At 40.1% G+C, this 72,089-nt stretch overlaps 3 protein-coding genes across 5 annotated transcripts in view; 1 reads left to right on the plus strand and 2 right to left on the minus strand.

Annotated features, from left to right (window-relative positions):
- serpinh1a (serpin peptidase inhibitor, clade H (heat shock protein 47), member 1a) overlaps nucleotides 1–633 on the minus strand; it is a 4,355-nt gene extending 3,722 nt beyond the window's left edge. The window contains exon 1 of the mRNA XM_022196609.2: nucleotides 449–633. The gene's annotated coding sequence lies outside the window, so the exon portion shown is untranslated. The remainder of the gene's footprint in view (nucleotides 1–448) is intronic.
- Nucleotides 634–19,692: 19,059 nt separating this feature from the next.
- On the plus strand, nucleotides 19,693–45,828 carry gdpd5a (glycerophosphodiester phosphodiesterase domain containing 5a). 3 transcript variants are annotated; one of them, XM_022196616.2, is made up of 16 exons: nucleotides 19,693–19,794; nucleotides 30,296–30,399; nucleotides 30,645–30,738; nucleotides 30,826–30,885; nucleotides 30,983–31,081; nucleotides 31,800–31,893; nucleotides 32,287–32,432; nucleotides 35,705–35,787; nucleotides 36,069–36,219; nucleotides 37,994–38,224; nucleotides 39,239–39,384; nucleotides 40,391–40,538; nucleotides 40,927–41,009; nucleotides 42,560–42,574; nucleotides 42,806–42,918; nucleotides 44,039–45,828. In XM_022196616.2, exons 1-16 carry the CDS (start codon nucleotides 19,708–19,710, stop codon nucleotides 44,128–44,130), a joined length of 1,746 nt encoding a protein of 581 aa, XP_022052308.2. In that variant the 5' UTR covers nucleotides 19,693–19,707; the 3' UTR covers nucleotides 44,131–45,828. The 3 variants fall into 3 exon arrangements, with proteins under 3 accessions (XP_022052308.2, XP_022052309.2, XP_022052310.2); XM_022196617.2 differs by having other exon boundaries at nucleotides 37,994–38,215; XM_022196618.2 differs by lacking the exon at nucleotides 42,560–42,574.
- A 1,209-nt stretch (nucleotides 45,829–47,037) lies between these two features.
- Nucleotides 47,038–55,831, minus strand: samsn1b (SAM domain, SH3 domain and nuclear localisation signals 1b). Its single transcript, XM_051937169.1, has 8 exons — nucleotides 55,776–55,831; nucleotides 51,755–51,832; nucleotides 51,501–51,626; nucleotides 48,825–48,948; nucleotides 48,407–48,558; nucleotides 48,010–48,210; nucleotides 47,746–47,896; nucleotides 47,038–47,404 (listed from the first exon to the last, which is right to left on the minus strand). Exons 1-8 carry the CDS (start codon nucleotides 55,815–55,817, stop codon nucleotides 47,262–47,264), a joined length of 1,017 nt encoding a protein of 338 aa, XP_051793129.1. The 5' UTR covers nucleotides 55,818–55,831; the 3' UTR covers nucleotides 47,038–47,261.
- Nucleotides 55,832–72,089: the final 16,258 nt, after the last annotated feature.

Consider the following 72,089-nt stretch of genomic DNA (forward strand, 5'->3'; position numbering starts at 1 on the left):
AACAGTTCACTGTGCTGGACATGAAACCAGAATGAATGAATGAAAAGGGATTCTCCAGTGCAGCTGCAGAGCAATTTGTATAAGTCAACATCATCAATCAAGATAATATATAATATGTGTTATTATGGAAACAGCTGTGTAACATGGAGACATTCCCAGTCACAGATGAAATCAGGTCAAAAGTCACAGACAACTCCCTAAATGTCTGGACTCTCATGCATTTATAGTTTTGTGCAGGATCCACTTTATTTTTGCTTTTCAAATCTCCCTAACAGCTTGTAGGAATAACACTGCTTAAATCTACAATGGAATTTTCCCACATAGAGAGAGAGAGATAGCTAGACAGATAGTCTTTGTGGCCTCTTTTCACATGCCTGGGCAGTTCCCACCAGTTGAGCACAGCCCATGATTCTCTTCCTCCCCCCAACTCCCAATACTTTCATCTTACCTTATTAGGTCTTTTGAAAATATCAGCAGGTTTGTCTTCAAGCTGCTTACAAACAGATTCTGCAGCACTGACCCCCTCCAGAAGAAGTTGATGTAGTCAAGAACAGAAGTGTGTGACAAATTCCCGGTTCCAGAGAATGAAAACCTCTGCTGTGGAATCTTATTTCCAGGCCCGCCCATATAAATCCAGGGGCAGTGGGCGAGGAATTCTTGCCCCTCCAGGTCCTAAAGCCTGAAAGTATGGCTCAGAAGCAGCATACAATCAGATAATTAACCCTAAAACACCTAAACTCAATTTATTGTCCAGAAAACCTATTATTAACATTCCCACTATTACTGACTGCTGATTATGGCTGATTTTTGCAATGAAACAAATGATTGTCTTTCATTTGTGTAGACTGCATATGCACCACTTATCCATACATTAAAGGTATATATTCTATTGTCTTGATGTAGCAAGCAGTATGGACACTTTCTAAGTCAATTCCTATTTGTATGATGGCTTTACTGCTGCTCTAATTTACTAAACAAAACTAGCTTTCACAGATCACCAGGTAATGAAAAATGCACTGAATTCTGCTTTACTCCTTCCAGACTTTTGGGTGTTTTGGGCCTACAGCAAATGGAAGTTTTCACAGCTAGTGGTAATTAATGATCTTCATTGTTGTCTCAGTACTTTGACTTTCTGTTTTCTCCCTTCCCCCACTCTGTAATTGCACCTCTGCTACCCAGATTTAAGCTGCTGTAGAAGGACAGCTGGAGGTCCTGCTCAGAGTTTAAGGAAAGGAAGGAGCTCTGGAGTCACTGCTGATGATGTGTCACTTTTTGTAGGTTGTTTTTGTGAGCTGTAGTCATGGCAGCTGTACTGTAGCTCCACTTAACACATTACCTGTTTATTTTTTTGAATCCTGTTTTTGCACTTTTGCACTTTTAATTGTGCATTAATAAAATGCACAATTACTCCACAAGAAGAACCTACAAGAGTCATTAGAGCAAGACATACTACATTTACAGACCAGAGACCTACTGCCATTGTAGGCTGATAGCTGTAGGAAAAATATAATCAAGTGTAAAATCACGTAAGCCATTTGAACTAAAACCCACACTCATTTGTCTAATATTGTGGAATGTTTTTTTCTAGTTTTTAATTGCTGCCCATTTTCTATGTTTTATTGTCTCATTTGAATGTTTATTGTGGCTATTTTTTTGTAAAGGACCTCTATACCTCCAGTTTTGAAAGTTGCTATTGAAATAAAGTATTACTTCTCCGCCAAGGAACAGTATAGTTATGTGACGATTGGTGTGCATGTGTCTGTCTGTCTGTGCATCTGTTTATCTGTCTGTCTGTTAGCAACATTATTCAAAAACGGACTAACGGATTTGGATGGAATTTTCAGGGAAGGTCAGATGTGACACAAAGACCAACTCATTAGATTTTGGCAGTGATGCGGCTTATACTCGGGATTCGTTTGTTAAAGATTTCTGCACCATTGTGAAATAGTGGCACTATAACTATGACAACAAGTGAACACTACGTTGCTCATTGTGATCCTACTACAAATCGACCTCTGCAGACTTATTGGGACTTCTCCATTGGAAATGATACAAGGAGCAACTGATTAAATTGTGGGAGTGCTTCCGAGTCCCATCAATTCCTGTCGCCTGCTACATATTTAGCTCACACGAGTCAGTATCTGAACATTACGTCCACAGGCAAAACATACACCTGTGTTCAGCGCAAGCTCATTTTGTTTGTGGATACATCTATATTCAAGGGTCACATTCTGTAGCGCCGTGATTTCTGCAACAAATTTTTTCAAGATTTAAGCCATCAGAAATGATCCAACGACTTAGCAACCTTGGCGGGGTACTGCACTCTCTCAGTGCTTTTCATGTTAACTTAATATTACTATTAATTAATATTATTGCTGGCTGAAATAAAAGGTGACACCAATAATTTAGCATTGCACTACCACAAGGTTACAGGACTTTCTTTTTTATGAAAAAGTGCTCTAAAATTGAAGCAGTAGAAGTGGAGTTTGTTTGTTTTTTTTTAACTTTGAGTCTGAAAAAAAGTCAAGCTTCAAAAACATGGACCCTCCAATTCCCATAATGTGTCACAGTCCTGCCCTGGCTCCCTGTCCGACTTCTCCTTTATCCTCTTCTCCTTTCCCCTCTCTCTTTCTCCTCACTTCCCTCTTCCTCATCTTCGCTCCCTTGCTCTCTCCCTCTTGTCGCCTGCCTTGTCTCTCGGCTCCAGCTCCTCTGTGCTGCACCTCCGGCTGTGCTGGTGATCGGCTCGTTCACTCCAGCTGCGGTGGGAGCACAGCTGGGCCACATCAGCAATCAGTGGCAAATAAAGCCTGGCTCACCCCACCAGTCCCTGCTGGTTCATTATCACTGCTGACTCCCTATCAGCCACCTTGCATTGTTTCTGGTCTGCTGCCCTGCCCTGCCCTCCCCTTGTTTGGACTATTGTTTTGTAAGTTGAACTGTTTGTTTCAGTTTTGCCCTTGTTCCAGCCTCTGTCTGTCAGTCTGTTTTTGGCGCCTGCACTCTGGGTTCACTCCCCCCTCACCCTTGACATAATGCAATGTGCTTGTTTATGCATTCTGTCGTCATCTGCCACACTAAATGTCCATTATTTGTAATGCAGGTTTTCTCAGTCCTAAAGTCCTTAAAGGGTTAACTTCAATCAGTAATCTGATCGTAATAGCATTAACAGCAGTCTGAGTTTTATGGTTTAAATCAGTGGAGTGTCCCTTTAAGCAAGAGACCTGTACAGTTGAGCTCAGTAACATTATGTAAGCTACACAGGCCTGTCAGCAGTGGAATGTACAGTAAACTGCAGATGACAAGAGGATGTTCTATGAAACAATATCACTCCATTCAATATGAAAAAGATGTAGCCTGAGGGTATATTTTACACACTAAGTGGGACTGATTATCTCAATGGTTTGGTCATATTTAGCAGCTTATTGAGTTGAGGTGAACCTAGTATTTAATAATGTCTGTAAATTTGCAAAGTTACTGTGATTTGTGTGATCATCTGTCCTCCATGAAAACTGAAAAAGACTTAAGATGCAGACAAGATTGCATAACATTCCTGCCCGACTCTTTGTGAAAGTTGCGTCAGTGTGCCTATTGTCAGGAGGCTAACAATATGGGAACTAAATCCACTGGTGTCAGTTTTCCCATGAATGCTTCCTTCTTTTCTTTCTGATGTCATGTGTATCCTCCCCCTCCTCAGGAGTTGCTCTGTGGAAGTGGATCAGGCAGGAGGAAGTTCTCGAAGCAGCGGATGTATGTCCGGTGCAACAGTGCCCCTGTTCTCTACAGTTTATTTCTTTGCAGCTGTTTTTGTGTGCATCTAGCATATGAACCCCTGAAGGGTCGCTGTGGAAAATGTAATTGCAGTAAAAAAATAAAAAAGTGAAAATCTATTACATTCCTTGTTCAGATTGATTTGTGGCCATGTACAGAGGCATAAATTTCCTTTTTATGCTGCAAGCGTTTAGCATTTGGTTGTCTTTTGTCACACAACACTGATTCTCATCAGTATAAATGTGTCAATGTGATTGATTCAAGGTTCTTTTCATGTTTGTTATATAATAAACATCAAATCCCTTCCAGACCAAAATTGTCCCCTCAAAATGTATAGAGAATGATTTTGTTTAAGTTTTTGCTGTATGATAAGTAATGCAGTTGGAAGGAAATGGAAAAAAAATACAACTTGGAGGGATTTCTTGCTACACATGTATGCTGAATGTGAGGTATCGGTATGCAGGTGTAGGCGCCCTCTGGTGGTAGAAATACTGACTTTCAGCTGAGAGGAGGAACTACTTTTGATGACCAATAGAGGACGACAAAGAGCTAGCTTTCAATAGAGGGGGTGAAAATACATTTTGTTGTTATGAATGTACCTGCATCTACCACCACATGTTGAATGATGTTAGTTGCATTTTCATCAAATGAATTATATGCACAAATGTAACAACAATTATGAATAAATATAAGTTTTACTAAAATACCTCTCATAATTTGTTTCCACATTCTAATAAAAGCTATGTTTTTCCTTCTGTTCGCTTGAATACTCTCCTGCAAATACATTTCATTGGTCGGAGAACTTTCAGAACTTGTAACAGAGGGACTGTCACTGTCACTGCTAAATTGCTTGGGATTAAAGGGATCTGACGTAATTCTCCCAAGCCAAAGGCTAATCTGCGCTGCACCTGGAATAGATCTCCTACAAGACATTGCTCATCTGCTCTACCTCTTTGCCAGGTGTAGCTTTAATGCACAGCCTCCAGGGTCTCGTACAGTGATGATCATAATTATTGTAACATCAGATTTGATTTCCTGAAAAGTCACAAAAGTGAAAAGGAAAGCATAAGACTAAAGATTTCATGACACTCTGTATGCTCAGAGTACATTTTAACTGCTCATGAAGGCCTTTAAGACCTACTGGATGATGGCAAAAATGTAATACAAATGCAAGTTTGTTGATCTAGTAAGATTTTATGAAGCGTATCAATATTTAAAGCTTCAGTTGGGTACACAAGCAGTCACTGTGTGTAGTAATTCAAATGTACACACTAGAGTAGCAGTAAAATAGCAGGGATAGAAGAAAAATAATGCAAATAAGTGTTAGACATATAATCTCTCCCCATATTTGAACCTACATGGTGCGTTCAGACAGCATAATAAAAACACAAGACTGCAACATAATGTGAAGGAAGCAGATCTGCCACAACTTCTCAATAAATGAGCATTAATTGTGAGATATCAACCTTTCTATTAACTAGACAACTCCATTTGCATAACAGAGGGTTCAAAATCTACATCTTTGATTTGATAAGATAAATTAAACAGCAGGAAAATCTGTATACATACAGAGAAAGGAACACAGTGGTCCATTTTAACTTCAACAAGCTCCTGCCTGCTGTGTGGAAACTCTCCCTCACCCCCTCTCCTGTCGTTGGCACATTCCAGGAAACTCCACTATTACCTAGAGATGGGGCCAATTCCAGGCCTCCCTCCTTAAACACCCCCTACAGAGAAGTTTAATTAAAATATTTCTCTCTTATCCCCCTTTGATCTCTCTCTCTAGACTTCCCCACCCACACTTACAACCTGCAACATACCTGATTTAGTCCACTCAGAATACAGCCTGATGACTGAAGGTGAGGATACATAGCTAATGCCCTGAAGAGAGCTGCTCTGGCTCCATTCCTGTTCAGAATCTACACAACAGACTTCAACTCAGATCTGAGTCCTGCCACATTCTAATGACAGGGTTATTGTGGAGTGTACCAGTAATGAGCAGGACGGGCCTTCGGTGAGTGTAACTGATAAATTATCAGGCAGTAACTGATACCTCCTGCTGAACACCTCCAAGACCAAGGAGGAGATGGTGGTGAACTTTCATAGGTCTAAGCCTCTGTTCCAACCAGTTCACATCAGAGGGGAGGACATTGAAGTGGTGCAAACCTAGATATGGGTCATTCCAGAATTGCAGAATTACATTTTATATCCCAGCCATCAAAATTCTAATAATCCATGTATAAAATACTAAAACATGCATTGGTGTGTAAATTTACTTGAAATACTTGAAAGTATTTCTAAAAATACCAAATAAGTCTGGAGTTCCCCCCTAAAATGCCATTTCACCCTGAAGACCAATTTGAATCTCAAATAAAATTGTTAAAATGAAATTTAAATCTCCTTTTCGGTATTATTGATTTTTCTTGTAATTGTGGGAAAATGTTTTTTAATCAACAAACAATGTAAATAATAACTGTTATGCATGGAACATGTGTCCGACAACATACTGCAACCTCCTTGTCCTCTTGATCAGCAGTAGCAGCTAGCTAAATATTTAGTTTCGGCTCCTGAGAAAAAGACAAAATTAGCATGAATTTCCAACCCTGTTACTGTGATTAGAGTAGGGTTAGCAAACAACAAATTAAACATGGAATAAAAATGTTACCATTGACATGTAAGCTGAGCCAATCAAGCCTTTGTTACTTTATTATCTAGTATTGATAGAAAATAATAGGTAATTAACTATCAGAAAAATGTAAAAGAGAAGGTTTATATTTTAAAAATGTTGAAACTTAGAAGTCCTCCGATTCTGGAATGACCCAAATACTTAGGTTTGCACCTTGACAACAGACTGGTCTGATCTGTGAACACAGATGCACTGTACCAGAATGGGAAGAGTTGGCTCTTCTTCCACAGGAGGTTAAGGTGCTTTGTTGTATGCAGTGAAATGCTGTGTATGTTCTACCGTTTTTAATCGTGTTCTCTTCTGTGGTCTGCTGGGGTGACACAGCATGACTAAGAAGAGTACCAGGTGGCTGCACTAGAGCCGTGAGGAATTCTGGTTCTGTGCTTGGTAGGAGCTCAGACTCACTGAGGACTGTGGTTAAAAGACACACACATGCATCACAGTCCATCCTGAACAATGCCAGCCACCCTCCTTTACAGCATCCTGGCTGGACAGAGGAGCATCTATCAATAAGGATGGAATCTATGCATAATTGCACAAAAACGCCGCTCAACTTAGTGAATGCTACGACATTTCTCTGAGATGTGTCCTCTCTTATCTTCTCTCCCTGAAGAGAAGACACGTGCCCAAGCTGTTCAAATGAAGCAAACAAAGGCTGGAGAGAGCACACAGAACAGGAAGAGATACAAATCTCAGATGACTCCAGATAACTTTTCCTCCCCTCTACATTTATCTCATCAGTCTGTATATTTTAATACTCATAATGACAAACTGTGTCTGCAGAAAAGAATAAAAAAGCAATGTGTCCTATCCAAATGTCAATCGTACATTTCATGAAGTGGTAAACATACTAAACATGAGATACGTCAGAGGTAGAACTGGTGGAGTGAGGTCATTTGATTAAGTTTTTTCTGAAAATGTGTGGGTAGAATTCTTCAATTTCCATTTCTCGACCTTTCAGCTTTTGAAGATGGACTAATTTGGATTTTTTCAGTGAAATTATTTGACATGAGTCCAACTTAAAATGTAAAAATAGAGCGTTTGTGTCCAGTAGTGCAACCTTTCTAAGAGTTCATAAGCTGCAGCTAAAGATGTTATTAATACAGCATTTTCTGAACTTTTATATACAATACCATTCAAAAGTCTGGGGTCACTTCATATTTTTTAATGAAAACTCACACTTTTCATTCATTCATGTGCTAACATCTTTGCACAATTTTTTCTAATCATCAGTTCGCCTTTCACCACCATTAGCTAACACAATGTAGCATTAGAACACAGGAGTGATGGTTGCTGGAAATGTTCCTCTGTACCACGATGTAGATATTCCATTAAAAATAAGCTGTTTCCACCTAGAATAGTCATTTACCACATTAACAATGTCAAGACCGTATTTCTGATTAATTTAATGTTATGTTCACTAAAAAAAAATGTTTTTCCTTTCAGAAATAAGGACATTTCTCAGTGACTCCAAACTTTTGAATGGTAGTGTATGCTATAAAAGCTATTCGTAAATAATGTTAGCTCATTTTGTATTTTCAAGTGGTAAAGACTTGACTGGTTCATTGACAGTTCATTGATATTTGGTGACAACGCAGTTACTGATATTGGTAATCCATTAAAGACGCACCCACAGTTAAGATCCTCCACAGTCCTTTCCAGCAGCCTCAATACTAAAACCACCTGTCATACATTGTGCAGGTTCAGTGTATTTTTACACTATGAAAGTACAGGGTGTCCCTAAAATCTGGACACATAGGAAATCTCATTAACTACATAATTTTTTGCCACCCCAGATTACAGATGACTGTCGAAAGAAGAAAGAGTTAAACTGGTACTTCTCAGTGGACATGAAGGATGGACATATTGAAAGATAGCAGATGAATTAAATGCATCATCCAAGGATGTCATCATCAACATGCCATCGTTTTCCACGGTGGTGAAGGTGGTTAGAAAGTTTAAAGAAATAGACAGTGTCATGGACAAACCCCGATCTGGATGATCAAATGTATCAGCCGAAACTGAAGAATTGGTCCTGGCTAAAATTCATACTAGTCCCAAAAGTCACTGCCCTATAACCCTATTTTTCAATTTAATCTGTGGAGGCAAAAAAAAAGTTATAGTGAAATGTCCTCTGTGTCCAGACTTTAGGGACACCCTATAGAAGCTTTATTTATTAATGACTTAACAAAAAAGCACTCAGAGAGCATAGTACTCCGCCAAGGCTGCTCAGTCGTATCATCTCCGACAGCTAAAATCTTAAAAAAAAGTGGTAGTAATCACAGCAACATAGAATGCAACCATTTAAAGTACCCACATACAAAATTACCTTGCTCTGAGCACAGGCATGCGTTATACATGTGTATATTATGTACAGATACTGAATCGTGTGACCTAAATATGTAGCGGGTGGCAGGAATTGATGGGACTCGGAAACACCCCCACCATTTCATCAGTTGTTCCTTGTATCATCTCCGATATGTCCCAATAAGTCCGTAGTGGTGGATTTGTAGTAGGATTGCAATCATACGATCGTCAGCAGACAGCTAGTGTTCACTTGTTGTCATAGTTACAGTAATGCCGTGCCACTATCTCACAATGTGCTACAACTTGGCTCTGAAGCTGCAACAAAAACAGGGAGACAACAACAGGGTGGTGACGAAAAAAGGGTTTTATTGTAATGCAACCAAGCCAACAAGGTGTACTAAAAAAAAACACCAACCAAACCAAAACCCAGGCTGCTGGAGCTCCAGAAGGAAGCAGCTCCTGTCAGAGCCCCCCAATGCTAGAAATGAGGGAGACTTTATGTAGTTTGAGCCACTTGATCCCAGGTGTGGCTCAATCAGCTGACGACCCTCAGCTCCTGAACAGGCACACCTGCTGTCCAAGTGGAGGGTCGTCACAAATGACACAGAAATCTTTAACAAATCCAAATCGCATCACTGCCAAAATCTAATCACTGGGTCCTTGTGTCATTTCTGACCTTCCCTGAAATTTTCATCAAAATCCATTTATCCATTTTTGCGTAATGTTGCTAACAGACAGACGGACAGACACCAGTCCTTGGCGGAGTAATGAATTAGCAGTAATTAAGTCTTTTAAAAATATGCAGAATAGAAGCTTCAGTGGAACCATCACAAAAACGTCAATTATCATTTTCCCTCCAGGTCCAGTAGGAGTGCAGCTGCTGCTCAGGTCCACTTACCTGAGAAACACAAGATCCACACTGCAAAAAATGCTCCCTCCAACCAACACTCCGTCCCGTGGTTCAGTCCTAAAGCTGCTGAGGCACGATGTTTTTTGCAGTGTGGCTCTCAGCTCCTCCCTCTCCGTGTCACAGGGATTACAGTCGGTACCTCTGCTATGAGCGCTCATCTAGGTGCGTGTTGATCCAAGAAGAAACTCTGCTGTCCTTTACTGAACGGCTCGTTGTTTCCGGGCAGCTCCTGTCTCAGTAGAAACACACTGATGTGCGCCACTGCTGCGTCTCAGACAGCCGCTCCAAGTCACTTCAAAGTCTTCTATGAATCCCTAAACTGCGAAGAAACTGCGTTATGTCAACTTTTATGGAAATAAGTGATTAACCGAGAGCTTCTGACTTTTTGAGCACTGATCGGGATAAAAAGGGCTGCAGTGGAGGCGAGGTGAGTGTTTGTGCGCACTTTATCCGATTATCTTCACTCAGGCAGTTTGTTGTGTGATCACTTCGTGGAATCGAGTTGAGTGGTCTGTCCTCACTGGCTGGTATTTCAAATCAAATCCCTGTTCTAATACATTTACAGTCATCTTATGGCGAACACCTGCTGCACAGACACACACTGTGATAGCTATGAGAGATTAACCCTTGTGTTGTCCTAACATTCTGCTTGCTCCCCTTGTCCTGAGCCTCTAAAATAAAACAGCTTAATTGAATTTTCAACCCAAAATCTATTTTACATGAAGAAACAACCTGCCATGCATCACACATTTGTGAATGTCTCTGTTTTCCCTCCTCAGAGGACAAATACTGTATTTAATCAGTGAACACCACTCATTTTTATTACATCACACATGTTATAACTATTTTCCTTACTAAAGTAGAAGTTTATATCACTATTATTGCTGCTAAAGGTACTGCATAGATGGAAACATTATTTGTTTAGAGACATAGCCCTTGTATACCCTAAGAAAGAACCAAAAATGTGCAGAAAGTAGCTTTTAATGCATGTTCTGAAGGGAAACAACAGTTTGCTTTATTCTATACAGTGGATTTCAGCTACAGAAGCTCAACTACTAAATACTAGCCTTCTCTCATCTTATAAATCATTGCTTCTGCCCACAAGGTGTATAGTCTACAACAGTTAAAAGAATAAAATAAAATAATTGATGCAAAACAAAAACATGAAGAATGTATTAAACTCTAATTAGCATATGTAGGACAGAATGATCAGTGTGCGTGCATGAACTTTGCAAATTTGTTTCTCACATGTGCAGCTCACAGTATTTGTTTTTATAGTTTTACCTCCTGGATGTCTAAAAAAAAATCAGATCTGTGACCTACTGGGCACTGAAAACTAAAAACTGCACTCATGGCTTCAGCAAAGAGCCAAGTGGGGCTGTTTTTGCAGACAGAGCTTGACTTTTTCCAATGGTGGAGTCACTTTAGGAAAAGTCCTCAAATTTCAAGTTGGCAAGGGGTCATTTAGAGGTTTTCTCTGGTAGTAAACATAGTTCCTGGGTCATTTTTTATCCCCAACTAGGGTTAAAGGGAGTAGATGGAGACAGTACTGAACATTTCTGCCTGATAGCAACTCCAGTAAAACCTGTGGGGGAGAAAATCTGTGTTATTATCTGGAAGTACACAAAAAACTGCTGCACTGAACAAACAGTGAAGCCAACCTATATACATTATAGCTTTTGATAACTGCCATTTTATTCACTGTCCAACCTCAATGTTTTAATTCAGCTTCTCAGCAACATGTTTGTGTCTGCAACTGAGACGAACAAGACATTTGAAGACATCACTGTGGTCAGTGGGATTATTACAAGCAAAGTAAATTAATTGATAAGGAAAGTATTCAGTGTTGCAGCCCTGATACAGACTTGACTCCATTTTCCATCATTCAGATCTTCAAAATAAGGATCTGCCGTGGTGAACATGGCTAAATATAAGGCCATTTGTTTCATTGAACTATTATTGTGAAATTGTAATATAATACTTATTACAAAATGCAAGTCGTCTCTTGACCGAAAGTTCACCAATGAATGAAACGTGTGAAGGTTTGTCTCATGGTACACTGGTCTGTCTTCATGTCTTCTCAAATGCATTTAGCAGAAAACAATCCTCGGGCACCACAACGAACTTTGGTCAACTTTTTTCTACATTTTTTTAAATTAATGTTGGAAAAGTTTCACGCCATCCTGGATGAATTTCTATTATGGACAAAATCTTAGACAATATCTACAATTTTTTTTTGACTCATTCTGGACACATTTGTTGAAATTCTGTACACATTTCAATTCTTCTGGACAAAATCTGAGTCATTTTCAATCATTTTTTCACTCATTCTGGACACGTTTTTATAAATTCTGGGCAGGCTGTGAGTCATTTTTTGGCACATGCTCAGTGATTGTGTCATTTTGTACAAATTCTGGATCACTTTCAACAATTTTCGAGTCATTTTGCTGAAACTCAGTTTTTGTCACTCCCGGTTTTGTATCCCTGGTCATCCTGCAGCGTCACTCACTTTATCTGTCAGGTTTAAATCACCTTTAATGAATCAGAGGCTGTCACACACCACTGTACAGGGCAGGATAGCAGGATGCCACGTTGAAGCCTCCAGAAGAAGTGTCCAGTCTTCTGACCACCTGATGATCACTGGTTGATAATATTTGGTTCTCACTGGCTTCCAGAGCAGCTTCGTTTCCAGCCCGGCCCTCCACTCCTCCCTGAGTGTAATGAGCACTAATGGAAACTCTATTTTTGGCTAAGTCCACTGAAAGATTAAGGATATTATTAATGCATGCATATATAAATTTCATGAAGGAGTGAACGATGGAAGCCTGGAAAGAGATGACGGTGACCGAGATAAAAAGGCTATTAATAGACAGATATGGTCGAGGCTCTGTGACAATTGGTTGGCTGAGATTTAATGGATTATTGTATTATAATTCAGTGAGTGCATGCTCTGAACCCCACTGACAACCCAGTGAGACGCCTGCAGCCTTGGAGGCGTCCTGCCAGTAATCAGGTTACTTCAGCTGGCAAGGAAACAAGGATAGTAGTGAAGTTTTCTTAGATATTATGGCAGATTCATAAAAGGAAACCTTTTGTCACAGACGGAGCACAGGTGAACCTGGATGAATCAGAGTCTTATTTAAATTAGCGTTTTAACAAGGTGATGACTATAAACGGAGCAATTACAGATTTCAGATGAGCAGTATTCTGTCTTGTTTTGATGTCCTAAAAGAGTGGACAGTCATCACTGCAAACAGTAGGTAAGAGAAGCTAAAAGAAACTATAGAAAATGCATTAAATATTAATGGCACATTAGACCGGAGAGTCCAATCAACGGTGCTGCTCCTGCTGCTGTAAGTACTCCATCAAATGAGCACACACTGCTGACTCATTGCAGCCCGTTTATTATAGTAGATCCACAAACCACACTGAACTCCACACAAACGATGACCTTGTGTTAAGCACAACTTCATCAGGTCAACGCAACCTCACCTTTACAGGTGTTAGATCCCATATTGTCCATAGTTCTCAGAATTGTCTATGCTTGCTTGTTCAAATAGGTTGACAGAAAATAGCTAAATATCAGATTATATTTCACAAATTTATTCAAAGGCTGTAGTACTGTACACATTTTTATTACCAGATTCACTGTTTTCTGTCAAATGTTGGCAAAAGACATGAATGCATTCAATTTTCCAGTCACAGTTTTCCTGTTTCTTTATTATATTTTGTGTTACAACAGGCATTGTCTTTGTTATTTGCATGACTTAGCTCCATCCAAACATCAGACTGTAGTGGTAATAACCCCAATGTCACACAGAAACGCTTACCTGTGCCTCTTCAATAAAGCATTTTTGTTTTATCCACTTCAAAAACCAGACTTTGGTCACATTGGCTTTATTTCCTTTTGTTAACGTTATGTTTAGTGGAAAACAAAGAAGAGCCTGTGAATAAGGAAAGAGGAACTTTTCAGACTTACGAGATATAGTACAGAGTTTCAGAAGGTATTCAGTCCTCATTGTCTTTCTACACACTTTATTTTGTTGGAGATTTACTTTAAGATATTTTGTTGGATTTATTTGACAGGTTAGTTGAGCGGCAGCCAGGAAAGTAAGGAGAAGAATGGGGGGTAGACCTGCAGCAAAGGGCCGTGAACTGGAATCAAACCCAGGCCACTGCGTTGGGGACTATAGCCCCTGTTTATGGGTGTCCCGCTCAGCCAGCTGAGCTAGCTGGACGCTGGAGATTTATTTTAAATGGATAAGATTGGAATTTTCTTTCAAGCTACACTCAATAAACCATAATGATCTAGTGAATGTTTTAGAAACCTTTGCACATTGATTACAAATGAGAAACTGAATTATTGTGATGCTGAAAGGTGAACCATCATCCCACTCTCAGGTGGCTGCACTCTTTTCAATAAGCCTGTCTTCAATTCCATTCATTCTTCCCTTTGTTCGGACCAGTTTTCCTGTGCCTGTTGCAGAGAAACACCCCGATAGCACCACCGTGCTTAACTGTGGGTTGTTAGCGTGTGATGAGTTACATTTTTGGCTAATCAGACTAGAGATGTTATGTCCTCACGGTCTCACAGTCCTTCAAATAACGTTTTACAATCTCCAAGCATTCCTGTGTCTTCATTTATCTCTTACTCAGAGTGACTTAAAACTTGCTGCTCTACTAAACAAGAAAAGCACTCAGAGGCTGCCCGATGTTGTATCATTTCTGGTGGCTGAAATCTTAAAAAAAAAAAAAAAAAGTGTGGCCATTTATTATAGATGTACTCACAAACAAAATGAACTTGCACTAAGCAGCAGCATGTTATACATGTGTACGTTATATACGGATACAGAATTGTGTGATCTACAGCAGCAGGAATTGATGGGACTTGGAAACACTCCCTTGATTTTATTAATTGTTCCCTGTATGAATTCCGACAGATAAGTTCCAATAAATCTGCAGTGGTGGATTTGTACGAGAATCGCAATCATGTGATCATCAGCAGGCAGGAGCATTCACTTGTCATAGTTACACTGATACTGTGGCGCTATCTCGAAATGATCCAGAAGTCTTTAACAAATTTGTGCATCCAGACTATAAGCCGCATCACTGTCAAAATCTAATGAGGTGGTCCTTGTGTCATTTCTGACCTTCCCTGAAAATTTCATCCAAATCCATTATTCCCTTTTTGAGTAATTTTGTGCTCAGACAGATTAATAGACAAAAGTTAGCCAATCGTCACATAACTCCGTTGTGTTCCTTGGTGGAGAAAAAGTCTAATTGACAGAGGATTGCTGAGATGGTCATCCTTCCAGCAGGTTCTCCATCTCTGCAGAGTAACTGTGGGTTCTTGGTGTCCTCCTCTGTTCATTTTTTTTGGCTGGCCTTTAAGAACATACCTGTGGTTCCAAACTCCTTCTGTTCCATAATTATTGTGGCCGTTGTGCAAACCCTATTTGACACCCTATGCCATCAGATAAATCCTTGGACCTAACAGCTTGGTTTTTATCCTAACCTGTACTATGGATTGTGGGACCCTATATAGAGTGGTGTGGATTCAGTCCAGTCAGTTCAGTTTCTTTTCTAAGATTAGATTCAATTCTAAACAGATTTTAAGAAATAAAGAATAGAGGAGGCAGCAAAAGCAACAGACCGCATCTATCTCCAGGCTTTTGTAAATGAGAGACAATATGCTTTCACTTAGTCGTCGTGTGTTATTGAGGGTAGATTGATGTTAGAAATGACAAGTTTATTCAATTCATTCTTTTTACACAATGCAAAAACTGCACAGCGATAGAAAAGTGAAGCTGGGGACTGAGTGGTTCTAGTTCACCTCGTGATGACCACAGCTCTGTGATGATAGCACCATGGTTACGCAGAGAGACAATAGGCCAACCTGGCTGGAATAAGGCCGCCGTGATTTCAGCTCCAGTTGGCCCTTGTTTGAGGACAGGGTCAGGATGTGAAGGCTGGAAATCTGCCAGCTCCTCTGAATCCAGCAGAAAACCTCCCTCAGGCGGGGGAGTTTCCATATAACAAGCACTCAGCAATGGGAGGATACAGATCTACAAGGTGGACGCACAATATTTCCTGTTTATAGATTTAGGTTAGCAGTAAATCCCCACACTAATCTTCACATTCAGACAATGAGGACACCAAGTGGTATACAGTGTATGACAACAAAACTGTGATGTCTCTCATGCACCTGAAGATGACATACCCATTAATGTTACAGTCATTTATCAAGTTCTCTCAGATGCCAAAAAGTCTGTTTTAAAGAGAAGTAGAGAAGTTCCTGAAGCGTACTTTCATTTAGCCATCTCTCCAGACTGAAGTTTTGTTTCTTTGCTTTGCTCATAAATGTCCACTCACACCTTAATTTAAAAGCCGATATCACTTTGTAATTTAGCGATGCACATTGCAAAATCAAGCTGACAATCTTGAAAATATACTGAATGACGAAGGAGCCATAGTCTGTTAATCTACATACAGTTCAGGTAATGAGTTTGTGTTACTGTCTTTAGCAGAAATCCTTGCATTTAGACCATTTGATGACCAAAAGTGTCTAATACACTAAGTGCAAGAAATTCTAAAAAACAAAAACAGGTTAAAAAATTGCATTGCTGTTTTCACTCTCAATTTTGGCACTGGTGATTTTCCTTTTACTGCTGACTAAACTTCTTTTTTTAAGCACCAGAAATTCCTGTATCCAGAAAAAACCTTATGCTGAGAAGGAGGAGCCTTAATATCTCTGGTCATCTCTAAACTTTTCATCCAGCACTTTCTCCATGCAGGTTTTATGTAAAATGAATGATCTTTCCTTCAGTCTTGCAGTGTATAGTACGATTGTTTGTCATCATGCAAACGTGCTAAACTAAGGTGATAAACATAATAAGCCTTATTGCCATCTTGCATGTTACCACACATACATCTTCCACAAGTGTAGACCTTAGATCAAACAATGTTAAATTTCCACAGCAGGAAAAGCACAGTCATGATAACAATGGCTGCACTCCACTCAGAACATGCCCTGCTATTGTGTAAACTGGTTTACTGTCATAGATTACTGGGGTACCTAATGGAACCGAGCCATCATTATTTTCCATCAGTGCTTTTCTTGCTGTGGCAAGTCAGATTGTCCTGCTGTGAAAAGGGGTCTGTTGCTGGATATCAATACAGCCTCAAATAGCTGCTGTAATGTGATGGTGATTGGAAATTCTTTCTTTTAATTTTTTTTTGTTTGTTTGTTTGTTTTGCATCCTAGAATCTTGATATGGAAACATTGTTTTAGCTGTGCGCAGACACGTTCAGGGCCACAGATTTAGCCTAGTCCCCTGCCATGTTGTAAGTATGTCTTCCTAGAGATAAATACAAAGGCGCAGTTTGTGTTTGTTGGGATCGGTGACCAGGAAACTGACCCTTGTCTGTCTTGGGAAATTACCATTTATTGCAGCCTCTTATCAAAGAGATTTAAAAAAAAATAAAATGTTGGACAATTATTTCAGTTGAGTTTAGTTATCAGCTTCAGGATGAGATTTATTTTCTCTCCTTATCCTCAAAGTTGGTCAGATAAAGTTAGCAAACCATGGAGAGGGATCCAGTGGGACCAACAGTGTAAATGCCAAGCCAAAGGGCTTGTTGATTTGCTACACCAGCCTTCTGCACAGCCAAACTGACACACATTTTGGGGCTGCATGTGGAAGGGTCTTCACAGGCTTGCATAAATTACTTATTTCACATTGCTATAAACTCAAGCAGATCTTTGTTTTCTTGCAGAAACTTTAACACTGGCCTTCGATAGTGCTACTCTGTTCTGCTCCACTGGGAGGACTTGGTTCATCCATGCACCATCTGTTCTATCTGTGAATTTTGTACATGCACACTGGTGCCAGCATGTATCTACTGGCTCTTGTAATGCTATTGCATTACACCATGGACGCTGACCTCCAGAGACTCTGCAACTCTTGCGAACTTGGGAAGGTGATGAAATTTAGGTCATTTGAATCCTCCTGAATACAAATGCAGAAAAAATACACTACCATTCAAAGTTTGGGGTCACTCAGGCAATTTCATGTTTCATGAAAACTCACACTTTATTCATAAGCTAACATATCGCCAAGGGTTTCTAATCATCAGTTAGCCTTTCAACACGTTAGCTAACACATGTAGCATTAGAACACAGGAATGATGGTTAATTGAACATCAATTAATGATGTTCAAGACTGTCTTTCTGATTGATTTTAATGTTACGTTCATTGAAAAAACTGCTTTTCTTTCAAACATAAGGACATTTCTAAGTGACTCTAAACCTTTGAATGACAGTGTACAAATCTACAACAATCTGCATACAGGCTAAATTTCTCCTTTACATTGGCAGTAGTGTTCACACACAGAAGATGTAGATGCACATGTATAGAACGGAATTCCTTGAGCAGACTCAAAATGGACTAGCGAGTAGTACAATACAATGACTGCCTGATGTTTGCAGCTGTCTGAGTGTGCGTCCCAGTACGATCAAGGCTTAACACTACTTGAAAGGGATAATTGTGACCCCACTAGCAAACTCCAGTGACACTTTCAGTTGCCCCTCAGTGTGTCCTACCGGTGCCCTTCAAGATATTGTCTAGAAAGCCTCTCAAAGAAATCAATGAAATCTCTCTGAAGGTGTAGCTTTTTAACCCATAAGAACCAACGGTGACACCCAGTGTAACAGCATTTTGAGTGCCCCCAGTTTCTTCCTATTAAAGCTTTATGGTTTGACCTTAACTCATTAGTTCTTTAAGGAAAAATGGGTCTGGGTTCTTATGGGTTAAGACAGCTGCTTGATTTAACATCTGGCAGGGAGGTTTAAGATTCACTCTTGACTTTGACTCAAATGCTCAGAACATGTGAATTATCTGAACCCTTCTTTTCAAGCCGTGTAATCTATCAACTGTTCACCCACTGAGATTTATGTAATTGCCATGACAACTAAATAAGCATATGAAGGTGATCACAATGACTTTGCTACAGTCAGCCTGACATAGTGCTTTTGTCGTCCATTTTATGAGGATTATATTCAAATTCATGTTTTGATTTTACAGACACAATACTGATAATGAATACTTTTCAGAGTGACCACTGATTTAAAGTCATTAGATAAGGAAGTCATCGAAGGTGTTTGCTGGGATGTTGAATACCTGTTGAAATGGTGCCGTGACAACAGAAAGATCCTTCAGGTCGCATACTTACACTGGGACCGTTTCCAAGTATCTCGATTTATTTATAGAAGTTATATAAATAACATACTACAGATTAGTGAAGCTAAACTCAGGCAATCTAAATGTGATTGTAAGTTACTCCATGCAAAAGTAAAAAAAAAACAAAAAAAAACACAAGATGTCTTGAAGGACTGTGAAAATTAGACAAGGCATTGCACATTCTTTTCCAGAGAGTCATTAAAAGCATTACTTTCTGTTGCCAAGAGATTTTTAACTGGCACCAAGGCAACAAAGCTTTTCTCTGAGCATTTAAAGGGCAACATGCTGTCTCCCTCTGACTCCTGCTTTTTTTTTTATTCATTTATTTTTTCACAGATGTCCAACATGTTAAAGGATCAAGTCATGCTCACAAATAGATGTTACCTACCTGCTGATTTCTATTTGCCTCTTTGACACAGCCATAATCCTCTCATGGTTAAGGCTGAGTCAGTGACTGTAAAACATATACCGTGTTATTATGTGTGTCCTAGACAAGACTCACTGCTGAATAGCGTGTTGACTTCCTCTCACTGGTGTTGTAACTCCAAACAAGGCCCAGGGCTGTCAACATCCTTCATGTTGTTTTGTGAATATGCCTCAGCAGCATGACGTGATAGCCGTGTGATGAAAAGTGTAATTGTATGTACAACGGCTGAGCTAATTTCTTTTCAAAGCTTGTCTTGTTTAGTAACCTCTTGGTGTTTTCAGGGTTCCCAGTGCTGTGTGGGATGTTAAGGACTGGTGGGCGCGTTGAGGCTGAAAGGAGCATGGTGAACAACCACCCTTACAGGTCTATGAGAAGCAGGTCTTTGTGTCCTTTGTCACTGGATCTATGGGTTGCGCTGGAAACGCTATCAGGTTCCCAAGACGACAGCTCTGGGGTAAGATAATACATCTTCATCCAATACATCGTCAAGTGTGAATGTCATATAACAGTCAGAAAAACTGTAGTATTCTTTGCTCAGTATAGTGATAAAAACACAGCGGTCATTTATTTGTTCCTCTGAAAACCTGATTTCATTAGTGTTGTCCTTAATGCTGTTGTATGCAACTGACTGCAGATGTGAGATTAATTACTGAAGCTTTGATAAAGACTGGGTGATGTTGATTATATCAAGTACCATAAATATGATACTGAATTTTCAGAATTTTGACCCCAACCTTTGAACGGTAGCATATAAAAGAAGTCAGAAGTCTCAAATGTTAAATGCTGTATGAATTTCAGTAACAAAAACTTTGCCCAGTAAAAGTTGCAACATTAAAAAAACAGAATAACAATAGCACACAATGTGACCTTTCCAACAATGCTTGTTGCTTGTCTGTGTAGCAAAGTGCCTATAAAAATATGATTTCATTCACATTAAGTTTATCCTTCCAACCTGCATCCAACTGTGTCCATCTTCACTCACATTACGCTTGTTTGAACTCCTAATTGACAGACATGTTAAATCTAGATATCTTCATGTCAATATGCAATAGAATCTTTGCATGGTAATATCATTTTTGCAAAAAAAGGGCAGAAACACAGCTTTTCTGCTTGTTACATGAATCGACAGCCCAAAGAGATCGCATTTTAAAGACAGCTCTGCAAAGAATTATCTTTACTTATTTCTTCATCATTTCATAATGTAGGCCTACAACATAGCAATGTTTGAAGTATCAAGCCTAGAGTGTTCTGAGAAAAAAATAACAAGATGCAGCATAAGATTAACGCTCATAATGACCAAGATAAGAACTTAGAAGTAAAATCAGTGGAATTACCCTGAAAATAGCCCAGGACTCATAGGGTTAATGTACAGTAAGAACAGTCAATCATGTTGAATTATCTTCCTGCATTAGGTTGGAAAAAGCCTTTACAGGAGCTCAGTCATTTCACAGAAATGTGGAAGAAGACAAACACTTGTTACTGTAAAAATGTGAACCTGAACATGACCTAGTATCTGTAGGGGTGGTTGTGGTCGATGAAGTTAATTATAGATGTTCTGCAAAGTGTTCACAGCATCTGTAAAAATGCTAATGCTCTAATTGTAACCTGACCCACAATCAAGTCACTCTCTGCAGCAAGGCATTAATGAAAAACAGAAATTCAAGCCTCACTAAAACACCAGCAGTGGTTAAAATAACAGATGTGTGAATGTGCATCCTATTTACCAACATTATTGACTCAAAAAGGCGTAAGAGCCGCAGGAGTTGTGACGGCGATCCTTATCTCTGTTTCCGTGTTTACTGTAGTCCTGTGCAGAGATCCAGGAGATAAGCATTCCTATGAAGAAAGCAGGGTGTGTGTCTGCTGGCTGCTGTAGTGTGCAACAGAGCAAAACAGAGGCTGACAATGACACTACACAATCCTACTGAGGCTGCACTGAAACCTGAGCACACCTCAGGAATAAATGAACTATTTTCCATTTTGTGGCTCTGAAGGCCAAAAAAGTAGGTCACACATCGCGAAAAGCAACTACACACGGCAGCGTAATGTGTACACTGAGGTTTTTGTAGCAATTATAGTGCAATTGTAGTAATTGTAGCGCAGTTTTGCAACTGTACATTTTATATCCCTTTAGATTTTTTGTCTCAAAGACCAATTATTGTTAAAAGTAAGTAAATAAAGTTTATTTATATAGCACTTTTCACAGATATAAAAATCACAAAGTGCTTTACATTAAAAGAAAAAGGAAATAAGACATAAAAATACAGTAAAATAAGCCCCCACAATGTAGAGCCACATTGCTCATAAAATCGCACACATAAAATCACACACATAAAATCACACAAATTTGAATTTTACACAAAAATAACACTGTTTTTGACAGTGTCCCATCTGCATTCTATATCTTCTTTAAACTGCCTCAATGATGTCACTGAGTTCAACATGGGACACATCATATGCATTTCCACTGTGTTTTTTTGGGGAGGGAAGGACACCTATGAATGGGCAGTATATAATGCTGCCAGTGATGTTGCAGTCTACATGTTACACATTTAAAGAATGTCTCACATTTGTAGTATTGCACTGTTTTTTTTTCTCCATTTGGGATCTCAACTACAATTGAAAATACACTGCCAGTCCAAAAAAAAGTCACACACTCATAATATTTCGTTGGACCACCTTTAGATCTAGAACACACACATTACCGTGGCAGTCTCTGCAAAGTCACAACATTTATTTCTGTCCAGAGTTGGATTAAAATTTCCCAATCAAGATCTTGTTATTGATGATGGGAGAGTCTGCTGCACAAAATCTTCTCCAGATTCTCAGTGGGGATTCTCACCCATCACTTTGGACAGAGTAAATCTGGACTCATCAGATCACATGACTGACCATATTTCTTTGTGGAAGTGAGGGTTCATCACTATCTTTCAGGTTTAGTTAATGCATTGGACAGTTCTTAACTTGATTTCAGTAGTTTCAGAAATCTCCTTAGTTGTTTTCTTTGCTTGATGCAGGCCAATAATTTGACCCTTCTGAAACTGATTAATATCCTTTCAGTGACCCAGAATATTTCTTTTGACATGGTTTGTTTAAGAAATGAGAAGCTATTCACTGCATCAGCTAGGGTTAAATAAGTTGTTGCAGCTGAAATATTTTCAATCACTGCAGTAATTTATCCTTTGGAAGGCTCTTAAGTATTTGCTTAATTAAATCCAAGTGGTGTATATTCATGTAGATTGAATTAAAGATTGTCAGCACCAAGTCACTGGCAGAGATGGTGTGTTGGGCAGGGGCAGAAGAGCTTCTTTATGGGTTAAAACAACAATCAACAATAATTATTACACGTTACTATTAACTGCTGAAATTGTAGCCTAACATTTGTTTCTCTTCTGGCAAATGTATTTTACTTCATTCCTTTAAGCTTTCCCTTTAGTAATTCATTTGGAATTTTTAGAATCCTTGTAAATTCTAAAGGTCTACAACAATCCATTAGATGTTGATGTCATATTTTTTCTCCTAAATTCCTGAGGGGCTTCTGAGCAGACCTAGTAACCGGGCAATACGATCTTCACAACGACAAAGTAATAGAATCAATGCAGTGCTGGGATGTGTAAAGCAGAGCCAGACACCAAGCTTGTTGGGATTCCCACTGGGCAGCCACAGCTCCGGCTGCTGGATGCCTCTTTGGCACAAAGAGGCAGTGGCTTGACCATAAATTAGGTCCATTTACTGAATGTATGTGCTGGGCGCTGATGATGTGCTGACCGAGAGGAATAACGACCAACTCACAGCTGCCTCTGTCCTCACTGTGTCTCCTTCACAAAGCTGCCTGTAATCAGACACACAGTGCTTGAACATAAGCAGATAGGCTGGTATTCATGAAGTCAGACACTCTCTGTTTATTCTGCAGCACAGTGTTGGACTGATTTCATTTAAAGTTCAGTCAGTATGTTGATTCATCATCATCAGTATTCTGATCTCCTACTTCTTGGTTGCAGAAAGAAGTGATGAGAAAATGACACTACGTCCAGCTCGATCTGTTACTCAGCAAACATATTAACTTTTCTGTTCTGAGATGATAGTTTTGAATCTCTTTCAGCAAAGATGATAATTTTTTAAAGTATGGTCACATTTAAGATAAAACAGACAATAAAATAAAGTACGTTTTAGGGGTGGGTTGCTTTATGATTGACAGATTGGTTGCATATCATTATCACTCCTCACCAGTCAGATCCACCGCTCTCTTCTTACGCTTCTTTCTAAAACACCAGTTCCAGACTGTCTTTTATATACAGTTTATGGCAGACAGGAAATATTAGAAACTAGAGGGAGAAGTTGAATATTTAGAAGCCAGTGAGCCTGATACTCTTGTGTCTGCTAAATGAAGCTGCAGCTCACCATATCCATGTCACACGGTGATGAACTTTTAATTTGTCTTTATAACTTGTTTCACAATTCAGTTATCAACAGAGGAACGAAAGAGGTTTGTCGCATAGTGAAGTAACACATAGTTTAGGATTTATGGACACTGTCACAGGTTGGATACCAGCATTTCTAATGGAGACTTGAAGGGACCCTTAAAAGCCTTTGAGCAGTCAGGAGAAAGTGTCAGATTCTAAACAGTTCGTCTGAAAATGGATTATTTTGCACAGTGAGAGTGACTTGCTGAAGGGTAGAAAATGTGATATGTTTGCAGAAGCATGAGACAATATGAGGAAGTATATTTTCTTTTGTATCTAATGTATTATGATTCAGGTATACTATAAGGCTGCCACCCAATGTCTCTTGCTGCAAGTCAGCTTTTATGGTAACTTTGTTGTGAGGATTTTCTTTATTTCATCGATTTGTGATGTATTCATTGCCAGAATTAAAACTCAGACATTCCGTTGGTGGTCAAACAGACCAGAGATGATCTGTGATCCATACAGATCTCAGCTAGGGTTTGACATGAAATGTCAACTTCAAATTAATTTTAAAGTTTGCCATCATAGTTCGGACTAAGTTTTATGAGTGATATGGGTTTTTACAGTAACTACAAGGGCACTTAGAGACTGCAGTCCCCTGCCAAGGCTGATCTCACAATTTTAAATAAAGTGTTCTGGATCCATGCCTGGGCTGCACAGTGGAGTAGTGGTAGCACTTTTCCCTTGGCAGCAAGAAGATCCCTGGTTCGCGTCGCGGCTTTCCCGGGATCTTTCTGAATGGAGTTTGCATGTTCTCCCTGTGCATGCATGGGTTTTTCTCCAGGTACTCCGGCTTGCTCCCACAGTCCAAAAATATGCTGAGTTTAATTGATCACTCTAAATTGCCCGTACGTGCGAATGCGAGAGTGATTGTTTGTATGTAGCCTTGTGACAGACTGGCGACCTGTCCTGGGTGTCCCTGCCTTCTCACGAGTCAGCTGGGATAGGCTCCAGCACCCCCGCAACCCTAGTGAGGATAAAAGCGGCGTATAGAGAATGGATGGATCCATGGATCCATGCCTGGTAGTTTTTGCAATTATCTGCTCACAGACAAAAAACAGTCAAGTAAACTACACTGGAAACGTAACTTCAGCTCAGCAACAAATAACGGTTCTAAACTTCAGTGCAGATTAGCAGTGGCACAAAGCATTTGAGTGTTCATAAGAATAGCGCATGTTAAAAGCAAATCACGGTGACAGTCGTAGCAGTATTTGATCTAAGTTATGACTTCAAAGTCCTGATAGGGTCTGAACTGTTGTGCTTTTGTGATCCTTCACACACCTACACTCCCCTTCCTGGTTATATTGTCTCAATTAAACTAAATGGATCAAAGTAGCATGAACGTTGATGTTTGTACTGCAGTTAGAGACACTTCCTGCAGCTGGAAGCAGAGTAAACAGTCCCACAGGAGCACTTGAGTTATGGGTCATTCCAGAATTGGAGGCCGTTTTGCATCCACACATCAAATTTCAAATAATCCATGTTCAAAATACTAAAACATGTTGTTGTTGTGTAAGTGTACTTTTCCTGAGACCAAATCTAAAAAAAACTAGGAGAAACAAATGTTTGAAAATATTTTGAGCAATACCAAATAAGTCTGGAGTTCCCCAAATGACCATTTTTCTCTTGTCCCACCCCTGACAACAAACTGAATCTCAAATAAACAGTTAAAATGAAATATGCATCTCCCTTTTTTGAGTATTATTTTTCACTGATGTCTCTTTTAATTGTAGTAAAAAAAAAAAATCAACATGATATTTTAAATAGCAATTATTATGCATGGAACGCGTGTCCAACAACAACCCTTTTAGCATAACCTTTTTAGCTGGCTGAAGAAGAAAAAACAGCGAGTCACACAATATGCTGAAATTAACATCATCAAACTGTTTTCCTAAAGAATGGATAGAGCTAAGCTATGTCCTCTCTTCTGTTTTTGTATTTTCATAACATTGTCAGCCATGATTAAATGTGTCACTCTACCTCATGCACCCTGTTATGCATATTATTAGGAAAATATCAGTTCTTCTGACTTTTTTCTTCACTTTTTTCTATCAGTAAGTTTGTCCTCTTGGTCAGCAGCAACAGCTAGATAAATATCTCGCTTCTACTCCTGAGAAAAAGCTAACATTAGCATGGATTAGCAACCCTGTTACTGTGATTAGAGTAGGGTTAGCAAACAACAAATAAAACATCTAATAAAAATGGTACCATTGTTGTGTAAGCTGAGCCAATCTAGCCTTTGATAGTTTATTACCTATTATTGATGAATATGTAGCAGAAAATTGTAAAAGAAAAGGTATATTTTTCAAAAAAATTGAAGCCCAAATGTCCTCCAATTCTGGAATGACCCTTATGTCCTCCAAAGAGGAACTGTCTTCATGACCATTTTCTTCACCTGGGAGATTTTCTGAGCCAGGGATTACTTGACTTGTTAGTCTCAATCGTTCTCTGACCCTACTGTTGACCTCTTGCTTGACACTAGAATCCTAATCTGCGAAACACACAGTCTGGCAAGAGTTCATTTCAAAGATTCAAGTGACATTCTCAGGACAAAATAATAGATTCAAACTAGTTACATTTTTCAGATGCTGGGTACTTTCACCTGTAGAATGTGTCTGTCCAACGGGAGCTCGTCTAGAGTTGAAATCTGAATGTAGAAAACAGAATGTGTATTAATGAGGATGTCACACATTGTGAAGGTGTTTGGACTTTGACTTCACATTCAGGCCACGAGGTAAATGCTGTATTTCTGGAAAAAAAAACTTCAGAATCCACTACAGTGACCCATATGAAGGACACTGTTTCCACTGGTGTATGAGATAAATTGACAACGTGACTCTGGCTCAGGGCCTCATAGCCATTTACAGTTAACTGCAGCTAGACTGAACTCCAGGCAGCTGCTAAACCAATTAAAAACAGTCTCTGGTCATATTTCTACTTTCGCTGTGTTTTTACTGGCCACAACAGGTTAGAAGATATTCCCTGATCCATTTGTGCAGCCTGTCTTCTCCTGGCTAAAAGCCAAGCCTTTCAGGGTGGATTTAAAAGCTTCATCAGTGCAGCCATTTGCTCTTTACCTGCACACACACACATCTAATCATCTCCTAGCTTCTTATATAAGCCACCGGAATAGGCGAGTCCAGGCACGGTACACTGCAAAGCTGATCAATGTGCAAGAGCATGTGTTGACTGGCCTATCATAGTCTACACCTCCCCTCACATGCTATTAGCTGCTAATCCTGTTAACTACTGAAGGGAAGAGTCCTTGAGTGCTGCACAGTCTCTCCTCTATACCTTTGCCCAACATGTCAGACCAAAGGACTGCACAGTAAAGGGTTAAAACCAAGCAACAGGGAAACATGTCCAAGCAATAGTTCATACTGTGTATTTACATGTGCTTTTCTCAACATCCGATTCCTAATATGGCATCCAAAACTTATGGGAAGTCAACATCAGCAGAATATAGTGAGAAAATATTTGAGCTGCAGCCAAAGTACCTCCAAGCACTAGAAATGTTGGCGTAAGAGTAAACCTTTTATAGTCCTAGCTTGTGAAAGATAGAAATCTATGGGAAGTCATCCGTCCATGATCTATACACCGTTTAATCCTCATAAGGGTCGCAGGGGGCTGGAGTCTATCCCATCTGATATAGGATGAAAGCAGATATACTGGACAGGTCACCAGTCTATCACAGGGCTACATACAGAGACAAACAATCACACTACCTGTAGAAAACCCACACATGCACAGGGAGAAGATGCAAACTCCATGCAGAAAGATCCCAGGAAGGCCGGGATTTGAACCGGGGATCTTCTAGTTGCAAGGCGAAAGTACTAAGTACTAACCACTACTCCACTATGTAGCCCAATAAATAAAATGGTTAAAACAGAAACTTTGTATTACATTGCATTTGTATTCATTATTATTTGGCCTTTTTGAAGAAACAATCTGCAGTAACGGAGTAGCCAGAATTACATCTGTGGCCACATAAAGAGTTTAAATCCTCTCTTTGCTACCTTTTTAGCTCCATGTGGTCCAGAAACTCCTGAGCTAAATATCAGGCCTCAAGCTGTGACATTTCCCACTGTGTTCTGTTAGCTAGACACTAAATAAAGTCGTAAGGTCTGTACTTTACGATGCTTAGCACTATGAGATGGCATATGTTGTGAATTTGCACTATATAAACTAAACCTGAATTGAATTGAACTGACTTAAATGTTCTGTGGGCAGATAACACCAGGGCTGGAAAGTAAAGGCCAGTTTGTAATCTCTGCATCCCCACGTGCAAACCCATGGAGACTTTGTCTGACTTACCCTGACCTAACCCTAACCCTTGAGTTCCATTTTCAATCACAATAGCAAATAAGCACTTTGGAGGTTGGTGAGTCCAGTGACCTCAGATCATAAATGTGAAGCTCCACATCCAGAGACCCAGGACAAGGAGAGGAGCTCCTCCGGCAGTCTGGGCCTATTTGGTTATGGTTTCATTTGTGATGCTGTCGTCCTCATGATTTGATGCTGTGATGTTTACCAAAGAAATTACACAAAACTAAGTAACAACTCTCCTCCAAACCAAGGTTTACATCTACAAAGAGGGGACCCAAAATGAAAATTATGCCCATATTTTATAAAATATTTATTTTAAAATATTAGAATATTTTTGATGAATGTCTTTTAGAAGAAAACACCAGGACTGACTCCAACATAAAATACAGCTGCTGCAAAAAACTAATTCCACTTTAAAATCAGTAAAAAAAAAAAAAAAACCCATTTCAGATTTCAAGTGAAACCCCCATAAAAGCAATGAATTGTCAAAAAATCTACGTAAATGTTTCTGTGATTATTTACAAGTTGCATCACTTAAATTTAATTTTTAAGTCAGCTCATATTAAGAATCTTTTATCCGCTTGTTACAGAACCCTGAAATGAAACATTAACTCTTATTTATTGTGATGCACACATGAGAAAATATGATAGATTTAGTTTCTTCATCATCATCTTCTTCTTCTTCTTCGTCTTCGTCTTCTTCTTCTGCAGTTGGTCAGGCAGCATTGTGTTTCCAAAGAATGAGGTCAGCTGACTACCCATGTATACTATAAAATACCAGTCCTTTGCATCATATTCTGTAGTCATGGAAAGGATGTTAATCTTAGAAGGGTCAAATTATTGGCCTGCATCAAGCAAAGAAAACAACTACGGAGATTGCTAAAACCATTAACATCGGGTTAAGAACCACCTAACGCATTATTGAAACCTGAAATGACAGCGGTGAACCATCGTCTTTGAGGAAGGAATGTGGTCGGTCATGAAGTCTGTGTCGAGATTTACTCTGTCCCAAAGTGATGGGTGCAACACAGTAAGAAAAGAGGTTAATGAAGTGGTGCACTCATCATGGTGAGTGCCTACCCTACGAGTCTGTGGGGGTCAGGGTTATGATCTGGGGTAGGTTAGGTTCAGCAATGTTATGTGCCCAAAGAATGAGGTCAGCTGATGACCTAAGTATACTAAAAAATATCAGATCTTTCCATCAATGGAGTTTTTCTTCCCTGATGGCATGGGCATGTTCCAAGATGATGATACAAGGATTCATGGGGCTCACATTGTGAATGAGTGGTTTAGGGAGCATGAGACGTCATTTTCACACATGGATTGGCCTCCACAGAATACAGACTTCAGCCCTACTGACAATTTTTTGGATGTGCTGGAGAAGATTTTGTGCAGCAGTCCAACTCTCCCATTATCAAGACAAGATCTTGACAGAAAATTGAATGCAGCTCTGGACAGAAATAAATGCTGTGACTTTGCAAAAGCTTTTTGAAACGATGCCACTGCAATAAGTCGTCTGTCCGTTAGCAACATTACTCAACAACAGATTAATGGATTTGGATGAAATTTTCAAGGAAGGTCAGAAATTACACAAGGACCAAATGATTAGATTTTGGCAGTGATGTGGCTTATAGTCTGGATCCAAGGATTTGTTAAAGATTTCTGTATCAGTGACACAGTGGAACAGCGTTACTATAACTATGACTGCAAATGAACACTACATCAGCTGCCTGCTGACGATCACATGATTGTGATCCTACTACAAATGGACAGCTACGGACATATTGGGACTTATCTGTCGGAAATGATACAAGGAACAGTTGATTAAATTGTGGCGGTGTTTCCAAGTCCTATCAATTCCCGCTGCCCGCTACATGTTTAGGTCACATGATTCAGTATCCATACAAAACGTACACATGCATAACACACACCTGTGCTCAGCGCAAGGTCATTTTATTTGTGGGTACATCTATATTAAATGGTCACATTCTATGTTGCCGTGATTTCTGATCGTCAATAACTAATAAACAAATGCTTCATTTCCAAAAAAAATGCAGCGTTGCAGTATGGTGTTATTAGTTTACACAGTCTTTTAGTCATCGTCAAACACTGATTCTTGAGTCAAACCTGAACAAGGTCTATTGTCTGTGTTATTGTTTCCAGTGGGAGTGCGCATGGTTCCTCGTCTTGTGCAGTTCTTTCCTTCTACTTCTCTTTTGGGCCTACTTCTGGTTGGTGGCTCAAAATGATTTCAACGACTTCAACTGGTGAGTTATTTTTCTTTCTTTATGTGACGTTAGCACTAATCAGTGAAAAGCTGTTTATGATCTTCTAGCAGCAGGGAAGCAACAAGTTCACCCTGCATGTGAAATTTAAAAATCTACAAGAAGCAATGACACTGTTGAGTGGGTGCTTGGTGTTACCATGGTGCACAATCAAAGCATATTGTGTTTAACAGGGATAATCACACCGCCAACATAGATGAGTCTGTGCTTATCGTTTCTTATTCCAGGCTGGTGTACAACCGCTCTGGAGAATGGAGGGATGAGACGATCCCCATCATCACATGCACCACCGTGGGCTTCAGCTACATCACATTCTTATTGGTAACAGTCTGTCTCAGACCCCTACATCTTAGCAGACTTGCTTCTTGTTCTATTGAAAGACAACTCATGAGTTGTGCTCTTTTTCAGATTTTAGCACTTTTCCATGTTTCGCTGGGCCAGCAGCTGAATCTGTACTGGGTTCACAAGGTGCTGTAAAATGATATCCTCAGTAATTGTCATAGATTTACTCCACATACACACACTTTTGCACTAAAATATGAGTTCACCATTGTGTGTCCCACAGATCGGAGTGTTGGCTACGCTGCTCACCACCATCTCTGGTGTCGTCTCTGTTGATGACATCTGGAGAGATGAATGGGACATCCTGCTTGTTTCACTGCAGGTTGGTCTGCAGTCACAGTAATGTGTCCCTGATCACTGCTAACTGTTGAATAAGAAATGAAAGTGGAATGGTGAGGTGTGTGTAAGGTGGATCTGGTTTCCTATGGATAGATCCAGACTAGCTGTTTCCTGCTGTTTCCACTTTAAGGTTAGGCTAAGCTCAGCTTACCAAATTTCTGTTTTGGCTTTTGTGGCACTTATAATTCTCTCTCATGAATGTTTTTGTGAATTAATGCACCCAAAAAATACATGAAAAAAAGGGTCACTTAATTAAAAATACAATATGTTTATTTATCAAAAAATCTAACTAGCGTGTTGAGGTTTGTCTCATAGTTGGATAGAAAATTTTGGCTCTTGAATGTGGAAAGCGTGCTGCATGACATGCTTACAGTGTTAAGACATTCTGTCTAAGCATGGTCATTAAATGAATGGATGTGAATTAACATACTATTAACAGCACGGCTGAAAAGCTCATAGAAACCCATCAATCCATTTGCTATACTCAGTTTATCCACAGAGGATCACACTGGAGACAACCCAAGCTGACACTTGGCATGAGCTGGCTAAAATGAATAATAGTTTTGTGCTATTTAAGGTACAAATCTTATTTACCCTGTTACCCCTGTTTTATCTATATTTTATCATCATCATCTACTCTAATGCTGTCTGATGAATGACCACTATATATGACCAGTGTTCTATATTTGTCTTGTTACCAGTCCACAGCACCATTCCTGCATATTGGAGCCCTGGCAACAGTCACAGCTATGAGCTGGTTGGTAGCTGGATATGTTGTCCGCAAAGAGAGATCCAGTAAGTGTTTGACTACTTCAAGTAAAGATCTTTTTTCTTCGCCTGGGCTAATTTCTGCTGCTAGCTTCTTACTGCTGTTTACAGTACAACATGTTGTCATGCATTATTTAGTCTGCACGTGAACTTATTTCAATGTTGTGTGATGCAATAAACATGTTTAACTACTTATTGCCTTAAGCTAAATTGATTTTCCTGTGCTTTCCCGTGATTGTCTTAACTTTCCGGCTTAAGTAGATTGTTTTGCTTTTGGAAGAACCCTCTGCACTCTAAAGAAATCACCACTTCCGTCAGTGGAAAAATGCAAAGCTACAAAATGTTGATCATGATAAGTCGATGAAACAACTAGAAAATGAGTAAATTGACTCTGTAAACCTGCTCTGTACTCTCTTGTAGATATCCAGATGATGGTGTTGCTGATCTACATTGTAATCCTTGTGGCTGTCTGTTTGGCTCCGCTCACGTTCACCTGCCCTTGCATCATGGATCGTCATAGCCTCAAACAGCGACCAGACATCGTTGGCCGACGGGGAGCTCCTATGGTGAGTTGGTGCCTTGCCAGACCTCCCAGTCTGATCCAGCTAATTGTTGAGATGGCTGATGTGCAGCTCTGTAGGGGGAAAAGAATACTGCCAGGACCTGTCAGGTGGCATTTTCTACCTGTGCTCTACATGATAGAGACATTTTTAAAATTTAAAAAAAAAAAATCAAAAATAGGCCATGTTGTTTTAATGTGTTGTTTGGGGACTTTTTCCTCTGGAGAATTCTAATGGCAACATGCTGATGAGCTATTTGATGAGCACAGTATTTCACAGCAGAGTGGTGTGTAGCTACAGTACATGAGCCAAGTGTAGTCAGGCTGAGTGAGCATGGGAGTCAACACGCTGTCATTTCACAGCTGGGCAAGCAAATACTGCTCCAGATGATGAGCTATAAACAAATGTACAGTGATGTTCAGAGCTGTGTTTTCCTGTCCTGTACAGGCACACATACACACACAGAACTAGTCACTTGACTTTCACCTGTTTGTAATGTAGCGTAGCTGCATCCAGGGTTTAGACAAGTCAGTACAGATTAAAAAAACCAGTCATGATTAAAGAGAACCAACTCAGTGCCTCTGAATAATTTAGATAATAATGCATAGGGGGGTAGTATATATTATGTATGCTACAAACAGACAACAGGATAAAGCATAAAATAGCACTGAAAACAGCATCCATTAACAGACATATGGAGAATAATTGACTGCACACCAGAGATTTTATGTTTCCTTTGCCTATCTATTTAAATTGTAATGTAATGTATCACATTACAGTTTCCATCCATCCGTTATCTATACACCGCAGGGTGAAAGCAGGGGACACCCTGGACAGGTTACCAGTCTATCACAGGGCTACATGTAGAGACAAACAATCACACTCACACCTACGAACAATTTAGAGTTACCAATTAACCTGAGCATGCTTTCTTCTGTGGGAGGAAGCCAGAGAACCCAGAGAAAACCCACACATCCACAGGAAGAACATGGAAACTCCATACAGAAACATTCCAGGAAGGCAGGGATGCAAACCAGGAATCTTCTAGACATTACAGTTTGTAACATGGAAATAAAGTGACATATACTGAAATACAGAAATAAAGTCAGTAGAGACAATAGTGACTTCATTGGTCAACATCTGGCTGGGGACTTTTTGACAGAGCTGTCAATGATCTCAGAGCATCAATATTAGAGCAGAAGTTTGGCAAATGCACAGAGGCGGTCTGAGTGTAAGGAGATGCTCTCAAACTGAAACAGATCTGAGCAGGCACAGAGCAGAGGGCAGAATTTAAGGGAAAGCACCGCAAAGTCTTTGTGTTTGACTTGACACTTTCTCTGCAAATTGTAGGTGTTATTCATTAACCTAAAACATAATTATTTTAACATAGCACAACAGATTTCAGAGAGGTCTAAGCTCAGTTTCATGGAATGGCTCAGCTAGTAGGACCGTCAGCTGCACTTTGTCGCTCCTGGAGGCCACATACAGTGCCTTGTGAAAGTATTCGGCCCCCTTGAACTTTTCAACCTTTCGCCACATTTCAGGCTTCAAACATAAAGATATAAAATTTTAATTTTTTGTCAAGAATCAACAACAACTGGGACACAATCGTGAAGTGGAATGAAATTTATTGGATATTTTATACTTTTTTAACAAATAAAAAACTGAAAAGTGGGGTGTGCAATATTATTCGGCCCCTTTACTTTCAGTGCAGCAAACTCACTCCAGAAGTTCAGTGAGGATCTCTGAATGATCCGATGTTGTCCTAAATGACTGATGATGATAAACAGAATCCACCTGTGTGTAATCAAGTCTCCGTATAAATGCACCTGCTCTGTGATAGGCTCAGGGTTCTGTTTAAAGTGCAGAGAGCATCATGAAGACCAAGGAACACACCGGGCAGGTCCGAGATACTGTTGTGGAGAAGTTTAAAGCCGGATTTGGATACAAAAAGATTTCCCAAGCTTTAAACATCTCAAGGAGCACTGTGCAAGCAATCGTATTGAAATGGAAGGAGTATCAGACCACTGCAAATCTACCAAGACCCGGCCGTCCCTCTAAACTTTCACCTCCAACAAGGAGAAGACTGATCAGAGATGCAGCCAAGAGGCCCATGATCACTCCGGATGAACTGCAGAGATCTACAGCTGAGGTGGGAGAGTCTGTCCATAGGACAACAATCAGTCGTACACTGCACAAATCTGGCCTTTATGGAAGAGTGGCAAGAAGAAAGCCATTTCTCAAAGATATCCATAAAAAGTCTCATTTAAAGTTTGCCACAAGCCACCTGGGAGACACACCAAACATGTGGAAGAAGGTGCTCTGGTCAGATGAAACCAAAATGGAACTTTTTGGCCACAATGCAAACCGATATGTTTGGCGTAAAAGCAACACAGCTCATCCCCCTGAACACACCATCCCCACTGTCAAACATGGTGGTGGCAGCCTCATGGTTTGGGCCTGCTTTTCTTCAGCAGGGACAGGGAAGATGGTTAAAATTGATGGGAAGATGAATGGAGCCAAATACAGGACCATTCTGGAAGAAAACCTGTTGGAGTCTGCAAAAGACCTGAGACTGGGACGGAGATTTATCTTCCAACAGGACAATGATCCAAAACATAAAGCCAAATCTACAATGGAATGGTTCACAAATAAACGTATCCAGGTGTTAGAATGGCCAAGTCAAAGTCCAGACCTGAATCCAATCGAGAATCTGTGGGCAGAGCTGAAGACTGCTGTTCACAAACGCTCTCCATCCAACCTCACTGAGCTCAAGCTGTTTTGCAAGGAAGAATGGGCAAGAATTTCATTCTCTCGATGTGCAAAACTGATAGACATACTCCAAGCGACTTGCAGCTGTAATTGCAGCAAAAGGTGGTGCTACAAAGTATTAATTGTGAACTATTTATCAGCTCTTAGTACTTTATTTTTTAAGATTTTATGTGGCATTTGTTCTCTGTTCCTTTTACTGTCCTATTTTTCTCCTGTATTTGTTGTTTTTTGATGTTGACAGTGCACTTTGAGCTTCTTGCACCTCTTTCCAATGTGGTTTTATACTGCAAATAAACTGAACTGAACACCCACTTTAAATCATGCTGTTTTTTAAGTAGTCTTATGCCTATAAAGATTGAATCTGTGATGGATAGATGTGCAGGGTAATGATATATCCACTTTCTACATATGTCTCTTCACTCTTCTTTTATCACTTCCTCTTGATGTGTGTTTTCTACGTCCACTGACTGACAGTTGTCCTCCTGTCTGTCTCCTCTCTGCTCCAGCTGGCTCCAGAGAACACCATGGTGTCCTTTAACAGAGCCCTGCAGCATGGAGCCAGCTCCCTGGAGGCTGATGTCACCATCAGGTTCATTAATCACACATTCATAATGGTTTAATCCTTGGTTATTTATATTTCATGGATTCGGTGTGCTCTGATCCACTTATAGATTCTACTGTGGCTGATTGGTAGAAATGATTAAGTTTAATTTTAACACGGCTGCCATTAAATGAAGCAATGTTAAGTGACTATCAGCACATTCCGCCACTGTTCTTTACACATACACCCGCGCATTGTACTGTATTTTCCTCGACAAGTACTGTATGTCCTAAACATGATTAGAGTACTGACTGTTTTTCCTCTTCCAGTGTGGATGGGGTTCCCTTCCTCATGAGAGACCACACTTTGAGGCGGACCACAGATGTCAGAAAGGTCTTTCCAGCCAGACAGTATGAAGATGCTTCCTTCTTCAACTGGACAGAGATACGCTCCCTAAACGCAGGCCAGTGGTTTTTGGAGGTACTGAAATTCAATTTATATCAACACACCCTTAACGGAGCGCCCAGACAATGCATTTCCACTTGAATGGCACAACATCTTTTTCCGCAGTCAGTGACACATGGTGGTCAAATTGTGACATCAAGACCTACACTCCCCTCCAAAAGTATTGGAAGAGAGAAGCCAATTCCTTTGTTTTTGCTGTAGACTGAAAACATTTGGGTTTGACCTCAACAGATGAATATGAGACAAGAGATCAACAGTTCAGCTTTTATTTCTTGGTATTTACATCTGGATCTGACAGATGTATTTTATTGTGTGTCTTATACAACAAATAGTGCTCAATGTCTACGTTCAGTTTCAGGTTTGGGTTTTGCCTTTGCAGAATGCATCTATAGTTAGAGATGTAACCAGCATGAAAACTAAAGAGCTGTCTATTGATGAAAAAAGCAATTGTGAAACCACTTTTGCACTAAGTAGCAGACGCTGAAGCAGTTCACGACAGAAACATTGCGAGAACTGTGAAGAAAGATCCTAAAACAACTGTTAGTGACATCAACAACAACCTCCAGAGGGCAGCAGTGAAGATGTCCCAGTCTGCTGTTCACATATGACTTCATGAACAAAAGTACAGAGGCTACACCAGGAGATGTAAACCACTCATTAGGATGAAGAACAGGAAGGCCAGGCTGGAATTTGTCAAAAGGTACAGAGATGAGTCTGAAAAATTCTGGGACAAAGTCAGACAGAATGATGAGACAAATTAACCTTTATCATAGTAATGGAAAGGCTAAAGTTTGGAGAAAGTAAGGATCTGCTCATGATCCCAAACATACAAGCTCATGTGTGAAACACAGTGGAGGTAATGTCGTGGCTTGGGCTTGCATGGCTTCTTCTGAGACAGGTTCATTAATCTTCACTGATGATGTAACACATGATGACAGCAGCAAAATTAACTTTGAAGTCTACGGAAACATTTATTCTGCCAATTTAAAGAAAGATGCGACCAAACTGATTGTAGATCCTTCATCGTGCAGCAATATAATGACCCAAAGCACACTGCCAAAACAAAAAAGGAGTTCATCAGGGGCAAGAAGTGGAAGGTTTTAGACTGGCCAAGTCATTCTCCAGATTTCAACTCTATAGAGCTGCATTTTACCGTCTAAAGAGGAGGCTGAAGGAAGTAAGCCCCAAAAACAAACACCAACTGAAAGAGGCTGCAGTGAAAGCCTGGAAAAGCATCACAAAAGAAGAATGCAAAAGTTTGGTGATGACAGTGGGTCGCAGGCTTGATGCAGTTATTACAACTAAATATAAAGTATTATTCACTTCAATCTATTTTAAGTCCATCTGTTCCCAAACTTGTGCTCACCTAACAATGTGGTGTTCCATTATAAGTAATGCTGTCTTTTAAGTTGTGTATAAGAACCAAATGTAAATACCTTGAAATAAAAACTGAAATGTTGATTTTTGGTCTCATATTTATTGTTTGATGTCAAACCCAAATGTTTTCAGTCTACAGCAAAAATAAAGGAATTGGTCTCACTCTTCTAATAATTTTGGAGGGGAGTGTATGTGACTAACCTGGAGATGAGATCTCCAGGTTAGTCCTGTATGAATAGGGTTTATGCTGACAAAGAAAAGAAATGAAACTACGGGAAAAGCAGTGTACATGTCAGCTGCAGATAATCAATGCAGAATGTGCAAAATATATTTGGTTTGCATTAACTGTTCCACAAAATAATGTATGATAATTCTCAGTCCGGACTTCTCTGTTGTTCTCATCTGCTTCCAGACTGACCCCTACTGGACAGTAAAAACCCTGACAGGGAAGGAGCGCAGCCGAATAGGCAACCAGACGGTCTGCAGTCTGGTGGAGATGCTTCGTCTGGCATCCAGGGCCAACAGCTCTGCACTGCTCAACATCCGCAAGCCTCCACCGGAGCACCCACGCTACCGAAGCTGGTTCATGGACACGCTGTGGGCTGTGCAGAAAGCAGGGATTTCCCAGAAGAGGGTGAGGACTGTAGGTCCCTCCATAATCATCCTATGGTTACATAAAGGTGGTGCTTGTAGTGGCGTTTCCCCTCTAAGTCAATGGTTCTCAACCCTGTTCCTCAGGACCCCATGTCCTGCATGTTTTAGATGCTTCCCTGCTCCAACACACCTGACTCAAATGATCAGCTCGTTATCAGGCTTCTGCAGAGGCTTGATGACGAGCTGATCATTTGAATCAGGTGTGTTGGAGCAGGGAAACATCTAAAACATGCAGGACAGTGGGTCCTGAGGAACAGGGTTGAGAACCACTGTTCTAAGTCATGAGCACATAATAAACAGCTGTCACTGAGCACTTTGACAGCTGTTATTGTGCTAAAGTATATTAAATGTACATATTTAGCTACGGCACAGTGGATTGGTGGTTAGTTATATTTCGCCTTGCAGCTAGAAGATCCCCAGTTCGCGTTTTGGTCTTCCCTGGAGCTTTCTGCACAGTCCAAAAAACATGCTGAGGTTAATTGGTAACTGTAAATTGTCCGTTGGTGTGAAAGTGAGTATGATTGTTTGTATATGTAGCCCTGTGATAGACTGGTGACCTGTCCAGGGTGTCACCTGTCTTCACCCTAAGTCAACTGGGATAGACTCCAGCCCCCCCGCAACTCTATTGAAGATTAAGCGGTGTGTAGATAATGGATGGATGGATGGATAGATATTTAGCCACACTGAAGAACACTGTAGGAAACAGGAATGCTTTATGGCACAACACAGTTAGAGGGTGCTGCTCTTACATCTGAGAACTGCTGCAAAATTTTAAAGGCCAAAGAGAAAATCTACTCCAGAGAGAGGAAAGCCAAATAAAAGACATAAAGAAACATAGCATTGACCAGGGAGGAGGAGAAGTATGAACAGTGTATCACAGCTGATACACTAACATAACAGTTCAACCCTACAACAAGCGCCTCACTTTTCAATATGAAGCTGTGAAAGGCTTTCTGCTGTTTGTCTGATCAGGGTCTTCCCATGTCATATGTGTTTGTGCCAGGTGACGTGGACCCCCGACACGGACCGGGGGAGGGTGCGAGGGCTGAAACAGACCGCGAGTGAGAAGCTGTCAGTGGAAGAGATAAGACAGAGAGGAATTACAAGCCTGACGCTGCACTACAGCAAGGCCAGCCACAAAGACATACAGTAAGAGCAAGCAGCTACTGCTAAGCAGCTGTGGAAGGACTCAGTGACATCATGATGGAGATCAAACCTGATTTTTTCTGTTATTTCGAGCTAAATCTAAGAATGACAAATAGTAAATAAGCAAAAGAGCCTTCAGATGTAATCAGTGTGGCTAGCAAAGCTCAAAGCAAGCTTTATATTGAATGTTTGAGGTGATCCTGTGCAAGCTGTGTTCTCTTGGCTGCAGACTTTAGGCTGGGCAAAGTAGACTTGGTAAAGGTAAGGAGACCAAAAAGCACTGAAACAGTTTCAAGCTAAAAATATGTGACATTAGAGGGGAAATCCTCTGATTTCACACGTTATTTCACATATGTGAAAATGTGCATAGTTTTTGTGTCTCCAGAAAGAGCTGCTTAAAGATTGTGTGTTCATGTAGGGCCCTCCCTCTCAACTGTTTGATATTTGTATTTATATGTAGTAAATATAAGCAGATTTTCTTCATGGCACATTGTTAAATGCACACAGAGCATGTGTGTTTTCATACGAAGACAGAAAGAATGCCAGAATTACACTTTGAACACATGCTTTGCCTTCATCAGGGTCGCAAAGCTTTGCTGCATCTTAAGATGAACTAGTGTATGTTTCACAGTTCAGTGTTTTCCAGTGACTGCAGAATGATCACCTAAGAGTCTGCCTCTCTAATCACTGCTCATGAACTGCGTTGTTTTGCACATGTTTGTAGTATATTAATTATGAAATATTATTATACTTTTTTAGTCTTGATGAGATGAAATGTGTAATGGAGCAGAATCTCATAGTCTCTGCTGCAGCATGGTGTGATGGTTTTGCCCTAATCGATCAGGTACAATGACAGATGTTTGTACAGTAGGTGTGATTGCTTTGTCTTCTGTTTTTACATGCCCACATTACGTCCAATAATCCTTGAGAGTAGAGAGTAAGAGGAGCAAAGGACTGAAAGGGAGCGGACCTTTTGTTCAGTCTTGACATGTATTTTTCCTTCCCTCAGGGAGTATCTGGCCAATAATGTGAGTGTGACTGTCTACCCAGTGAATGAGCCCTGGCTCTACTCCATTCTGTGGTGTAGCGGGGTGCCTTCTGTGTCCTCTGATGCCCCCCAAGTCCTCCGAAAGGTGCCTTACCCCATCTGGCTCATGGTAAACAGCTCTCTGCTCTCATTCTCTCATCTGGCACAACACACACACACACACACCAGCAGACAAGGTCACGCAGTGAGACGAGAGGACAGCAGGAGAGAGGACAGAGACTGACGAGGGCCCAGCAAGACTCGAGGGCAAGGACGCAGAGAAATGTGAGGGAGCTCAGCAGCTGACTTTAGCTCAGCGTGGTGTTCGAGAACAACAGGACCCTGGGAAAGAGTCCGAGACACGTTTAGACAAGGGCGGAGATGTGAAGTGAAGAGCAGCTGTCCAGCAGCTTTTTGCCTTAGTTACAGCCCTTTCAGCATCAGGGGACATGAATGCGGACAGCGACCTCCAGTGGTGTCAACTAGAAATGACTCTTCTCTCTTTTTTTGTCTTACAGAGCCGGAACGCTTACAACTTCATCTGGATCACTTCAGATCTAGTCTCCCTTGCCATAGTCATAGGGATTTTCTGCTTCCAGAAGTAAGTACAGTTTGGGCTGTGAATCATTTTGAAAGTCACAGACCTACAAGCATACACTACTGTTAAAAAGTAGCTTGATTTTTCTTCTCACATGGTAAAATAGTAAATAGGCAGTTTACATATTAAACTTTTTATTGCTATTCAAGTGGTCCAGGTACAAACTAAACTGCTGCACTGCTGAGCTCGGTTTTCAGGCTTTTTGAAAATCTAAAATTTGGATGTTATCAGCCCATTAAATGGCCTTTTTCAGTGCAGATCCTTCTCATAAGATTCAATTAAAATCTCCTCCTCCTTCTAGTAGGCCCATTATCATCTATTTTGATCACTGATAAACCCTATAGCACTGGTGACCTCTTTTTCCTGTGAATTGTGTGAATAAGTGCATGTAAAGTCTCAGGTGGAGTCGTCACGCTAGAAACATACAAAATTGTTTTGTGTCATGTGATCAGTGTCAACTGAAAACACAAGTAAATACCAAGTGATTAACAGTGAGTGAAAACTAATATTAAAATGAGATTTAGGTGAGAAAATTAAACAATATTTATAATCTGAGACTAATTAATCTACAATGTACAAAGTAAGTAAAATAAATAAAACCCACTGAATATATCTCCCCCAGGGCTGCATCTAGGCAAATGTACCAACTGATTTAAGCTAAAAACGTCAAATTACTGATCAGTGCATCAGACATTGCTTAAATCAGGATCTATAGGCAGGAACTGCATTGTGTGTTTCTGTTAGATAATAATCACATCCATCCCCATCATTTAAGGAGATCTCAAGTGTAACTTCACCTGCGAGTGCACTTCAGTGATCCTGCTGAGACTGCTGACAGAAATGCAGCCATCTGAAATAAAGTGTAATCAATTGAACAAGAGACCCATTTTCAAGTTCTCCATAATTGTCCCATCATCACAGGACAATGAAATCAAATTTAATTTCAAATGAAATTTCAACAAATAAATCCTTTTGTTGTCTCGAGATAGTGAGATAAATGAACACATTATCAGTAAAAAGCAAGTTTTATTTCCTTGAGATAACAAAATGATTCACATTATTTGTGGTGCATACGGCATGGAAAGTTTACAATTATTCCCAGAACATACAGCTAACAGTTTCCACCTTCAAAAACCAAACATGTTCTGCACAAATAGTACTCAAGACAAGTGGTCAAACGGTAAAGGCTTTTTTTTATTTATACTTGGATGAATTGCCCCTAGAGTCAGGCTTCACCACAGTAAATGTAGTTTTCAAAAGCTGAGCAGTATTTTGTTAAAGCAGTGTTGAGCCTCTGAGTGTGTTTGGGCCTGAGCTGAGCCGTGGCCTCGTCCAGTCTGCTGCTTCTACACTGACTGTTCATTCTGCTCTTTTCTTTCCTTTCTTTTTTCTTTTTTCCTGCTGTCTTTTGTCTTCTGGGTGTTGTTCCTCCTCTATGCTGCAACCTCTCACTGTCTCCCTGTCCTCTCTTTCTCCTTTGACATTCTTTCTTTGTCCTGTGCTCTGCCTGATCTGCATGCAACCTTCCTCCGCTGCCCCCTGGCATCTGTCAGCTATCATATGATCAGGTAACTGCTGCGTCTGCCTTGGCCTTTGTTTCTCCCTCCTTGTCTGTCCTCCTTGTGCTTTTTCTGCACGACACCCCAAGGCCAATTTATCCCTTCTTTACCAATGTGCTGTTTTTAAGTATGTATTATTTTATGTGTCTCACTATTACTGAATTAAAAGATGCAACGACGCTGCTACAGCTACTGCCTCAATGTGTTTGTGAGGGTTTGTGTCTATTTGTCCTTAAACAGATGGAGGATAAGTGGGATGCAGAACTATAACCCAGAACAGATCATGCTGAGTGCAGTGACGCGACGATCCAGTCGGGAAGTCAACATTATGAAGGAGAAGCTCATATTCTCAGGTGCAGCTCTGACAGCAATCGCACATGGAAATCCAACTCTAAACAGTAAAGTTGTAGCTGGACAAAACAACTCCTGTAAGAAGGACACGTATACAGCTGTGAACAAAAGTTTACATGCACATATACACATCATGTATCCCATATCCAATGACTCTTACAGCTCTCATTTTTCTGTGATAGAATTATTAAAGCACATCTTTCTTTGTCACAAAAAAAAACATTCATGCAGTTTTGTTCTTACATGAATCTATTTTAGGTCATATGACAAAATCTGCTAGGTCAAAAACATACTGACATTATGTTGGTTGGAGACTTTTGACAGTTGTTTCACAAAGATTGAGAGTGAGAGCACAAACCTGAGAGCAGAAGTTTTGTGAATGTACAGAAGTAATTACAAATCAAGAAGACGCAGTCAGACTGAAGCACGGGTTATTTCAGCAGCAATGCAAGAAAAGTTGTTCTGTAAGGAAAGGAAAGTACACTGCCAGTCAAAAATTTAGACACATCTTCTCAATTAATGCTTTTTCTTTATTTTCATGGCTGTTTACATTGTAGATTCTCACTGAAGACATCAAAACTATGAATGAACGCATGTTTTTGCAACTTTCAAATAATGATGGACTGTTCTTTCCCTTTACTTTGCTGATTGGTTCTTGCCATAATATGGATTCTAACAGTTGTCAAATAGGGCTGTCAACTGTGTACCAACTTGACTTCTGCACAACACAACTGATGGTCCCAACCCAAATAAAACGGCAAGAAATTCCACAAATGACCCTTGACAAGGCACCCCTGTGAAGTGAAAACCATTTCAGGTGATTACCTCATGAAGCTCATGAGGAGAAGACCAAGAGTGTGTAAAGCTGTAATCAAAGCAAAGGGTGGCTACTTTGAAGAATCTGAAATATAAAACATGTTTTGACTTATTTCACACTTTTTAGTTTACTACATAATTCCACATGTGTTCATTCATAGTTTTGATGCCTTCAGTGAGAATCTACAATGTGAATAATCATGAAAATAAAGACAAAACATTAAATTAGAAGGTGTGTCCAAACTTTTGACTGAAAGTGTAACTTCATAGTATAACATCATCTAATTTTTCTGTTGTCTTTTTCAGAACTGAACAATGGGCTCAGCAGTACAGACGAGCTTTCTCTGTATCCAGACAATGGTTACGCGAGATACTCTCATGGAGGCCTCAGTCGCTGAACAAATCCGCACAACCACAGCTGCAGAATCCTAGAAGTTGGTGTGACCTCAGAGCTCAGACCCAGATTTAACACTATTTTATTGCCCGAAAAAAACACAGCAGGACACTGATCTGTTGGTCAACTTAGTAAAGCTGAGTGTCTGACAGTTGAAATTTCTACTGTATGGCCTATTGCTTTATCTGTTTTTTTTTTTTAAATGAAATGCTTAAACATATTTGTCCACTTTCTTTCATCATGCAACACTTCAAAGACAGTGTTTTTAATTTCATGTATTTCCCATGATTTTGTGTGGTCACATTTCTCTAACGTAGTTCACTATGTACACTGCTGTAAGAAATCATTGTTCTTGCTTGTCGCAAAGTAGTAGAAGCAGAGTAGCCTAGCTTAGCTAGACTGTATTCCCGTTATAAGGGATATACGGGAATACGGTCTAGCCCTCCTCCACTGACACATTTTGACAGGTCTTCAAGCTCCGAGCAGATCAGACCGAACCAATCAGAGCACCAGAGGCGGGAGTTAACGATGCGTCATCTTCAGGGCCGAGTTGGCGACCGCAACAGAGCGAGGTTTCTCTCGTGCACTTTCCTCTGTTTTGCACGGGCTGAATTTGTCCTTAAAACTTCAACAAGAAGCAGCTCTTAAAGCTTTTCTTTTTAAAAAGGATGTATTTTTAATTCCGGCAGGCTGTACGATAGAATGCGTAATGCTGCCCTCCACTGTTGAAAGGGAGAGCTTAGATTTTCCTCAGGACCCCTGTACGGCGAAGGAAGCTGTTAAAACTACAAAACATCATGGCGGAAAGGCAATTGTTTGGTCGCTTAGTGATTGCGTCACACATGTGTTACGCTGATTGGCTCTCTCCAATTCAAGCTGTGATCGGTAGTCCCGCCTCTGGGCTAGATTTGGTTCAATGGAGCAGTTCCAGACTGACTTTATGTGTATTTGTAATACACAATATAAAGGCTGTCTGGTTCCCAGGCAAGAAGCAGAGTAGAACTTAAAACATGTGGCTGTATGTGCCTGTGGTGTCATCGCTTCAGGGGTCAGCTGATACTGAGAACCGCATGAAACAGTTGTCTCTGTGACATTCTTGCTTTTAACGTTACTATTACAAGATCATGTGTGTGGTTACTGGGCCAAAGCAAGTTTTATTTGAGCTAATAAAGCCGTACCGTTGCGTTTGTCCACATCACTTACTTCACTGTTGTTTTATAACAGAGGAAACGGGCTGTGGAGAGCCCTTTATTATAAATTGATGTAAATATGAGTTATTTTCCATGGTTGTGTTTTTCCCCTCTGAGAGGATTTTCAGCGGTTTTGACATATGACTTGTGTATTTTATGTTTGCATTTATTGTCGTTATGTCCTCTTTAAAGTGTGACAGATTAGGGCACAAATGAAAACCTTTCTTGCAGTATAATGAGGTGTTTTGGAGGTTTGTGAGCATATTGCTGTGAGTGTTCTCATCTTTTTTCTGCCTCTCTTCTGTCATGCCATGATTGTTTTACTTGATAGTCATTTTAGCTATTGAAACGTTCACATGGCTGCCTTTTCATAAAATCGATGAAGTTGTAGAATGTTGTAAAATATGTTGTCTTTTAGTTACTAATAGTTCTAATAATTTCATGTTACAACTACACTTTTAGCTTCAGATATGTTAGCTGTTCAATAAACATGATCTTTTCTTCTTGGAAAATGTTCTTTGTTCTGTGGTTCTCCGAGATTATCGAGCTTTTAGAACGTTTTGTAATTTATTGAAACATTTTAAAAGCAAACCAGTTTTTATGAGTAAAAATTAACTGATCGCATATTACACGTTAAAATATTTTTTGTTATTTTTTTAATGTTCTGTTCAATTATACAAGTGAGGTATTATCTCATTAAATCTATATAAATTACATAAATGCCCAAATGTGACAAAATGTAGCAAAATGAATACCTAGATGTGTATTTTGGGTGTTTTCTTTTTACCAGTCTGAATGAAGGCATGCTAGAAAAACAAACATAGCCCCAAAATCTCAAAATTAAGTGCATGAAAAATGTGTTTTTGCTCATAGTGGCTGATCCATTGACAACAAGAAAAGCACTCAGAGAGCGCAGTAGTCCACCAAGGCTGCTTAGTCAGTGTATCATTTCAGACGAATGAAATCTTGAAAAATAATTGTGGCAGAAAACACATCAGCATAGAATGTGACCATTTAATATAGATGTACCCACAAACAAAATGAGCTTACGAAAGCACAGGCGTGTGTTATGCATGTGTGTGTTTTGTACGGATACCGAATTCCGTGACCGCAGTATGTAGGCCGCGGGGATTAATGGAACTTGGAAACACTCCCACAATTTAATCAATTGTTCCTTGTATCTTTTCCAACAGATAAGTCTCAATACGTCCACAGCGGTCGATTTGAATAAAATCACAATGATGTGATCATCAGCAGGCAGCTGATGTAGTGTTCAATTGTTGTCATAGTTGCAGTGACGCCATGCCACTTTCTGGCAATACAGAAATCTTAACACATCCATGGACCCAGACTATAAGTCAAATCACAGGCAAAATCCAATTAGCTTGTCCTTTTGTCATTTCTGACCTTCCCTGAAAATTTGATCCAAATCCATTAGTCCATTTTTGAGTAATGTTGCTAACAGACAGACAGACAAACGACTGCCTCATAACTCCACCGTTCCTTGGCAGAGTAATGAAGAAAATGATTAATTACCGCCTGAGACAAATTTGGGCATCTTCAAACAGTTTAGTTTTACTAAATGATGCTGATATTATCATTGGAGGCAGAAGTGTAGTGATTTCTGCATTACAGAGAACGCTTACACATCTCATGAAGATGCTTGTCTTTGATGACTGTGATATGAGCTACAGTAACAATGTAACAGTGCTGACAAGAAAACCGATTCATAAAATATTTTATTTCAAGAAACAAACTTTTACAGCTAACAGACACCCATCCAGCAGTGGAGCTGAAGTGGTAAAAGCTCAGAGTGGGTGTTTTATTGAACCCCGTCAGAAGTTAGACTGTCGCAGCAGATAAATAAAAAAACAAGCTTTGATTCATAAGTCACATCAACAGCAGCAGCAGGAATAAAACCAGCATTAGAATGATTGGATTGTTCTTATAAATGAAGGTCTGCCTCCGTCGTGTTGCTGCCGGGGCTGTCGGGTGGCATGTCGCAGCCGGAGTCTCTTGGGCAGTTGCTCATATCTGCCTTCCTGCTCTCACTGGAAGTCTTGGCCTCGTTCTCCAACTGACTGACAGCTGTGAAGAAGAGAAGATGGGTCAGTCGAATGTGCTGTCACAGAGTTGAATAGATAAGCAGTAAGTAATCCTTTACAGTTATTCTTCCTGTGCATCAAGGCTGAACTGTCTGCAGCTATGTCCTCGTGTGTCTGGCTCTATTCTTGGACGTGCTCTTTGGGGTTATCCCGTTATCTTTAACCTCTTTAGCTGTGGCCCGGATACCCTCCCATCTTATCTGCTGGAGGTGCAATGTCACTTATCCCCTTTTCCTGTCTGGATCCAAACATCTCAGCATATTTTTTGTAGTGCGTGTGCTGAAGCAGTCCTTGAATGACCTTGTCTGTGTTTCCATTACTCACAGCCCAGTTGCTGCAGGGAGTCGACGGCGGCCAGCAGGCGCTGCCTGTGCTCCGGATCAGTCACATTCAGCTCCATCAGGTGATGCTCCCTCAGCCTCATCAGGTCGTCTACTGTTTGGTAACCGTTCAGCTGCAGAGACGAGGAGTACTCCTGATGCAGCGAGAGAAAACAACCCCATTCAGAAGCCAAAGGAACTTCTTGTTGTAGATAGATGATCGTGTTGCTACATGAAATGACTCCAAACATAAATAAGCAGAACGTACCTCTAAACTGAGTCGCTTTAACACTTCATGGACAGTTGATTTATGGCTCGCTTCATGGATTTGTGTTTCCTGGTGTGTCTTGGAGCTCTCCTCTGTTAGCACATCCACGTAAATGAACTTGAAATTTCCCATTCTTCCATTCAGCATGCCTGTCCATATTCCCATGGGGGGCTTGGCGATGATGTCAATGACATCTCCCACCTGAATGACAGCATAGTTTAGTTGTATTACATTTATTTGTTAATTAGTATATACAAAAAATATACATCAACAGCAATTTATTTAAAAAAAAAAATTCTAGATATTGATCCATAGTCCAGCTCCAGTATAATACACCTACAGTAATACAGACATACATATTTGATGTCATTTCTATTTATTTTCCGGACTTGTTTACCTTAAGTTTGAGGGATTCAGTGTCATACGGACTTGGCACGTAGTCTGTATGGACTCTTGCTCTGCTGCAGAACTGTCTGGTGTACAATAGATCATCGTCCAGCCTCAGACTGTCTCTGTTACTGGAGCAGTCTGACCCACTGGTGACTCCACCTGGGGAGCAGCACACAAACAAGGCTTCAGAAAAAGCCAGGCTAATTAATGCGCTTCATTCTAACTGAGGCATTCATGTCAGTAACAAGACAGCACAAATCTTAGATGGGGATTTGGTTTTTGGTTTGTCAGCAGATGGTGCAGCTCAACAAATTAACGCATCTGATGGGGAGCAACAGGATAGTTGAGCTTACAAGCAAGGATTGCATAATTCATTGAGTGCTGGTGTGAAGAGCACACTTGGTTCTGTGCCCCAACGTTCTTACTTGAGGAGCTTTGTCCACTGTTGTGACTGTAGAGACTTTCCAGAGAGTTACTGCGTCCTTTAGTCAATGGTCTTCCATGGTCAGTTTCTCTCTTCTCTGCTTCATCTTTCTGTAGGTCTCTTTTCTGCACAGTAAACACAACAAGTCACATTTTCACTCTGCAGTATATGCTTTTGGTCTTTTGTCATCTTCTCTGTGTACCTTCCACTAAGTATTTATGACAAACAAAAAGAAAGCTAACCAACCAGATAGCTGAGTCAGGGCACTAAGCTGCTGTGTTTGATTTCCTCTGTGACGGAACAGCTCAGTATCCCAGTTTGTGCTGGGACACGCGGGAAGAAAACGCTTAATCCTGCAAGTATTGCCTTGCTTTTTTAGCTGACTCCTAGGAGGTGTGTGCTGAGTATAATCCCCAACTACCTGTGCTAAGCTTTTAACTTCCTCTACCTGTACAGGGACTTTCACACCGTGGACCACATTTACAGCAGTCACTAAAACTGTACTGGTGTTCGACTTATGATTTCATTGTGTTCTAAAACTGCTTGGCAGATTTTTCTAAAGTGAGGGATGCTTGAGAATAATTAAGTGTGTGCTACTAGGTTTCATAGGACAAATTAGACAAATGCAAAATGACCCAGTTTACCAAAGCATACACTACCGTTCAAAAATTTCTGAGAAATGGCCTTATTTGTGAAAGTAAAGCAGATTTTTCAATGAAGACAACATTAAATTAATCACAAATACAGTTTAGACATTGTTCATGTGGTAAATGACTACCCCTGAATATCTCCATAGGGGTACAGAGGAACATTTCCAGCAACCATCACTCCTGTGTTCTAATGCTACATTGTGTTAGCTAATGGTGGTGAAAGGCTAACTGGTGATTAGAAAACCCTTTTGCAATTATGTTAGCACGTGAATAAAAGTGTGAGTTTTCATGGAAAATGTGAAACTGCCTGGGTGGCTCCAAACTTTTGAATGGTAGTCTATGAAAAAGGGACGTTGGCAGGCTCTGAATTCTTGCTATGTTTGAGGAAAATGAGATACTAGAGGTCTCCTGTAATATGCTAAAATTGAAAGTAATGCTCAAGTAGACAACTAGCCACAGGTTCACGGTGATCCTGTGCATGTAACACAGTGGATCAGTGACTGCAAAGTCATGTTTCATTATTTGACTAAATGTACATATCAGGTATAATTTATGACTCATCTAAGTTTAAGAAATGCTATGTTAATAGTAATGTCAATGCTACATTTTCACAAGCCTATATTCAATCAAATCATGCACAATGCTCACTGGTAGTCAAACATCTACATGTTGTTGGACTCATTTACCAACAATTGACCACCACATCAGGCATGGTAAAAATGCCACCTCTGAACTTGTAATGTGTCATAAACCGCTGGGTCAAGCAGCAGCATGTAGATCTTTTTGTCTGACAGCCAGTCTGACTATAAAAAAGCTTCATATTTCTATCTAAATGTCTACTGATGGACTGTAAGAGAGGATCATGAAAAGGAACAATCTATTAAGTGCTACCTGATCACACTAATTCAGGTATTTTGGTCACTTTTTGATTGCTGAACAACAGGAATTCATCATGCATATGTATTAATTATGTATTATCATGCAGGAGCTATGCATTTTATAACTGTGCTCTGTACTTGCTGCTGCCTATCTTGGCCAGGACTCCCTTGAAAAAGAGGTTCTTTATCTCAACGGGATCTCTCCTGATAAAATAAAGGTTAAATTTTAAAAAAATTAAAAATGCACATTAAGAATATAAAAGCGTAAATCAGCAAAATAAAATTAATAAAGTTGAGTCTAATTAAGATTTTACTATATTCACGCAAAAATAGACTGAGATGACCTAGAAGCCATGCTTGCTTAATATTATTTGTGTTTACTTAATGCAATTAATCATAAATGTATCAGAACTTGCTCCACTGAAGCATTAAACTCAGTTAATGCAGCTCTTCTATCCTCCTCGCTATGGTTTCAGTCTTTAGGTGGACCCTTGCTATATTTTTTCTTCTTGCTTTCATTTTTTTCTGTTTCAAATAATTAGCACACAGCAAAGCAGAGTATATAGAAAAAACACCATATTAATATAAAATTTTTGTTTTTGTCTGATCAACAGTCAATGATGTAAATGATTAAGAACCTACTAGCTTTGAGACTTATTAACAAATTAACTTATCCTTTACTCTCTAGAGTGCTGGTTGGTTTCTGGGTGCCTGGAAAAAATAATGAAACTTACTGAGAGGGTTATCAAGTCATATATGGAATCCAAATGTCAGTAAGGTGAGCTGGATGATGGAGTGTCATTTTTATGTCTTAAAAAAACAAGCTAAGGCAGTAGTTGAACATTTTATATGCTATGGGTCATCTTTTCGTGCTAGCTTGTGAACCGGGTTGACATATTTGTGTGTTGAGCCTGTCGGTTCTTGCTGTACTTTAACTGCTGAATTCAGCCCAGCTCGTAAAGCCTTTCTGTAAAATGACAGAATGATAGTTTGATTGATAGTCTGCAGTCAGGGCAGGTGTGGGGCCGACAGCTTGGTCTGCTCGGTAACAGATGTTATTTCATTAGGTGTGAAGTAAAGCAAATTAAGAGTGCCATGAAACCTTAAAACTGTCGTGTGTATGCAAGCTTTGTAGGCTGTGTGACATACGATGAGGGCTGTCAGCGCCGTCTCTGGTGAGGCCTTGACATGCGTCTGTCCGCTCTGTAATGAGGTCTCCATCTCCCTCCTCTTCAGCCACACTACGGTCGGCTCAATTTTCTGCTCCTGCTTTTGCTGTGGCAACAAAACACACAGTAAATAGAGAGATCCGCCACAGCTGGCCAGTAAAAACATGATGCACACGTGAGAAAGTGAAATTCCTGGATGGACAAGCTGGCAGCTGAGGTGGTTGGCTCTCTTACCGGACAGCTTCCGTTATCCTGCGGTTTTAATAAAGACGAGTGCTGTCTGAGGGCGTCAAGTCTCCCACATCTGGCCAGCTGTTTGGGTGAGATTAAAATGTGAGTTTTCTTGGTGACAGATGGCCGGGTGTGTTCTTCATGTGCCCCACATTACAGACAGTTTGTGTTTATTCCATGTTTGTGGCCATGTTGAATTAGGTTAAACCCTGGCAGCCATGCAGCTCCTAGATATGATATTCTCATATTTAATTTTTTTGTCTTTGGATACTTGCACTGATCTAAATATAGTTTATAATATGATAATTTTGCCCATCTGATGATCTCTAACCTTACATTTTCCTGACATGATAAAACTATCTAAGTTTCATTAAATATTGCAGTGGTCTTCCATATAACATCAGTTTAGTGGTCCCTTCTGAGCTGCTCTCAGAACATCTGTTATACTGACTGTTTGGCTCATTTCCAACCACTGGACCGTTGGTGAACTGAGGCCTCACTGTTACACACTGAACGCTTGGAATAAGCAACTGGTAACACTACTGTTCTTAATGCAGAAAACAAATATACTGGCAGTGATTCCATTTAAATCACTTACAATAGATTTAAACAGTCCGTAAGACAGATGTGACTTAGATGTAGCAATTTAACCTCTCGGTGCTCTACATAACGTAGTTCAGTCATAACTTCCTGAATATTTTTCTGTAAAAAGTACAATCATGAACTCTGATGTGTCAGTTAAGTTCAGTTTCCAGTCATTAAGTTAATAAAACTGATGGTATTCAAACATGGAATAAGAAAAGAGAGACGAGAAGCCCACAGCCAGATGTCAGGAAGCAGCTCTTCCATACAAGGTTTCTGACAGAAAGTCTCTTGCCAAACTCCAGTGTCCATGGAAGTATAATACATGAAAAGGAGCCAATGTTGACTGGACTATTGATTTTGAATGAGTGGATCATAGTCATAGTCTTACTAGTCTGAGCTGATACTTACTCTGCCAAGAAATGCATCAATTCTCATCACCTGCTACATATTTAGGTCATGCGATTCGGAATCCATACATACCGTACACATGCATAGCACATGCTTGTGCTCAGCGCAAGGTCATTTCATTTGTGGGTACATCTATATTAAATGCCCCACATTCTATGATGCCGTGTTTTCGGATCATCAATAACTAATAAACAAATGCTGCATTTCTTAAAAAAAAAGAAAAAGAAAGCTACATTCTGACAATGCCATTTGGTCGAATGAACAGCCTTGGTGGAGTATTGCACTTTTTGAGTGCTTTTCTAGTTGCTGTATGTGACACTGGTGAATGCTTTATAAATGTGGACATCACTGTAAACATCCCAAGTGGCAACCTCAGAGGCTGCAAAATGACGCTAGTACCACAGAGTCAACAAGGCAGTTCCTTGAATGGCCACTGGAGGCTGGTTCTAAAGAAAGTGTGTCTCCATGGACCCCCAGTGTTTAAAAATTTCCAACCTTTAAAGCAGAAATAAATGTGTTTTCTTCCTTGGTACAAAAATGGTTTTGGTTTCTAGAACTAATTTGTTCCGGTCATGACAGCTGAACAGAGGATGCATTTTTACATACTTACACATATAAGTATTACTAAGGCTTAAAGTTAATGCATAATTAAATGTGTGGCCACTTTGAATGATGAGCGGGTCACAGCACATTTTATCACACAGTGCTCCACTCCACTCATGCTATTAGCTCATTTTTAGGTTAGCCCTGAGTTTGGAGACAGACACTGCACACTGAGCTTCAAAACTGCCATTCAGGAGACACCACTGCAGGTATGTCCAACTTCCAGTTTTATATACAAACAATGTACCTCCCTGATTGCTGATAAAAAGCATCCACTATCAACATTTGCTGTTGAAGTGAGAGGCAGCTGAGTGTGTCTTGTGTGGAGCTGAAGGATGCTGTAGAGATACCTGCAAGCAATCTAAAACCAAAGACTACACAATAAGTAGGACACTTTATATACAGCTGCCGCCTTGTGCCCATGACATCATTTTCATCTAAAGTCTGCACAGATTCTTGTGCAATTATGTTAGCACATGAATAAAAGAAGTTTTCATGGAAAACATGAAATTGCCTGGGTGACCCAAAACTTTTGAACAGTAGTGTATAAATAATACATGTAAAGAAATTAGGGTGAAATTCTGTATGAGCCAGTTTCAGCATGTGTCCACACCATCACAGTCTCAGCTAGATTTTGATAGTATTATTATTATTGAGATTAGTTAGTGCTAACAGAGGCTGAAATGAAGGCAAGCTGTATAGTTTAAAATGCATAAAAAAAGCAATAAGGAAAAACAAGTATTAGCTGGAAATTTCAATTGCAGTTCAGTTACTCTAAATGTTCCCTAAAGAGCTCTGCAGTGCAGTTAGAAAGTCAAGCCTGCAAAGCACAGTTTAATGATACTTTGGACATCTGGGAGCCATCTGCAGACAAACTGCAACAGAGGCAGGGACACACTGCAGCCTAACACTGGCTTCTACTGGGCTGTGGCTTAAATAAGTCTAAGCTATTTATAGATCAAATGTGTTAAAGTTCAACAGCATTTACGACAGGACAAAAATGACAGCTAACACACGTGAGCTGCTAAGGAAGGTTGGTTCACTCAGTTCTTCAAAAAATAAATAGAAGGGGCTCTGCTCTTATTGCTTTTTTCATGGACGGAGAAAAGGGTGATGAAGGAATAACTTCCATCAGTTTTCAGTACAGCCAAAGAAAACAACATTTAAAAGAGCATTTCACAGTCTGTTTAACATGAAGCTAGAGCTATCTGCTGCTTGGCTCGGCAGAAAAACTGGAAATGAGGAAACAGCCAGCCTGGTTCTGACAAAGTTATATCAAGTAGGCTCTCTAATCCAGACCATAAAGTGCCATATTTTAAGATTAAATCAACAAAATGTAATAACAAATAATTCTTTAATTAAAGGGGCACCGAGGAAGATTTTTATGCTCGTAATAAAGTCTCATATTAATGTGGATGAATCTTCGTTATTTACACTTATTAATGCCCCCATTTTCGATTCATGAATCATTTTGGTTTTGTAAATATTTGTATTTTATTAATTTTTGTCGACTCGTCTAGAATTTCCTGTGAGAGACGGAGCGATTTACAGCAAATACGGTGTGTGTGCGCTGACGGAGCGTAGCAGAGCGGAGCTAGTTGTTTTTAGCAGTAGCAGAGCGGAGAGTTGGTTGAGAAGACGGCACACATGGAGCCGTCTTCTCAAGGAAGTGAACGGAGCAAAGTCTGCAAGCAAAAAGGTTTTCAGATCGACAACGAAGCAAAAGAAAAGTTCATCTTGGACAGGCATTTCAGAGGTGGAGAGAATTCCGGAGCAAAAAGGAGTCAAAACAGATGCCGAGCTGGCTGTGCTTCTCCTAGACAGGTACGTAACTTTAGCTCTTTGGAAGTTTGATACAATTCTTTTGTCTTTTGTGTGTGTTGCTTGCGATGTGTGGTTAGTAGACTATGGGATTAGTTTGACTGTAACTGGTTTAGTTGACTAACTTTGTGGCAAAAACACTGTGTGGGTATTGGCTAATGTAACGTTAGCTCGGAGCTACCGAACGTTAGCTCGGTAACAATGATTTCAACTCCGCCGGCTTTCCTGAGGCTCGCTCGCTCGTTTACGACGGTTGTGACAGTGCGCACGAGGCTCACGGGAAATGTAGGCAACGCTACATTTCCGCTAAAATCTTCCTCGGTGCCCCTTTAATTAAACTTCAGAGTTGACAAATGTAACAGATGTTATTTTATTTTTGCCAAATAGATAAGAGCATGAAAGCATCAGTGTTCCCATCTGACTATCTTTCAGGAAATGAAAAGCAAATTCCCCGGGATGTAGATGTTCCCTAAAATGCAGCATATTTTAGATTCTGTTGTAAAACTTCCTCTGACAACACTATTGGTTTACTGAGTTGGTTAGAAGCTATTGATGCGCTTTCACTCCCTGATGGTGATAAAAACCAGAGTATTTCAGTGCAGCTTACTCGGTTCTGTGAGAGGTGCAGGTCTGTGATGGAGCGGATCATTTGTGGGGGAGACCGAGTCACTGTTTGTGTCCAGTCCTGTATCAGACTCTCAAAACGATCCCATTCGGTGTTCCGGGGCAGCGACATGGTGCCACTGCAGGCCCACAGCTCATGTCTGGGTTGGTGGCAGGTGTGGTAGAATGGACTCCAGGGCTGTGGACACTCAAATGGGCTCCACAGATCAATTCCCTGCTGTGGACTCCAAGCCCCTTCCTCCTGCGGGTCTTCATGAGGAACTCTGGCCTCTTGGTGCAGGAGTTTCTGTGGAGATGCTGCACTTTTAGAGGACTTCTTCTCTGTCCTCCTACGCAGGGCGATGCAGGTTAGCACTGGTTTGTTGTTGCTCACCACATCCACCAAATGATCTGAAGAAGAGCAGAACACTCTTTGTATCAACTGATTCTGCACAGTTTGTTGGGCAAACTGAGAAACATCAACCTCAATAACTCACTGTTAGTCTCAGATGTGCTCTTCTCTTTTCCAGATCCAGTCTGATGTGTCTTCCTTGCTTGGACCAAATTCTGTAACTTCTTTAGTCTTCCTGTAGCCTGTACTGCGTTCCTGCTGTGTCTGCTGTAGTTTCACTGGCTAAAAACAGGACCAACCGGACGCATTAGGAGTCATGTTCAGAACAAGATCATTAGATGGGAGTATAGATAGCAGTAAACAACTGACAGAAATTGCAATATGTACTTTGCATTTTCCTTTTCTAAGTACATTTTGCTGATTAGAACACAGGAGTGATGGTTGCTGGGAAATGTTCCTCTGTACCCCTATGTAGAATTTCCATTAGAAATCAGCCATTTCCAGCTAGAATAGTCATTTAGCACATTAACAATGTCTAGACTGTATTTCTGATTAATTTAATGTTATCTTTATTGAAAAAAATGCTTTTCTTTCAAAAATGAGGACATTCTAAGTGACCCCAAACGTTTGCATGGTATGCTTTTATCTCAACAGGTTTTTAAATGTGGTATTTTTACTCGCGGTGGAGTATTTTTAGAGTTTAACAATACCGGTAATTAAAGTAAGTAAGTAAGCGATCTAAATAATTCTTCCACCCATGATTAAATCATGTACCGTGTAAGCTAACGACAGGGCTAATCCTTTTAAAACCTACTGTTTTCTCTACACAGCCATGATTTCAAACAGTCTCTTCATACAGATGCTGGTCAATCATTTGTTGTTGTCCTGTTGCGATGCCTCCGCTACAGTTTCACTTTTTGGCATGGGAAGCAGGAAAATCCAAGTGTGTCAAAGAATACACAGACAATATAATAAAGGAGGTTTATATGTATAAAGTAAAGTGGACAATAAATCAGACTCAGATGTTTCTTCAATGTTCACATTTCAAACTGTCAACCTTTGTCCAAACCACAAACCTGCTGAGCTGAAGCATTAGCCAGATTCTGTACTCACACATGAGCTGATAAATCTATTTTCACCTAAAAGCCCTCACATGACACTGGACAATTTCACCATGATTTAATCTATTTTTCTCCAGTTACATCAGCAGAGTGTGGACGGTGAGCAAAGATAAAGAGTCATTTCCCTCACATGCACTGACATGTGCACAAGCATCCAGGTAGTGCAGGTGTCCTGCACTCGCTGCCATGTGGGTAAAGGATACAACCTCTACCCTCTGCCAGCTGCACAGCTTTGCAAATAATTATCATTTGTGATGCTAAAGTGATTGTGCCCCACGTGTGAGTGACAGGCAGTATGAAAAAGTTCAGCATTGTCCACCATGTTGTTCTGTTCTACCGGCTCTAATCCAAATGCGATCTTACTTTGAGAATATAGAGTTATATTTATCCTGGATAATGTGTTCATTAAAACCTGTAAAGTGACAGTAATGTGGTTTTACCTCAGCTGGTGGATCCGTCTGTGTCCTGTCAGAACTCAGTTCCTTCACTTTGTCGTCTCTTGTCTGCTTACTGCTCTGACTGGGAGCTTTACACGTCTCTGTAGGATCAATTCACACATGGGATAAAGCTTTAAGTCTCCTTCATTCATATAGTGTGAAACATACAAATCAACAATACAGTTGGTATTCAACTTAGAAATGGGTAATGACATCACATTTTATTGTTTTATACCAGTTTATGGCATCACAACAAACACTCTGATGAATTCTTTCTTTGCTAAATTGTCGTGAACTGTTTCTGAAACCTAAAGTCAAACCTCAGCGGACTGTGGTTACAGTGTAAGCATTTTGGTTTTGCTCATGTGGGTGTATTTCTTTACCTCTGCTCTGGATTTCTTTTGGTAAAATAGGTCCTTCTTGTCACCAGATGACATCCAGCAAGTATGATTAATGTCTCTTTCTGCAACAGACAGAGTGGAGGGAGAAGAAGGTGCGTAGCTGTCTTATTGTAGCTGTACAGACAGAAGTTCAACATGGAACATAAGATCAAGATGAGCAGTGTGAGCCTCTAGCTGCTACTGTGTCAGATGGAGTCAGAAATATGACTATCTGTGTCTGTGATCGCTTTATACCAACCTAATATTCCATTATCCAAGGCTGATGTTGGCACACATGATCTAAATGAGAAATGATTATGTTTATTTTTATTTTCTAGTGCAAGGGAGGTAAAAATGAAATGAGAAATGAACCCCACTTACCTTCTATTCCTTTTTTAATTTTGTTGCACTTTGAGGTTGGTTCTTGGCAAACAAAGACAGAAACAATTTTTAGCTAATAATTAAGGAAGAATTCAATTGGAGCCCTGTGGCAGCTGATGAACTTTGCATTTGTTTAACTAGTATGTAGGTTCTGCACTAACTGCTGGCACACTCAGTGGCTTTGCAGGATCTAAGAACACAAGGTGTTGGTGGTTTAGGTTTTGTCGACCAGTGAAGATGCCAGATCATCAGCAGTCACTCCTTGCTGTGTGAGTTTACACACTCTTGGTCATACAGGCTGCCTTTATGTTGTATCATACAGACTCTGTGGTCAGCTAGTGATCTGTGTCTGGGCTACAAGTCAGCAGATTTCAAATCAAGTTCAATGTTTGAAAGTTTCTTTCTGCATGTAGCTTCAATGTTTTATAAGGTCTAGGTATGAATAATGTCTTACAGATAGCAAACTTACAGAGTTTATGGATGGATCCGAGCCCTCCACTCAGCTCTGTGCCTCAGAAGAGCAGGACTGCACTGGTACTTGGGCCGGACTTCCTTCAGTGTTTGGCTGTATGCTGGTTCATAAATGTTGTCTGTGGAACCCTCCTGAGGAAATAAAGCAATCAGCCTGCATATTGGTAGAACGTTTAGAATAAATACATTGTGGTCGAATCATCCATCAGTCATCAGTTCTGTCACACAGTCAACACCCATGCTCTGAACTCAACGGTTTGACATCTCTATTGTAATTCTGCATGTATAGGACGTCATTCAAGTTTGTACAATTATCATCTTTCTGTGCTTCATTTTCTCTGCCCAAGAATTATACATGTCAGAAGTTTGCCATGATCACATTGATTTGTTCAAAGTATTTGACCATGTGAAAAGAAAAGCTGGATGATTTTCTGCAATATGGAAAATACTACGAAAACTGGAAGAGCACCTGAGGCCAAAAGACACAATCCACCTAATTCATGTGATGTGATAAATGTCTATTTGGGAGATTCAATCAACATTCTGAAAGAAATGATTTCACATTCACACACTGCATCTTGTTATAAAAACATGCTTTATATTTTCTGCTGACCACGTTTCATCGTTTCATCTCCCTCCCAGCTCTACAAGGACTATGGAGTTCCCCAAGGGCCTGTCTTGGGACCATTTTTATTTTCCTGTAGAAGCCATGACTTGGTCACAGCGATGGCTGGTTTAAAAAGTTGCAAAAATCCATTCATTTCAGAGTTTCTTCAATTCTGAAACCCTCATACATGCTTTCATTCCCTTCACTTTAGACTATGGTAATGGGGTCCTAAATCACATAAATAAATCACAAACCATCCATCTCCAACTATACAAAATGCAGCAGTTAGACTACTGTCAAAAGTAAGAAACAAAATCACATTATTCTTTTTCTGTTTTTACGCTAGCAGCCATGTTCTTACTTAACTGATTTCAAGATCTACTTGTGGTCTTTAACAATGCTTATAGTCCCAGACTTTATGTGAACCTCACAAACCTGCCCAGAGTCTAAATGTGCAACTTTGACACACAGAGATGGGATGAGTATTTTTATGAACTTTGGACAATCTTACAATGGGATCACACCAGCCACAACACCAGTCAACAATGGCGATATTGTCACCCATGAGTTCTCATTAATACACTATCATATGAATGCTCAGTACTCGTGGATCGGACCAAACCCATCTTTGAATCCAGTTCTTAAACAATACCAGCTGTGCCATCGTGGCTTAAACTTTTAAACTTTTTAACATTCTACCATTCAACACTCTCTATTGTCTTAAATGAATGTCTAGTGATGTCTTGATAACAAGATTTCACACATTTGCCTATCACAAGTTTCCAAAACTTGGTAATTATTTCTTCTTTTGTCTAGATAAATTCTAGTCTAAACCCAGTTTCCAACAATCACATCACAGACTTTTGAGACAACCCAAAGGCCTCTAATTTTTATGTATGGACAGTCTGAACCCTTTTTAAATATGAATTGAAAGCCTTCATCAGTTATTTCTACTGCACAAATTATCTCAGTTTTTGATCATTGCAGGCAAAACTAGTGAAGGATTTCTCCTTGATGCAACTTCTAGGCTTTGAGACAGGTAATACATACACTACCATTCAAAAGTTTAAAAAAGTTCCTGATTTTTGAAAGAAAAGCAATTATTTTCAATGACGATGACATCAAATTAATCAGAAATACAGTTTAGTCATTGTCAATGTACAACCCTGTACAAGTTAGACAAATGCAAAATGACCCAGTTTACCAGAGCATACACTACCATTCAAAAGTTTGGGGTAACTTTAAAAATGTCCTCATTCTTGAAAGAAAAGCATTTTTTTTTTCAATGAAGATAATATTAAATTAATCAGAACATTGTCAGTGTGATAAATGACTATTCTAGCTGGAAACCGTTGATTTTTAATAGAATATCTCCATAGGGGTACAGAGGAACATTTCCAGCAACCATCACTCCTGTGTTCTAATGCTACATTGTGTTAGCTTATGGTATTGAGAGTCTAATTGATGATTAGAAAACCCGTACAATTATGTTAGCACATGAATTGTCTAGGTGACCCCAAACTTTTGAAGAGCAGTGAATACAAAAATCTGATGGAACAAATGAGTTAAAAAGAAAAACAAAAGCTTTAATTCGTGACGAGCTGAGCTTATGTTTCTACTGTCATGATCTGTGGGATCAGCTGCATCATACAGTTTTTCAGTTTTAACTCATGGGAATCAGTTATGTAACCACTGGCATAAATCTGTCACAGTTTGTTCAGGTAGAGCAGAAATCTCCAAAGTTATTATGGTTCTGAGTTCATGAAGCCGATGACACGTTTTACAGTTAGTCCTAGTAAATTTAACCTGACACTGAGTGGAAGAGGAGTCAGAGTGCAGCTGCCGCTGTAAGCTATGATTCTCATGCTTTTCTCACTTATACATAGTTTGACAACCACCGAGAATTATTATTGTAATGCACTGCAGCTACCAGCGTGTTGACATGACAAATATTTAATTCTGCACACTAAATTGGTATTACTCTCATGAGTTTTTTTCCCCCCTATTTGACGAATCAACATGAACAACAAAATGCACATTCATCCTTTCTTATTGAACATCCAAACTAATAAGTTAATAGTATACATAAGTTCTGAATTGCAGAGAAGCACACCATGTTAACAGAATTATTTACAATTATCTAATCATTAATTACACTAATATGGTGAGATTTACATTTACAGTTGTAGGAACGATGCACAATGCAGAAGAACAGCAAAGGAAGACCGCATCTAAGGAAGCAAATGAATCTTAGAGAGAAAGTTGTTTGTAGTTTTGCCTCGTCCCCCAGAGAGCCCATTTCAGATCCTTGTCAACAACAATAACATCAGCAGTGTCTCCCACCGCGGCACTCTGAGTTCCCTCTGCTTACTGGCTCTTTGTAGGCTGCAGTGACCGAACAAGTCGCTCTAACAGACTAACGTAGAATTTACAGCAGTTCAAAAGAAGAATCTTACCAGTGTGAAGCAGAACAGGTTCATGGTTAACAGCCTTCGCCGCAAACAACGGAACCAAATGGAGACAAGCTGCGCGCTGTGGCCTCTGGGATGCACAAGCACACTTTCACACACCACCCACCCTTCCACTCAAACACACACACACAGATGCACCCTAATGGGGTGCGTTAGTGATGCAAAGGCTCACGCAGCCCCCATGCTGCCTCCAGTCCAATGGTCTAATCCCAGTTTCAAATCCCTCACTTAATCCAATAGATGCGGTGAGCCATTGCTGTCCAACACTGGGCTCAGAGAGTCAAGCCACCCGTAATAACAAGACAATAAACAACACAGGCTGGCTTTGTTTGGCATGTGTCTGAAATGATTATGATGATAACCTGATGGGGGTTAAGTAATCACTAAGAGAGGTTAAACGTCCAGCGATTTGCTAATGAGTTTCTGTTATTACTCACGCAGAATACAAATACTCAGGAAGGTCTTGTGACATGTTATCAAATGTGTTTCATATGTTAAACCAAGATTTGCAATATACAGTTTGTAATCAGTCCATGGACACATTTAAAGATTTGTCTTCCATTGTTTTTAAGTGCAAATAGTTGCTCAAGTGCAACATTCAAGTTCAGATTCACTTTTATTCTGCTTTACATTTATTAGACAACTAGTGACAAGTGAAATCTCACTAAAACACACACACTGAGAAGCTTAATTGTTTAAGAATAAACTAATGGTTTCAAACCTCTCTGGATTCTAATCCTTACCAAACAAAAAAGCAGCTAAGGCCCAGGACAGCCTGATAGCTGAGTTACAGTGTACTGAATGCCACACTGGTACATACAGTGAGCTGCAGATCCACCGTAATTATAGCCATGGGACATTTGCTGTCCTCTTCTCCACTGTTCCTGTCAACAATGAAGACAACGATGTCCAAAAATAAAGCAGCATCGGCCCCTTGTCATATTCTAGATGTCTGTGAGTGTTTTTTTTTTTTTTTTTGTCATTTGTACCAATGAGACACTTTTTACCAACTATCCATCCATCCATCTTCTATACACCGCTTTATCCTCACTAGGGTCGCGAGGGTTGCAGGAGGTAACTAGGTTGAGAACAGCCCATACGCCTGGCTACATCACTGTAGCTCAAACCGGCCTCCACCATACCCAGTGCACGGAGACGTTGTTCATGTGATAGACGCGGCATGATGTTGTTCACTGGACTAACAATGGTGGCCTTTTTTGGGCCTTTCTATAGGCCTTCAAAACCCATTCTCAAATTGTGCAGATACTCACTGAGTATTGCTTGGTGTGTATTTGGTTCACTTTTGCAAAGTGACCAACCCATGTGCAATGAATCATGACAAAATGACAACTCATCGTTATCTCAACTACCAGGGCACTAGATCATCAGTAAATCCACAATGAATAATTACAACCCCCCTACAAGTAGAATTCTGCGTACATTTCTACCTCAAAGTTTCTACTGACTGTCAGTATAAAAAAATAAGAAAGCAAGAGAAAAATCGAATTTGTTTTTGTCTTCCTCCCCTTTCTTAATAATCATGTCATGACCTTGCACATCTATCTGTTGACCCTCAGAAGGGTCTGACCCATATCTGGGAATCACTGGGCTAAACTGGTGATCATGTATGAAGCAGTCAGAAGCAGCTTCCCCTCGAGCAGCCACAGCAGAAAAACACTATTTACACTCACTGATGCACCAGCATTACCAATCTAGCAGCGTATACGTGATAATATAGAAGACACAGGGTTCTCTGTAGAACAAATACTTTTACTTTGATCCTTTAAGTACATTTACTGATAATGCTTCTGTACTTTTACTTAAGTAGGATTAGGAATGGAGGATAATCTTTCTTTACCTGTGTGTAGGGTAACAGACATACATCTGACAGATTGACTACATGATGTTACTTATCTCAGGAAAAGATGAATAAACTGTTACACAAAAGCATAATAACAATAGTTGATTCCATAGTTTTACTGACTGCTACCTGTTTTAACAGTAGAAGAAATGTTTCACTCTGATAAATCCCATAAACCTCTAAATACATACAAACCCCTCGGTGCAGTCTTGTCTTTTATTTTGGGGATGAGGATGGAGGTTTGAGGATGTTCTCTGCAGGAGGTGGTCTCAGTGCCCAGAATTCTGACAATAGCATTTTTATAGTAATTTTATGGATGTCAGGCATGAAGCCCCCTCCCCCACTGCTCTCCTGTACAGTTATTTACACCTTCTTCTGCCCTGCTGTCTTTTTGTCTCTCATCCAGAGATAAAGAAGACCTTTCATGTTGTTGTGATCAGGGCTCGGCAGCAGAATTAGGTCAGAGAATGAGGACAATATTTCCCTGGTAAAATGAGACAAACATGCTACTCATATTCAGCTCTCTCAGAAAGAAAGCTGAATCTCGCCGCACACTCTCATATCTGTATTTAATGCAGAAACTTTTTCTTTAACTAAAAAGCATATTTGACTAAATAATGTAAGTAAATCTCTATTAGCAATATTTTCAATTGGAAAGATGCATTGTTTTAGGCATGTCAGGGAGCACAGCATATGGTAGTGATTAATACACAGGATTTCAGAATGAAAAAGAAACTGTCAAAATTAAAATAACAGAGACTTATATATCAAGATTTCTGACCATAATATGGGTTCAAATATCAAAGGGAGACATTATATATGTTAAGATCCCTGTTTCAGCATCTGCCCTTCTTCTTCCCTTTCCCTCTTTCTCCTGTTGTTCCTGATCTGTTTCTGTTCTTACCTGTCTCTCTTTTGGCTCCCTCTGTCTGTCATCTCTCCTTCCTGTCTCTCTCTCCATGTTCACTCCCCCCCTTGCTCTCCCTGCTTCACCTGCCTGCACTCTACCTGCTGATTACTGCAATGAGGGTCAGCTGCAGTAATCAGCTAATTCAGCTCACCTGCTCACTACCTCACCTCACCTTGGTCATTCACCCGTACTCTGCTGGATCATAAACTCACATCCTGTCATGACTCTGCACTCTCTTTGCTTTTGCTTCCCCCTTCCTGGATTTCCCACATGTGGCCTCAGTTCTCCTCATGGATTCTCATCAGCCCTGCTTCAGTGACCAGCCAGTAGTCCCTGTCTCATCTCCATCTGCCCCTGGATTCCCTCAGCCTGTTTTTCCCCTCCTCTGTGTTTGTTCTTCCCCATCTTGTGAGTACCCCCTCCTGAGCTTATTTTCGTTAAAGCAGTTTAGTTTCATAGACTTCCGTTTCTGTATCCTTAGTTTTGGGTTTTAGAGTTTAGAGTAGTTTGATTTTGTTCTGCCCTCCTAGTTCAGTTCTTCATTTATGTGTTGGTTTAGTTATTTGGTTTACTTAAAGTCTTTCATTTATTCACTTGTCTGCGCTTGGGTTCTCCAGCGCCCCCTCGTAACAATATATTTGTCATAGGGCAACTGAATAGGGTCTTTTGTTGATGATGGCATTATCGAAATAGTATTTCAGATTTAGAAGGATTCTTTCCAGTTACTCAGAAGACATTAATCCACTTTGTTTTTTTGTTGTTTTTTTACAGGCTGAGTAGTGTCCCAGTATGAGCAAAATAAACCCCATGTGAAACATCATCGGAGAGTCCATTGAAGGACCTGATTTAGATTTGCATAGTTTTTGTTAAACAGATTTGAAATTTGTGTATTGTGTATTGTTGTTTTACTTTCTAATCAATCACAACATTTAAACCACTGACACTCATCAATATTCTAAAGGGAAACTTTGGATCCTGGCATTCAAGCCGATGTTACTTTTACATGTACACTACCATTCAAAATTTTGGAATCACTTAGAAATGTCCATTTTGCTTGGAAGAAAAACTTTTTTTTTTGATGAAAATAACATCAAATTAATCAGAAATACAGTCTAGACATTGTTAATGTGTTAAATGACTATTCTACCTGGAAACTGCTGATTTTTAATGGAATATCTACATAGGGGTACAGGAACAAGGAAGCAAGGCCAAAGGTCAAAGATGTTCACTGAGTCTCTCACTCTCACTCTCACTCTCACTCTCACACACAGTGGTAACAAGTGTAGCCAATGTTTGAACTGGTCAAGATGAGACTGATGTTTGTTTAGTCTTTGGTTAGACTTAGGCACCAAAGCTATGTGGTTAGGTTTAGGGAAACATCATGGTTTGGTCAAAATCAAAACCCTTTCACAGCCTGTTTGAAGCTTCTTATCCACTGTTATTATTTTTTTGGATTATAGGAGTGACAAGTCATACTTTATATAATATGTGTTGGTTGAAAAGTGACACCTATAAAGAAGGAAAAATGGCCAAGATGTGGTGCTTGGTAATTCAGTTCTGACATATTGCAAAAAAAAAAAAAAAAATTAATCCAGCAGAAAGTACTTTTCCATCAAAACGTAACTGTGAATACAGCTTAATTGTTTAGCAATTTAGTGTTCAGGAGACCACCAGAGGTCACTATTATGGTCAAACCTGTTTTGGCTGTATGAGCAAGACGTACATAACGTTACAAATATTCTGTTTAAATGTTGTGGCAAATCAGTGTACCATAATGTCATAAATATGGTCACAGTGTCATAATATATATATATATCCTCATTTTATCATGCAGGGTCAGCTTATTGACCATGACAGCTGTTTTTCATTCTGCCTCACATCCAGCCAGTTACACACATCCATTCCTGGAAACAACCCAGTTTAGTCACAGTCTGATCTGTTGGCCACTGAGCATTTCCGGATTACAATAAGTGCCTTGCTCAAGTGCACCTCAGCAGTAGCAGTGTAATGTCTGTAATCTCTGGGCTGCTGTTCACCACAAGCTCATTGTGCAGCTTCAGTCACAATCCTCTGAGTAGCTATTAGTGCTGCGTCGCATTAAAAATGTTATGGCTGCATATTTAATGTTATGGCTGCTGCTGCTGCTGGATTGTGACCCCTGTTGCAGAGCATCTGCTACAGAGCTGATGTGAAAATCCTGGCCTGGTGTAGTGCTTTTAACTATTTGTGGGAGAATTTAAATTGTGATTTGCTGTTGAAAAATGAGTTGTAATTCAACCTGACAAAAGTGTCTGAGCTGAAATATGCCAGGACCCAAAATATCCCAGCAGAATGGGCGGAGGAGGTGTGATGGTGTGGGGGTGCTTTGCTGGTGACAGTGTTGGGAAACCATTTCAGGTGACTACCTTTTGAAGCTCATGGTGAGAAGGCCAAGAGTGTGCAAAGCAGTAATCAAAGCAACAGGTGGCTATTTTGAATAATTTTTAAAAAATGTTTTGACTTATTTCAAACTTTTTTCTTTATTGCATAATTCCATATGTGTTCATTCATAGTTTTCTTCAGTGACTATCGACAATGTAAATAGTCATGAAAAACCATTAAATGAGAAGATGTGTCCAAACTTTGGACTGGTAGTGTTTGTTTTTGCATCAGTTTTATGTGAAGGACTGTACTGAGATTTACTAGCTTCATCATATAGTATTCTTATATACGCAGAAACTTCTATATATATATATATTTTGTCATCTTTGAGCAGTGCTGGTATTGAATACCAAAATACTGCCCTCTGCTGGAAATAGTTATGAATAGTATGTTTGTGCATTCCCAGACTCACTAGGCCTTACTTTAATCCTCGAATGTTCCAACCTAATAATCAGCAATGCCAAAATAACCTCTGTTGCTTTTTGTGTCCAGCTGAGGTTCAAACTCAGATATGAGACCACAATCACAGTGTATCATCATAATATGGCCGCAGCTGTTGTGTTTTTAGATTTTAGCTCTTTAAAGCAGTTTAGTGAGAAAAGAGTAATTTCTGAACTATAATTCCTTTAGTGTTGCACTTTTTCTTCCATTTCTGGTAGAAATTTTCTGCCCGTTTTGATCTTTACATCGAGGTCTCTCACCCACTCGGAAAACTCAACACTGTGGATCAACATTAAGTATCCATATTTTAAATTAGAAATAATCTGAATTAAAATGTCTTGGATGTAACCCTACATTGTTTCTTCCTTGAGTATGTACAGATCTAATAAGTTCCTCCACTACTTGCTGCTCAAGCACACCAGCTCACCTACAACCCTGCTAATGCACTAAATAACTCCTCTGTGCAACACACTGAGAAGTTGTGACGTTGGACTGATTCAGCCACAACTGACAGGATTATTTCCTTAGGTTTGTTGCATATGACACCGTGGCAGTCTGAATTCATGTTTCTGAGACTGCCATCATTACACTACAGTGTCAATGTGGAAGTGGGTTTTTTTTATAGCAAAAAAAAAAAAAAAAAAAACACAGGGTGAAAAACCCCAGAAGAGTTCTTCAACATTACTGCTGCATTTTACTGCTGCGCTTGTTTACAGTTGAACTTTTGTCATGCGGTGTATCATATATGGAGCTGTATTATTCACATGTAGAGTGTAGAGCGATGCTGACGTCCCTCAGGTTGTTTACTGTTGCTCCTGTAGATGGCAGTGTCACACCTCCTGATTTCAAATTAGCTCTGAGCTCATCTGTCAGAGCTGAATTCTATAGCCTTCTGTTAATACGAGCACTTCTTATTAGTGATACTAAGACGACGTTTGACAAATGTATCTCTCTGTATTATCTCCCACAGTGATAAATATTATACTTATGTTTATTTAAATTATTGAAAATCCTCCAGCTCTGCAATAACTTATATAACACAGAACATTTTGAGTCTTGTAAGAATGGCCATCATGGGATCTTATATTACTTGCATAAATTGCATCCAGTGCAGCAACAGTTATACCTGAAAAGTTTAATTAAACACCATCATTCTTCTTTTGGCAGACTGAATATAATATGATTCATTGATTCCCATTATATAGCCTCCACTGTGTGTAATTATAATATTAAATCACAGTTATACCTTCAGCCTAAACTTGCTGCTGCTGTAGGTAACGTTTGACCTCCATTCTCCAGATCAACACAGAGTGCAATTCCCCTTTACGCAGACGTGTTCGTCCAAACGGGGGATGGAGACCACACCTCTGACCCAGCTCCCAACCTCGCGTTTACCCAGCATTCCTGCGCTGACCTCTGACCCCAGGACGCACCGAATCTCAGCCCAGAGGCTATGACCTGATGCCCTTTAGTGTGACCTTTTGAACTTTTGACACCCCCCAGTCAAAAAGTGAAACGGTTCGTCCCCTTGGAATAAATGACCTTTCGTCCTCTTGTCCGGCAAAGGTATGCGGGTTTGTTGACCCCGCTCAACCTTTCATTAGCGCTTCCTTTTAGTACGCCATTTCCTCCCCACTGCCTCAGCAGCACGTCAGAGAGCGGGGGAAGGACTGTGGGGGGGAGAGGTGGAGGGGGGACAAAAGGAGAAACGGGAGGAAAGCAGAAGAAAGCCAAAAGTGATAGAGAGGCACAGAGAGAGAGAGAGAGAGAGAGAGGCGGACAGAGAAAGAGATAGGGATGCAAAATGAGGGCAGGAGATAGAGCTGAGGAGAGACAGATTGGCAGCATCTGCTGCGTTGACTGAAATGTCACCTTTAAATGGCTTCCCTGTCCTTGATGCTGGACCTCCCTATCTGATCTCCATTCTCTTGGGAGTTGTAGTTCTGATGACTTAAGTAGGACACAAAACAGATATCTCACAAAATATAGCTCCTGTTCAAGATAAGCCTTCAGCAGGAGGGGAAAAAAAGTATTTCTCGTGCCCCCTGTGGCGCCGTGAGTTCTACTGAAATTGACCGTTTGAATGTTAAGTCAAAGGTCGTTGTGTCATGTATGAATAAGATAATTGGATTTTGTGGTTTGCTGATACTGAGAGCTTACCGGGTGATGCAGCTATTCACCCCAACAACTGTAATTCATTTTTCCACCTGTTTTGCTCTCATGATATGAAATCTATTTTCTTGAACACTGCTGGTACAGCAAGACACCTCTGCTCATCCTCAGCACATTTGGCTTAGATATAACTGAACACCTCAGCCACATAGACATGATTTTAAATGTAGCAATGAGGATTTAGCTTTAATGCTCTCAGTGTTAAAAAATACATAGAATATTCCCTCAAAAAAAGCCCAAAAATAGAAGGACATTTATTGTGGATTTCATAAAAATATCATGCAGCTAAATCCGCCTCGAGACAAGAACAGCACATCCACATCTGGAAGGTGGCAGATCTTGTTAACTGTCACTTGACATGAGAAGCAGCTGACATGTGTAAGAGATCTATGTGTGTGTGTGTGTGGGGGGGTGTTCACATTGTCGGACGGGTGGGGGTCCATAGCATTTTGGGGCTAAGTCAGATCATGCTGACATTGCCTCTATGTGGTGGCTTGCCACAGGGCACAGCGGTGCCATACTTGATGTCATTTCTATCTTAAATGTCACTCTCAGTAAGCCCATCACCATCTACTGGCTCGTGTCCCCGGGGCCACATTCACCCTTCAACCTTACAGTAATGTAGCAAAGAGAGAGGGCAGCCACACTCGTCTCTGGCTCTCTAAGGCCTCTGTTTACTCCTCTTTTACATAATCTATTGTGTCACTGTAGGACGTTCAGCTGAGATATACACTGAAAAATATAATGAGGCTCAGCAGACCGATGAGAGCTATACCGTGTGGACTCACGTGCACAGATGATGTTTGCTCACCGATCTTACTGTTGCCCCTAAAGTGACCTTTGGTCCAGTGTGACCCAGGGGTCATGCAGTGCCCTTTTATTCCCACTGGTGTAGTGACAGCCAGGCTAATTACCCACACTGTGTGTCTGTGAGAGCCATAAAAGGAGTTATGGCTGGAGGATGACAAAGCACCGTAATGCTGCTGTTCATTTACTGGAGCAGTGCTGCTGTTGTCTTCTGTATCCATTAATGAATGAGGTGAGGAAGTGGACCAGCATGTCATAATGGAAAAAGACTACAGTTATCACACAGAATATTCAAAAATAGTCAACAAAAATGATAAATAAACAGAGTTTTAGGTAAAAATTAAAGAGCCGTTCATTTGGAAACAAGGACTCATAGAATTTTTCAATACGTAGACTATACTAAACTGAACTAGAACTGAATAATGAAATCAGTAAAAAATTAAATATCCACATAATGAACAAAAAAGGAGGAGTCTTTAATCAATGAGCATTTAGTTGTGCATTCACTTTTCCATTCATTTCTATCATATCAATTTCAAGGATGTGCACACACATGCATATGCTGCCAGAAAATCCACGTTTGACAGTGAATTCTAAATTTATGCATCTTTCTATAATTTGCGTTGTGTCAAATTTATTTCTTGTTAATTTTGTCTTGTGTTTTTGCAGTAACGGGTCTGTCAGTTTGTGTCCAGCTATTTGCAAGTCTCTCGTGTGTATATATACATACACACACACACACATATATGTATGTGTGTATGTATATTAAAATAGCATTCTGTCATTAATACCATCATTTAAATACTACCATTATTATTCATTCACGTCACCGCACTAATATTTGCCTTTCCTTATCGGCCTTCAAAATGGCTACCAAGCTGACTGTTCCGTGACCCCCTGCTACCACACAATGTAAACACGGCAGAGTTAACAACTTAATCAGTATTTTCACAACATCAATGGATAAATTGACTGTTGTGACATTTTCATGTCCCTCTGCAGCCTTTCTCAGCTCTGGTGTTTCATATTAGGTTAAGGTTCCCTAAAAAAAAAAAATCCTTCTTTCCAAAAACTGACTGCGCAATACACTATTTTCCACTGCAGGTCGTCTTTCTGAAGACAAGAACTGCCCCAGTAGAAGCTTAATCAGGGGAGAAAGAAAAGCTACTCCAGAGTACAAACCTCTAAGCGACCCTGAATAACTACTGTGTGGGTCTCAGTGCTGATCAGTTAAACTCAGCGAAGACAACATGAACCATCACATGTGAGCGGTTGTGTTGGTCTGTCAACACTAATCAACACAACCACCAATGACACCTTACATTGGGCAAAAGAGAAGATTTTCATTTGCCCTTTGCGTCCAGTGCCATCTGCTTTACAAGTGTGTCTCTGAAGGCCATTCCTCACCAGCATCGGCAACGTAACTTTGTCCCATCATGTAGGATTAATGCTATTGCTGGCTAGTTCTTGATAAATATCTGCGCAC

The sequence above is a fragment of the Acanthochromis polyacanthus genome, chromosome 17 (genome assembly GCF_021347895.1).
Source record: "Acanthochromis polyacanthus isolate Apoly-LR-REF ecotype Palm Island chromosome 17, KAUST_Apoly_ChrSc, whole genome shotgun sequence".
NCBI classification, from domain to species: domain Eukaryota; kingdom Metazoa; phylum Chordata; class Actinopteri; family Pomacentridae; genus Acanthochromis; species Acanthochromis polyacanthus.

Coding starts and splice junctions, on each gene's coding strand:
- samsn1b (XM_051937169.1), bottom strand. CDS start 55,817: ATGATCCGCTCCATCACAGACCTGCACCTCTCACAGAACCGA. Junction 48,949..51,500: donor CGGCGCTGACAGCCCTCATC/GTATGTCACACA, acceptor TTTACTGTGCAG/AAAAGAGACCTACAGAAAGA. Junction 48,559..48,824: donor CAGTGGACAAAGCTCCTCAA/GTAAGAACGTTG, acceptor GCTGCTCCCCAG/GTGGAGTCACCAGTGGGTCA.
- gdpd5a (XM_022196616.2), top strand. CDS start 19,708: ATGAGAAGCAGGTCTTTGTGTCCTTTGTCACTGGATCTATGGGTTGCG. Junction 19,795..30,295: donor CCCAAGACGACAGCTCTGGG/GTAAGATAATAC, acceptor TATTGTTTCCAG/TGGGAGTGCGCATGGTTCCT. Junction 40,539..40,926: donor CTTACCCCATCTGGCTCATG/GTAAACAGCTCT, acceptor TTTGTCTTACAG/AGCCGGAACGCTTACAACTT.